We start from the raw sequence: 72,089 nt of genomic DNA on the forward strand, positions 1-72,089 counted from the left end.
GTCTTCGAAACGTCTTAAAAATGATAATATAAAAAACCGCGATAAAATTCGTGAAAATAGTTTTATTTCGAACGTAATGTAGTTAAAATTTTGTAAATATTAAAGTAATATCTTTGAAACAATGTTTTCAGTGTTTGTTTTGTTAATAGCTTCATAAGAAAATTGAATTATTTGAAATTCTAAACTAAACGTAAACAAATCTGAACTCACAATTTCGTTTTAATCTGTAAACTAAAATACAATCCCGGTTTTTGAAATTGAATGTAAACATAAGACGTTCCTGAAAATTGTACATTCTATTTCTTTGTGAGAACGAGTCGACATCAGATAAATTGTATGAGAATATTCGGTTCCTGCAGCAACTAAAATCTACAACCGAAACAGTCTCGAGATTTACAAGATTTTTTACAAAAGATTTCACACCAATTTACCAGAAATAAATAGATTAAAACCGTGATATACGCGAAGGAATGTTCAAACAGTTCCATTTTCTTCCATCTTGTAACATTAAATGATAAAGGTCAGTCATGCTCACTTACCGGGACATCGCAAGTTAGACCACCAAATTACGAAGGTCCGTCAGTAGTACACCACGACATAACATCTGAAGGCCTAATATAATTTGACATAGTTATAATGAAATCGTTCGTATTTTCTCACTGACACTATTTTTTTATCCCTGTCGTGACAGCATTTTCGATGTGATTTATCCGAGCTCAGTTTCCCATAACCCAATTTACTTTCCTTTATCGACGCTTTTTATTTGTGTTGCGAGTGTAATAACGTAGAAAATGTATAAAATAGATATAGGGATACATTACGTATTTGTTTATTATAAGCAAAATGTTTGTAAGAATTTGGTAGCTTTCTAGGCATTTTTGGTTGAAAGTAGTATTTTACTTAAACAGTTTACAGAGAGTGGTAATGTGTAGAAAACGTCACAAATAGTGTAAATCCTACTATAGTGGCTCATGTTCATGCTGACGAGTCAAATTCCTCATTCAGCTGATAGACTACATCTCCAACAAGACATGTTGTATTTCTGACAGCCACCTAGCGCCATTACGATGTCTCTGATCGAATATGTTTAGACTACAATGTGATTTAGCTATAGTGTAGTTACAATACCGTGCCCGGATGATACAAGAAGATGACGTAACTAAATTCCATAAAATAACGATAAATAAAAATTTAGTAAAATAATACGCAGAACTGGTATCATATCTGCAAAAAATGTCGTTTCTGTTAAAAAATAAAGCGGCATTGTTGTTTATTCTATCGGTAATTAATACAACGAAATCTTTGTAACAAAATATAGGTCAGATAAAGCAAGAGTTACTGTAAATTAATGAGGAAGGTTATCGGTAACGTACATACATAAAATTTAACCTTTGATATAAAATATGTATGTCTAAAAACAAAACCGACGAAAAAGGACGCAAAAATACGACAGACCTTTTTATTAATACTTGAATATATTATTGAGTACTCGAAGGGATAAAGTATTGGTGAGGGGTCCATCTTCTATAACCATGATACGTTTATATAAATATCAAGCATGTTGCTATAGCGTGTTGTTCTGATGACAAAAACTTTAAAACGAATGCCAGGACAGGATGCCATACAATTACGCTACCGAGGCAGTCAAGAAGGCAAGGGTTCGAGTCCCGGGTCCTGCAATCATTAGATTTTTTGCTCAGTATTAGCACGGACTCTGAAATTCGTGCCTGGTTTGGTGTTAGGCTCGTCCCCTATCACACCATGGGACGGAACACAGTTAGTGAAAAGTACCCAGGTTGCACCTCTGCCTGCCTCTTTGAGGTTAAAGGTGTGATTTGGGTGTACTACTTGGCTAACCTAAAAGTCAAACAATTCCTTGCTAGTTATACATCTGAAATTAACTTTATTCTAAACATTTGAATAAGAGGGGCAGATCGCTCATTTGATGGTAAGCCTGAACTGCTTATTGTTCTTTGCTCGTTAGGCCGCGAGTGACATCACAGAATATCTCATAATTAGAAAAAAATCAACGAAGTTATTACTCTCCGTTTATGAGTAGACGAACATGGTTGATAATGAATGTGACTGTTCTCAGATCGCTGTCATCGCAAACAATATTTCACTGTAACATCCTTGTGTTTAAGTTGGAATTAGTTTGCATTAAATAGAACATGTACTGTGTTTTATGTATGTATATTCAATGTGTCTTGGGTTCACAATGTATGTGATTCAATACCTACACATACGCTTTGTTAAAAGCGTATGTGTAGGTATTGAATACACATACGCTTTGTTAAAAGCCCGTATCATTGTGGCTTTAATATAAACAATGCATGGAATAAACTATTGGCAACCACAATAGAATTTAATGCAAATTGGTTGGAAAAGAGCCTTATTATCCTAAACGTTTTTGTAATAGATGTACTAAACGTAACGTAAGTATGTAAGAAGAACTTGGTAACGTTTCTCTATCGTATACTACTATACAGTATAAGTTTTAGCGACACCATTTTAAGACAAACCATGCATAAAACTACTAAAAATATACAATAGAAAATAAAAAAAAGTAAACCTAAAGAAAGCTAAAACGGCTCCCAATGTGTGAGTTCCATTGTGCTAGCTACTGATTTGATCTATTTTATCAGTAATTAAGAATGAATATAACCTTTAAGTATGATTTGTTTTCCCTTCATACTTCAAAACTGACTTAGAAAGGCCAAAATTTCTAAGGGCTAAAATTTGCGTCACAAACATAAGTCATATATTTTATACGTACTTGGGACGACCAAACACTGAATATCTCCCCTACCTACCTTCCTTAAATAGGTCCCTAAATTAACCTAGATACTTTATTTATACCTTATGTAGAATTCAGAACTCCTGTGATAAGAATTTTTAAACCCATAAACTAGTACAAAAGTACAAATAACATCTGTACACAGATCGATTGATATGGTGTAGCACGTGTAACACTATAAAAGATCAAGGTTATATCGGATAACGAACATAGCAGTTTTAATGATGTATTGTATACTTGGAATTTGTGCCCGATATGGCGATAGGCTCGCCCCCTATCACATCATGGGACGGAACATACTTGACGAAAAGTGGGTGCCCTAGTTGCGCCTCTGCATACCCCTTCGGGGATAAAATGCGTGATGTTATGTATGTATGTATGTATGTATACTTGACTTTAATATTGTAACGTTGAATATTAAAGATGTTTTTTAAAAATTGCGTTTCTTGGGGTCTTGCCATAATATTTAAGAAATATTTTTTATTCATGGTTAATTGATTTGAAATATTTTTTTAAACATTAACTATGATTAATACTGCGATTAATTTAATCCCAAACATGATTAGTCATTAGGAATTCTAACCCATGCCAATCAAGAAGTCAGATATTGATCTAACCGCCATTACAATATGTCAAAAATATTAGCAACATGGAACTCTATTATTCAAGCCTGTATTTACACAATTGCTTGCACGTCAATCACGTGACAGAATTTAATAGACAAACAAAACCCGCAACCCCAATCATCGTTCATAAACAACCATATTTGCCGAACAATAATTTAGTTAGTAACTTCTTCCCATGCTCCTATTACAACGGGACGATGCATTGGAATTGGCCGGAAAATCACGATAAGTATCTCTCGGTTGTCACGATCCAATTTCGACCCAAACGCTCCTGGAGGTTTGAGTGAGAAGACGTGACCTCCGAGCAACTTCAAGTGTGAAATGTCATGTCCGAACAGCGGGAGGCGTGAGTCTGCCTCGAACAAAATTTGTTAATGCACATAAAAATATCTACTTTGGATATCAAACGTCGATCAATGTCACACTGAAAACACAAGTGTAATCTGATTTGACCATGAGAATTGAGATTGGTTGTGCCTTTTGATCTGAATGCTTAATGTGTTTACGTCCTATCAATCTAACTATAATTTATTATTTTAAAAATAGTTTCCTCTTGAATCTGTTTATGTTAGTAATGTTTTATATTAGTGACTGTTATAAGAAATAAGAGGGTTCGGCCCATGACTGTCTGTAAAAGTAGATCTAAGTATTTACCAAAATATGTTAACATGTTTGTAATTTAGGTACCCAGATTTGCGTTTAATTACCTTTTAAGGTACTTTAAATTTTCAACCATTTTAGATGTTCTACAGCGAGAGCCTCGTAAAAATTTGACTAAGAGCAAGTTTTATTTCAATTTAAGAAATAAAAACTGCTAAACAAAGTATGTCCTTAAAAAATCAGTAAAACAAATTAACTATTGTCATTTATTTAACCTTTACAAAAAAGAAAACTATCCAGAAATCCCATCAAATAAGTAAGTAATAAGCCGTTAAGCATAAAAAGTAATACAAAAAGGGCTTCGATTTCAAATCTGGTCAATTTCTTATCTAGTTGGGTACATTGGATATGATAGAGGAAGCCAATGGTGCATTTAACCGTGAAATCCAGAGATAGGTCCGATATCCCCGGATATTGATAGCAGGTATCTCGAAACCACAAATAGTTTTGGAAATGTATTTGAAGATAATAGGGGATTTTAGTTTGGTATTGACGTTATCTGTATAAATGGCAAATGGATATCGAATATCGAATAAAATATTTCCTTCATTTATTTACCTTTGAGGACAATATTGTTACTTTTAATTATTCATGTCGCGTTCAGTTAAACCGACGCTGATTATTGTAACGAAGACTATTGCATTATGAATATCAATTACGATTGAAATAGATTGTGTAATAAAATATTTCGTTTCTTGAATAAGCAGTATTAAGATTCGAGCCAGGTGTGGTGTTAACGTGCTTAATCATCAGTTTATTGAATTTTATTGTAAGATAAAGTTTTATTAATCATGTTTTCATTATACAGTATTGGGTAACGAGCAGCGTAAATAATCCAGTGCCAGATGTAACAATGCTGACCTACTTGTTCTCATGGTGAAAAAATTAATGCCAGCCGTCCGGCGGTCACTTAAAACATGTCACACCATATGCCAAGCGAGTCTCGCACTTCAAATAACATTACGAAAAAATCAATAAGGTCTCATCGGACCGGCACGGGCAGAAAGTCAAAAATATCGTTAACTAGCATCGAATGTATTGTAAATCTTTTTTATAGCTACTATGGCGCATCCGTGACGGTTGAAATATGACTTCGAAAAGATTTCTACCTGAAAAGGGACCGTCATTATGTCTTCCGATGATTGTCGGCAAACCCGAAATTATTTTTGGTATTTTTTCTACTATTCTCATTTCTTATACTGGACATAAAGTAACGGTTATACCGACATTTGGTTTTTACTTAGATATTATTTTTTTATATTTGTCGGCGAAACAAAAGCTTCTAAAGTTGTTTTTGGTCAGAACTACAAGTAACAACTACTAATCGCTGATATTTGTAATCAATTTAAATTTTAATAGTTGACGTAATTATTGTTGATGTGAATTGTTATAGAATATGTAATACGACTCATGTTTGGAACAATAAAAGGAAAAACGTTTTATATTATAATTGTTTTATTTTTAATTTAGTGTAATATTCAACAGTCGACAATATAGTATACATACATACAAGTAGCCACATAATTAATGATACCAACTAGACGCAGATATAACTTAATTTGTGAGTGATATTATAAACTATGCAGCCGAATACCTATCTAAAATGTTCAACACTATTCAATTCCTAGCTAATGACTAGTGATACTATACAATATTCAATAACTCTATACAATGATTAGTCACAATATCTATCTACAAAATATTTGGTAACAATGACATTAATATACTATACCAAAATACTTATACATGCTTTATTCACTTTGATACTGGCAAACATACATGGATATCAGTCTTAACAGACAACAACAATTTTAACATAGTTGTTACAAGGCTCCCTACATAGATACGTTTTAAATAGATTTTAACACAGTCTCATCAAAAGTTCAATGTACACTACTAAGGAACAAAGTCACCAACATTTGGCCAAATTATCTTAACCGCCACTTTTGTAAAATTATCACCTGTCGAGTTTCAATAAGGCCAACATAAAAAGCAGTCTAGTCTACACATGTGCTTGGAATGTGCCGTTCCATTAAGAAATATCATCCTGAGATAAGGAGAGTTTTAAACAATCTTATCATCTGTGCGCGGCTGAATGAGTTTGTGGCAAGCAGTCGTGCACAGAGGAGCGCGGTTGTAAGTAGCCTTGCTCGTCGAGCATCGAGGGGGAGTGATGGCCGGGATGTTTGCGTAACGTGTTAGGAGGCCTAGGCCGGCCGCCGTATGGCTGCTCATAATTTTGTGTGTCTATAGAAATATAACTATGATGCAAATTCTCACCGTCTTGTATCTGACTCGTCAACGTGGTGTTCGTTAACATGGACGTGTCGTCTTCAATATTTACGCCTACATTAGCAGTTGTAGGTGTCTGCGGAGGAATTGCATCGTATTTATACCAATGTTCCGGCGCAGTTGGCGAGGCCGTATATCTAGAAGGATGCCTTCGCGCGTTTGGACACACGCCAGGGTTGTAATTCATTGTGTCTTTATTCCAATGCAAATTAGAAATATCTGGCATTACAAACCTAATTTTTTCCCAGAATTTCTTTTCGCCCCATAACAAAACGTTGCAAGACTTTAAATAACTCTGGAAGTCTAAATCTAAATTGAGTGCACTTACGTCTGTCGTTAATATAAAAATGACCCGGTGGCGTCTAATAGAAGGATGAATGGAAGTAATGACATGTTTTATAGCTGCTTTGAATGTGGCTTTGGACCATTCGTTTTGTAAGAAATTAAACGATACAAATACAATTATTCTCTTAGACGATTCGGCAGCGTTTGTTATCTGCTCAGACAAATAATTCTCAGGGGCGTGTTGTAGATCTCTGTAATGGAAACACATTGTGTAACCGGAATGTTCCATTTCAGGAGCAACCACCTTTGATACAAAGTCGTCATCTAATAAACTATATACAGCGTATCCGTCGTACAGCCTGTCTCTGTCGAGCTCACTCTCTTGAATCGATGCACTTTTAAACAATCTGACTCCATACTTGGAATGAGCCCACAGACGAACATTCTGTCTGAAAGAAAACGCTAAGGCACCAAACAACAGAATAAGGATTACACTTATCAAAACTACTGCTAACAGCGGCACAAAGTTCAGTTTGATCGTGCTCACTTCGTCGTACTGATACGGCTGGTTTTCAGTAGGTATTGTATTGTCCATAACACTTGACCCGCGGCACTTATCGATCGTATCGTACACAGTTTGGTTAGAAATAAGTCCATTTTCACCACCACAATACACTTCGACGGGATCTTCGTAGATCTTCTTAAGCCAGTTCTGCAGAGCCATTATGTTCTCGCAAGAGCATGTAAAGATGTTTCCTTGCACATTAACGCTCTCCAAGGGTGTGATATGGGTTAGCTTTTTGTCAAGGTCCAAGATTTTATTGCCTTGAAAATGTGCAACCCTTAAAGAAAATAGATTTTCAAAAGTTTTATTCCCTACACTTGTAATGAGGTTATCATTTAAGTATAACTCTCTTAAGTGCTTTGTTTGCGAGAATTCTGCACCAGAAAGCTCCGTGAGGTGGTTGTTTTCCAAATGAAGAATGTTAAGAGAATGAAGACCGTTCAATGTGTCATTTTCAATACTGTTGATATTGCTGTTGTTAAGGTAAAGTTTGTGTAACTTTTTCTTGCCAATGAACAAATGACTTCCGAGAATTCCGAAGTCGTTCCCATCTAGATATAACTCAGTAGCATCCATCGGTATTTTTTCAGGAACTTCTGTGTAACCTACATTAGAACAATCTATTACATTCGAGTTCCAATTGCTATCGTGAAAGCAAGAACAACCCTCGGGACATGTCATTTTGCAGTCACAAGCTTCAAAGTCACAACAAAAGCAGCTAGAAGAACAATGAGTTTCATACGAACAAAGGAACTGTGTCTCAGGAACATCCATTAAGTTGGCTTTTCCGCCATATTTGTTATTAACAACTTCGCACGTTACGGATTCTAAATCCATGAATCTTGGATATTGTCTCATATGATTCCAAAGATTTATCTTTTGTAGCCAAATCATGTGACAGTTGCAGACAAATGGATTATTTCCAATAAAGAATTTTGGTAGCGCTCTGTGCTTCGGTATATGGGGCAAAGTAAACGCTGATAGCTCGACGGTCCTCAATTTATTGTCTGTCACGACGACTTTTTCTAAATTCCTCTTTTGTAAAAACGTACCCGGCTGAATCGTGTGAATTTTATTATTGTTAAAAAAAATAACCTCAATAGAGTCAGGTATGGACCGCTCATCGATGTTTTCCAATGCATTGTAGCTTATGTCGAGCATTCGGATGTTTAGTTGTGTATTGTGCTCATTTTCTAGTTTCGTGATATTGTTATTGTGAATATCCAGCCATTCAAGGCTCTCGGGCATGTAACTGTATTCGAAGTATATAAGTTTGTTATCGGATATGTTAAGCCATCCTAAGGTACTTAATTTGTTAAAAACTCCTCGGATGTCAGTTAATTTGTTTCCGTCTAAACGTATGGCTTTTAATGTGGGGTTGGACACAAAGGCATCTTGTTCTATAGTTTCGATTTTATTTGAAGCCAAATTTAGTACTTGTAATGATGGTAAAGTACTGAAAGTGTCCTTAGGTATGCTGACTATATGATTATCTACAAGTCGCAAACCATACAACTCTTCTAATCCTTCAAAAGATGTATTAAATACGTTTGTAATATTATTCTTGCCAATATCAAGCGATTTTAAAAATCTTAACTTTTTTATGCCGTCGGGAATAACATTAAGATAATTTCCGTTTAAACCCAAATCTTGTAAATAAGTTATATTCTCGAAGCAGTGTTCGTGAATCGAAGAAATGTGATTGTTGTCAAGATAAAGCTGGCTGAGTACAAACAAGTTGGAAAAAATATGTTCATTGAGCGTCTTTATTTTGTTATCTGATATAGAAAGCTGATGTAGGTTCTTCAGTTCAGCAAAAGCGCCGTTACTTACAATCTCAATCATATTGTTGTCTAAATTCAATACTTGTAAGTTATTCAAGTCATGGAATGTTTTTGGGTCCAAACGGGCAAGAGAATTATGAGATAAATTCAATATGACAAGACGAATAAGTCCCGCAAATGTGTCTCTATTGACCCAATCGTTTGTAAGCCGATTCTTAGATAAGTCCAATTTCTCAAGTTGATCAAGACCTTCCAATAATCCTGGAGCCAATACCGAAAGCGAATTATTTGCTAATGAGATTTCTTTGATAACTCGTGATGATTGAAATAGTTCTGGAGGGACAGCGACTAACTTATTCCCCGACAAGTTCAGAATTTTTAATGAATTCAATCCGACAAAAGCCCGGTCGCCTATTTCATTTATTAAGTTGTTTTGAATATTTAAAACTTCCAACGATCGAAGACTTGATAAACCGTTATCGGGAAGTCGTAGTATATTGTTGTGAGATAAATCGAGGGCCTTCAATCCAGTGTTGCATGATTTACCCGGAGCGATCGGCCCCTTACCCCAATCGGAGAAACCGATTTCGGAAATGTCTTGAATTCTGTTATTCGTAAGGTTCAACGACTCCAAACTGAATAGAGGGCAGAACACTTCAGAAGGTAACATGTAAATATTGTTGTCACCTAAATCCAAAGTCCGAAGTTCCATCAGTCCACGAAAACTTTCGGCGTGAAATTCCATTGTCATGGCGGGCCAATCCGTGTTATACGAGCGAAGTGTCAAACTAGTCAAATCACGAAGCGGTGACAAAACAGTTGCAGGCACGTAGCGTATTTTGCAGTATTCAATGCGCAAGTCTTCCAATTTCCGCAGCTGTCCCAAAAAGCTACCCGTATTCATGTGCAGAGAGCTCTCGAAGAAAAGCAAATCGGTGCATGTCAACTTTAACTTGTTGACGTTGTACGCCTGCGCAGTGGTTATGTTTTTAAACAAAAAGTCTACTGAACCGATCGTTTTGATGTTACACGTGAGAAAGTTTGATTCACTCAGCTTAGCGTCCGAATAGTCCCAGTGACAGCCGGCGGGGGCGGGCGGCGCGGAACGTGCGCGCGCACCGGCCACCAAAACCAAACATATCCAAACTTTTAACGAAATCATTCCACAAAAGTTCTTCATCATGTTTCCACAATAATATAGTACATTTGTTACTTATGTATCACTACGAGTGGTTGTAAAAACTTTTAAACACTTTATAGTCCACACTAAAAAGTTTGTGTTGTTGTTCGCGTCACGTTATAGCGAATGTAAACAGTGAGTGCGAGATCGCGATAAAACTTTTGACGCAGCCATACTCCCCTGCGGTCGGGCGGTAACTGACCTACGAAGTTTGAACGAACGAAAGCCGCATGGGTATAGGGGGAGAGGGGGCAGGCGCGGGGCGCGGAGGGTCACGATGACGACGGGTGGGACCCGGCACTGCATCGGCTTACAACAGATGGCACGCGTGTTTTTTGAACGAACACTCAAAAATATTGGTTATGCAGCAGAAGACTTACGCCGCGTGATTCATTGGATGCAACTCCTCATGTTTCATCTCAAAGGAGGTCGCAGTGGGCACTGAAACAGTAGCCTTGTACGTGACTTAAAATAGATATGAGTTTAAAAGTAACTTTGATAAAGGACCTTTACAAAGTCTAAAGTGGTGTTTACATTTTGTGATGGGTAAAAAATTAAGGATATTAAATTTTAGATATCGAAATACTTTTAAATTATTTTTAGTAGAGTTTGACCGTTATCGAAATTGAATGTCACTCAAAAATAGTAATTTAAATCTAGCTGATTAAGTGCGTACATAAAATCTGTTAGTTTATACAGTTTTCCAGAACTTTATTTTGAAATTGGGGGCATGACAACGACAATAAAAGTAAAATTAAATAAAGTTAATAAAAAATAGGAAGTAATATTTTTTACAAAGCGGGACACTATACAATTTTGATGAGATGGGCGGACATTTTAGTTTCAATGCAAAATGATTGACAGATCCGAGTAAAGCAAAGGCAATGACAGCAAAAAGATTTGTGGTGTTTCAATTCCTTTATAATGTAAAATGATTGTAGAACAGCTGATGTTCAATAACAGGAAAAATAAATACAATGATTTAGCGATTGTTACATATTATTGAATTCTGATTTAACTTGAATATGAATTTATGTTTGTTATATTATTTCATATAATAATATATTTAATAACTGTAGCACTTTAAACACTAATAAAGGAATTATTAAACATGATATAAATATGCCTTAATACATTTTTCTATTGATAGTAATTTTAAAACCAACTATAAAAAATAAAGGCTATAAAAAATGTAGAGTCTTTAAATTCTGAATAATACCAATAGCATAGTTATCTAAGATTTAAACATTCTCATATTTGTCTATTTTTATGGGAGAATGATATAAATACATTACACACCCACAACGTGACTATAATTAAATTCATTTAAATAATTTTAACGAATAAATGATAGAATCCTAGGCCTTTTATATTATAAAATAATTAATTGAAGACTGGTGATCTACATTATAACTATATCTACTAATTAAAACCCATACATACAAAATGTTTTACATTTGTATCTATATTATGTAAGTTTTAATAAGAAACGTCATTCGGCTCCAACTTCCTTATCATTCAGAGAATCAAAGGACCACGATACTAGTTAGGAGCAAAAACACGTTCATTGACGGTGCGTCACCTAATCGTGGGCCATCGGATGCCATGACACGTGCGTGTCGAATCTGGTCTACCGTGGGAGATACATTAATATCATGCACTGATTACACAGATTTCTTGCTTTAAGTACACAGATTTTGTGTACTTAAAGCAAGAAATCTGGAGTTTATATTTCGTTGCGGTTAGTACTTGATTCGTTCATGAAGTCGATGTTCGTATGTTTTTATAAATAATAGTCATCAAATAATATTATCCACACTACCTCCTATAATACTATCGTACTTGCTTAAAATGTGTTTGTGCTGTTTGTAATTGTATTTATACTGATGATTGTTATGAGCAATTGTTGATGTTGATATAAAAAATGTATTCATATTTATATTTCTAATTTACTTATTTGTTATTCTAATTGTACAATCCTAAGTAGTTAAGTTGTTTTCTCAGCAAGTGATTAATTTTAATTAAATGATTCTTAAACTTTATGAATATTCGTGATGCGGAGTATTATGAAGCACTCAAATCTGTCATAGATAAGCTAGGATATTGCTGGAACATATAATGATTGCTCTTTGAAACCGAATCTCAGAAATCTAAAACTGTCTCGAGTTGTACTAATCTTTCACAAGAAAGAGATCCGAAGAAAGGTCAAATCAAACTATAGATATTCTCGGTCAATATTTAAAGCAAACATCTCACGTGCCTATGAGATCGTCCAATATTTACGAGAGGACGTCAAACACAATATTACCACTTATCTAGTAACAACTCCGAAATCTTGAGAGCGAGCTCCCAAGGAACTGTATGTTAAAGTGTTGACGGTCGTGATATCGCGAGACAAGTCAAACATGACTTTTATGTGGAAGAATGGGTTCCTTTATCTTTGTGTATTTATGAGATTTTCAATCAATTACAAATTGGTTTTAATGGATGCGCCGCGAGGTACGTTGTTTATATTTATTCTCACGTATTTCTCTACATAAGGGACAGGTAGTTTTGTTCCAACAAGCCTGCGCTTTGGCTTTAGGAGAAGCAGCGATATGAAAATAAATGAGTTTAGAAAATAATCAGATATTTTTTAAATATAACATATTTTCTTAGAGCGCTTATTGCAGTATTTTTAGAGTATATATACGGATATTATTCAATAGTCATAACATAATATATACCAGTAAGTATATTTATTAATATACATATTTCAACACGGAAATAAATTGTTAAAAAAAATACATAAAACGCATACAAACACCTACTTATCATTGGAATGCCGTTCCGGTAGTTATATTGGGTCACAAACAATATCGATATCAACAAAATGCACAACGGAAATGGGGTGATTATAATACATTTAGAGTAAACATAGCATTTTAGCCTATTCAATTGCATTTTCAAAATTTCTATAGAACAAATAAGAACATACAGAAACGAATTCTCACAAACGGAAGCATAAACTCCGATGCTGCTCAGCAGGAACCCAACAGACAATACGCTAAATTGGGAGTTGAAATTCAAACCAAAAATGGCTTCTGCCAAAACCAAAAATCCCATTGTTTCAAGGCATATTGAAAATTTTGAGACAATTACTCTCACCAGAGACTTTTTTTCACGTCTCGGCGTTGAAAGGAACGTAAACAATGCAAGCCCAGATAGAATCGACAATATGCGTATTCTAAGCAAATTGTTAAGAAAGTTAAAAGAGCAATAAAGTAAGGACGGAGTGTTTAAAGAAAAGAATTTTACCGCAATTACGTTATTGCCTCAATAAATCCTGAAGACAAAAGTTTTTAAAGTAAAAATGTTGGTTGCTTTACTGTCGTCAACACCGCAAATAAATGAAGTTTTATTATATCTGAGGAAGTAATGACCGTTATAAATCATTGACACCATATTTGAAAATGTTTTATGTGGGTGTTTCAAACAATGTATGTATTGCACGAAATCATTTGCCCTGTTCAAGTAAAAAAAGTAATAAATATTTTGGTTGAAGATTTTATGTGCGTAAATGATGTGTCTACCGCAATAATAAATCAAAAAGATTTCGTATTACCCTTATTGCTAGACAGTGCCAAAATTGCAAGTTACTAGCTATTTATTCGTGGCTACCATATTTATAGAAAATTCTGCTATAACTATAATATGTTGAAAAAACTATAAAAAAATTTAATCTGTGTAATTATTAAAAAATATATTTTTATTCTGTATATTTTTTTTATTTCTAAACCTGAAAATTACCATTTTTTTTATAAATTTAACATGCTTAAGAAAGTTACAATAGTATTTGTTAGAAGATAACATCGAGAAACCAATTAAGTTCATTTTATGCTATCAGAGTTGACACAGTGGTCTTATTCTGTTCCAAATATTCTTTGTAACAGAATAACACATTCACGTATTAGTGAATATTTTTTTACATTCACTTTCGTGGTTTCTCAAGTGGTATTTTACACATCACCTAATCTTCGCACGTGTCATACGTTAAAAGCATAATCTTAATTTGTTAAGTGAGATGTCGCGAACATATGTAAAACTCTAAACGCGATATAATCTGTGAAATATTATTCAGTCGATAAACGCGAACTCAGTAAACAGGTACTCAAGGCACGTTTCGAGTCAAATAACCAGCGAAAGAAGGTCCGAAACAGAAAATGCTTTGTGCTAAAAATGTCTACCCCTTATCTTCCTTAGATGGGTCGCGTCCATAGACTGAAGAAGATTAAGAAAATCATTCGGTTAAACCAACTTGCAGTCTGTAGAATCATAGAAAATTACCTTATGGTTATGGTTATGGTTATGGGCTCCTTTTTCCGCACTTAGCCCGTAAAAAAGTCGGGCCATTGTGCGTGAGAAGAAAATTACCTTTTGCGTTTTATGTTTAGGAGAGGTGGTCTATGATTGCGATATTAAAAAAAGTTTCGTTTTAATTAATGAGGATTTGATAATACATTATATTGCAAGTGATTATTTAACGTTGTATTGTTATTTATTTCCTATATTATTTTACTATATTATGCCATAAAAGAGAAGTTTGCGAATATTTTAATGTTCAGTTGTGACACAATTATTAAAGCGACCGTTGATTAATATCATGTAAATTAAATTAGCCAAGACTTAGCTTGGATTACATTGCATTAAGTATTAAATTCGTACTGAGTAGTCAGTTGTTTTTGTTAAAAAAAAATTGCTTAACTTCATACAATTTTAAATACCAAATTGCCAAGGGCAATAAACATTAAAAACATTCTAAATTCAAATTCAACAATTGTCAGATTCGAAAATAGAACCCTAGAACAATCTCCATATTCGTGCCGTGTCTTTTTGATTGTTGCCTACATGCGAGCTGCTTCCATAGGTCCAGCACGAAGTCATCATTCATACGAAGAGATATCATCGTCGCTCGTCGTGGCCACGGCTTTCTGCTTGTTAACAATAAAAACGTTATCCGGCGCTTACACAAAATGTATCTCGGTTCTCGGTTTTGCCCCTTATTTTAATCTTTTTGCGTTCCCAACGATTTTGTATCTTTAATATAGTGTGGGTAATTTAAGTTTAAGGAGACAAAGTTTTGAGGTCGTGATTTCCGAGGCTTTTTATCTTGAAACTAAACACACATCACACATTTGTCGCCAAAGGGGTATGCGGAGGCGCAACCAGGGCACCCAATTTTCGCCAAGTGTGTTCCGTTCCATGATGTGATAGGTCTTGAAACTAATTTTGATATAATTAAGGAACTATGTAACATTATCACATCCTGTAACTATAATTGGAAATAAAAACAGGCCATGACATAAGTCCGAACATTTACTTACTAACTTACCTTAATGACCACTAACAAACCAACAATCATCATATTTGAATTGCGCGAATTTTTTACGATGCAGTCGCTTTAGTAATTTTTTTTTTCAAAATTCCTCCGCTTGACAATAAATAAAGCAGCATCTATTCATTTAAAACTTTATCTATTTAATCTTTATTTTATTTAATATGTTGAAAACTAGCAAACCGTGGACAGATTCTATCACCAAGTTTGGGTCACGAGTTGTAATGTAATTATCCATTATAAAATGGGTTTTATGGTTTTATTTAAAAACTTAAAATATAATAAATATTTTTTTATTTAAATATTGTAATTAATTTACTTAATAGTATTACTAATAGTAGTACTAGCAATTTCCAGTAAAGCGGGAGATTTGCCAAAAATATCTCTCAACATTCTTGGAAGTGGGTCATTGTTATAATTGCTCCATATTATTGTATGACATACTTCGAGTATTCCATTAGTTTAAAATACCAGAGTAGATTCAGAAATAAATTTGGACAAGGTTAACAACGTTCTTGAGATTACTAGTGCCGGTAAATAAAAATTCTAATATTTTTCAAGGCATAAGCTTTACTTAAATTTTAGAATCCGGAACAAGTAAGCCGCCTTCTTAATGACACAAATTTGAACCTTAAATCCAATCAATTGGATCCACAAAAAATGGTACATACAAGCCAATTTAATTACAGACAAATACACGCAAATTACCACTGTAATAACGAGCGATAATGGCCATTATAGCACTCATTAAAAAGAAACTAATAATGCCTAACAACTAACCAATAAAAACACTAATACTTTAATTTGATTACCATAGTCTTAAGGCTGGCCGTTTTCGGTAATACGATTAAGCAATCCAATATAGACGAAATGGCACCAAGCACAAATTGGCAATCAGTAATGACCCTAAGGGCGCGTAATTAACAGTTGCATTAGTGGACTGCATTATGCATGACGTTGAATCTCTGTCGGTTCCGTTATCTATCGTATTTCGCTTACAAACATTTACATAATTACTGGTGTTTAACCTATGTTAATTGTTCGTTTTACCGAGTCAAGATTGGTCGATTTGAGTATTAATTCCTTTGAGAGACAATGTTCAAGACATGACCGAAGACCATGATGCTTTGTGGGGCAGCTAGCGATGTGACAAAATGAAAGGTCATAGAATCGGTTTTCAAATTAGTCATAAAAGTCTGCGAAATCCGCAAATTTCTAAGTCGCACAAGGAATTGAAACTAGAAGTTCTTTCAAAATTATGATATTTGCAACATAAACTTAAAATCTTATTTACTTTCTATAAATCTGCTTTTTGATTTACGACTTTGGTTTTATAATGATTTACTAGTCATATGAACGATTTTTGTTTTAACATAAGTATATTCAATAACTTAAGAATACTTAAATAAAGAATTAATTTATCCATTAAAATATAGAGAAAAAAATTAAATCTATGATAATAATATACTCAATTATAGTGCTTAGCAAAACAATAAACAGTCTCAAGTACCAATTCTGCACATGTTTTTGTCCTCAATCTGATCAAAACAGCCATTTGATATCATTCGGCTTTATTCTTTGATCAGCGAGTATCCAAAGCGACAAGAGACGTATGTAATTACAATACCATGGGAATAATAATAAAGCTTTACCGCATGTGTTTTTATACTCATATTCACTTTGATTTGCTGCTACTTTGTGTTTAACTTCATTAACAACTATAAATTTACTTATACATACATTCATACTAACCTGTCTCTATCCTACAGGGGTAGATAGAGACTATGGATTGCTACTTTGCCCGATTCTGGCACACTTCTTTCCTTTCTTTCGGCTTCATTAATCTCTTCGTACATTTCCATTGGTTTAAGATACTTTGGACCCATCCTTTATTCAGAATGTGTGGTCGATCCCTACCGGTTCTTCCATCGACACTCGCCTTGGCCTCTTTGTCAGTTTACTATCATCCATCCTCTGCAAATATCGAAACCATCATATTATACATGATTTTTAATGTTGTTGATGATAAACCAAGTCCTGGAATAAAGGCTAATTTTTATCCTAGAAAGATACGTGAGTTTTATATTCGGGAAAGGTCTTTCTCGCAGCGAGCAATACATAGAATTTGATGTTAGAGAAAAATTTTAGAAATGCGGTCAAACTGGATGACGTGTTTCTGTACGCAGTTTGTCTACGTGCGATATTACTCAGGAATACTATTACCTGCTATTACAATTATTATTATTGTGGGTACCCGCAAGCCTATGACACCGTCTTTGTTTAAGTTTGACTTTAGTGCAATTTCATGAATCATAACACATTTGGAATTTGTATAATTTCTATTACGCATAGATTTTTGCTAAACATGTTCTATTGAGACATAAGCCCCATTTTAGGCGTTGTTAGTGACATAAATCGGGACATTTATAAAAACGGCCAAAGAATCGGCTAAGAAATAAGATAAGACGGTTGTATTCCCACACTGAAATATAGGAAATGATTTTTTTTTTCTATACCCAGGGAAATATACTATTTTTAATGATCTATAAGTTGTCTTAAACCCAATTTCGCACTTTATTTTACTGTTGGAACAGGCACTTTTGGCCTATTACTAGCTTTTGCTCGCGGTTTCGCCCGCGTGACGGAAGTTTCCGGCATGAAAGTCCCGACATTTTTTTACCGGGATAGAAAATAGCCTGTAACCTTCCCAGGATCTTAAACTATCTCCATAACAAATTTCATAATAATCCGTTCAGTAGACTTTGACAAAGTCAATAACATACAGACAAACAGAAAAGGGGACTCTGTTTTATACTATGTATAGATGGTTCCTACAAAGTCAAAGAAACTATTATAAATACGTGTATAGCAAACATGTTACTTGCATTACAAAAAAATAAGAGATATATTATTAGTAGCAAATGCTAGTCATGATTTAAGTGGTATTCGTGCATGAATGTGGTCTTAATTTTGTATTTTCATATGATTGACGCACACGATAATCTAACAAATAGGCACATTGTAAGAAAAACGCAATGTAGCAAACAGTGACGAATTGATCAATGACAATCTTGTTTAATACCTGCCTCTATCAATTATCTTTATTACACATAATAAATTGTAACAGGTCGATGTCTGTACATTTTTTACCATTTTTTTCACTTTTATATCTATATGTTTGTTCACGCATCACGCAAAAACTACTGCATAGAATTGAATGCAATTTACACCGATATATTGTTAGAGGTCTAACGTAAAATATAGGTTCCATTTTATCCTTGGAAAATAGGAAGCGGGACTTTTATCCCGGGAAATCTTTATCGCGAAAAATGTTTATAAATTAGTTTCTAGAACCTTTAGTACTTACGTAACGAACAAATCTTAGTCTAGCCTCACCACTCTAAAAATATATATAAATATTGTCTTAATTCCTTAAGATAATTTACGATAACTGTTCTTCATAAAAACTTCGGAAAGTATTTCTTGATCAGGGACTGAATGTTAGAACCTCCATATCACTTATTAAATGGACTATAAAATAAAAATAGTCGCATCAAATAAAAAAAAAACTACAAAACAAAGTCCAGTAATAATCATACAAAAACATCATGCAACATACATTAAATATACATTTAAAATCATTAATTGTACTTTAACCCCCTTATTCATAGACGTTTTTTATCTAACGACCGAGTAAGGCTGTGATAACAAGTCTGTTTCTCAGTGCTGACGGTATTGCAGTCTTTGCAGTGCGTAGACGTAGGGCCGTTGTGATTGGCTAATATTGAAATACAACAATAATAACCAATCACAATGGCCCTATAAGTCTATTTCTCAGTGCCGTTGGGCACTGAGAAACAGGCTTGTTATCACAGCTTTACTCCGTCCTTAGATAAAAAACGTTTATGAATAAGGGGGTAAGTAAATACCATTAGCAAGATTTTAAAGCACACACTAATTACAACGGCAAAAGCTCTATCGTCACGAGTATCTCTCACGTATGTAAAAAGGATCAAATAGGAAACGTGGGCCATGGTTTTTGTACTTCACCTGCCCGGCCTAGTCAATCTCACAGGATGGGTACAATTATTTTAATCTTATTATAATCATGTTTCTATGGTCAACTGTTTAGGTTAATGTGGATGTGACATGGAATACATATTATTTTTTTTAAATTTTGACCAAAAATATTGCAGCATGCGAAGTAGGAGCAATTAAACTTTCATTATCAAAAAGATTTATAGTAATGTTTTAGTTTGGTTAGAATATATATTTTTACTGATTAAAGTATTTAATTTATAGTTCGTTGTGCATATAAATTATTTATCCCCTAATAAATAATCGACACAGAGGTCATCTCCTCAAATTGGCCACTATCAAATCCGAAACATTCCTTACAAACATTTTCTAAGAAAGACTGGCCTCGTGTCACCTGTTACCTATTCTATGGTGTCATCTCGAAATACGAATATATTTAAGAGCAGACTTGACAGATACATGGCAAATTAAAAGAGATTAGTAGGATACAAGCGCTTGTCAGTTTCTTATAACGGTTTGCTTGATAGTAAATAAATAGACTCCTACAGACAATGTGGAGCAGATTAGATTAAATATGTAGCTAATCAATTTCTTATTAGGCTAAACATCGATTCGTAATAGGAACATTAATGAAAATTCATTGTGGAATAATATTTCTGTGAATACACTAATCAATACAATTAATCAACTGAAAAACCCGATCTCAATTTAAAATCAATTATTCCTTTTTAACAGTAAAACAAAATCTAACGGTACTAAAACACTCATCACAAAAAGTAGAGATTATCAGTGCTCCATCGAACAACCAATCAAATCAGTTACACATAATTACCAATTATTAAATTACGGACCAAAAGTTTGCCTTTTATGAATCTTAAAGACAGTTCATATAATTTACACTAAAAAAATAATGTTCTCCAAAATGATTGCGGTGTCAAAAACATTTTGATTTAAACGTTTAGTTAGCATTCGATGCGAAAGATATCTAATTACTAAACGATTTATGATGACGTACAAATTGACGGTATATTCAAATATTGATTTTATTACTGTTGTAATTATATAATCACTTCGAAGATAATTGGCTATTATTGAATCGTATAGGAAATAGTTAATTTGTGTAATTAGTGGTGCGTCATTAGTTTGAATAGAACAGGTGATTGGCTCAATGGATTTACCACTGAATACATGTCATTACGCACTACTTATTTATTTTCCTTATTACGTGTAAATCTTGAAAATGTAGTGACTATACTTGCTGAGGCGCTTTCTAGGATAATCGATGAAGTTAGGCCTCAAAATTTTGGCGATACTTGAGAGAAGCAAAACGTCTTTTTGGTCGACCATGCTGTCTCAGGACAAAAAATGCGCATCATATATTTGAATACAAATAGTAATGAATAAAAGTTAACTGTTTAAAACTTTTTATGATTGATTACGTGCTTTATAAAATTAGCCATACCTAGCCTCTTGCAAATTAATCAACACAGTTGCAAAGTGGGAGTGGATGTTACTATATGAGGAGTAATAAAAATTTACAATTCTTGCAATCTATAACTACAGTGCAATGATCTTGAATAATCTTTACTGAGGGATTCTTGATCAAATATAATTTAAGTAGATGACGTGCACAAATATCTAAAACCAATTGGAATAACAAGAAAAAAACCATTGTCAAACCATTTTGAATGACGAAACGAGCTTGCCGCTCCCCTGGTGATAAGCGATACGACCGCCCATAAACAGTAGAAACACCATCCAACACCTTGAATTACAAAGTATTTTAAAAATAAAAAATAAAAATTATAAAAAATAAAAAATAATATTGTTTGATATTCCACTGCGCTCGCCATCCTAAGATGAGATGTTAAGTCTCATTATGTCCAGTAGTTACACCAATATGCAAATAATAAACTCTTAATATTCGACATTATTTACATCACATAAATATAACCATTCAAGAATGTCCACACAAATCAAACACATGAAATCTGTCCGCAGATAAAACAGTAATAATAATCGGACACGTCGCTTGTTAGACAAACATGAAGAGATCCGTCTGATACTACGGAACAATGTGAGTGAGTGGGTGCTCGGACGAAACTTATGCATGTTTAACTAAATCACAAAGGATGTGACTAATGCCCTCGTCCTTCTGCCACTGAGACAAATTAGTGATCAGATTTGAAGATTTTAATTTAAGCGTGATGTATACTCCATAATGCTGAGGCATTTTCTGTTTTAATGTTGGATTTGAACGGACTGGACGTGTGAGGTCCGTATTATGAATTAAGGAGATTGCCCGTGAAGAGGTATAATAGGTATAATATAATAGGTAAGTTGGTAAAATATTGTCTCGATTCGAATGCCGTAGTTAAGCTGTAACAATAAATTATTATTAATTTTGGAACGTAAAAAATACCGTAAGACTAATTCTTATGAGATGGTTACATCGATCAGATAAGAAACTCTACTTTCTTAGAAGGTTTATAGTAATACAATGTCACGTAATAATGTCTCCTCGAATTATCATCGGCAAATAAACATGATACATAAGGAAAACATACAAATCTGGAACGGTTATATCGTTACATGTCATCCAATGGGGTCAACATAAATCCTGTATCACCAGAATAATATCATTTCAATAGGTTTCATTACATATAATATTATATTTTACTTATCTACGGACAATGTCAGACGAAAAGAGAAGCAAAATATTTAAATTTTCTCTAAGTAATCGTTTACTTGCATTCAAATTACATATAACCAAAAAGTTTAATATACTTACCCAAATCAAAAACAATTCTCCCATCCATTCACCGATAATCCCTATACCAGAAAGGTATCCAAGGAAAATACCAAAGCAAATTTTGTTAAGAAGGTAACCAGTATTGGGAAAGGATCATCTCATTACCCGCTTTTACTTAGTGGGCACTGGTAATGACATTACTAAACTTGGTCCTTCGAACCCTACTTTGGATAATGCTGAGGATCCCATTGCAGTAGACAAAATACACGCCAAAGTAGATTACGATACACTAATTTGTTATATTGAGGTAGACAAATAGAAAAATACAACCGACGGAAGTGAGAATAAAAATAAATTTAGAAAAGTAAATTGATCAAATAAATCAGTTCCAAAATCTTAAGTGATTTCCATATTATATGATGTTACAGTGAAAACTGATAAAATATCTATTATAATTATCTCTCAATCTCAATGCAATGATGGATCTATTATAAAATGATATGCGAAATCTGATTATAAAGGGCATAGCTATTAAATTAATAATTGAATTTGTAAATTAAAATATCATCAAATATTTATCATGAAACTCTCTTGTGTTGTATACCTGTAAGACAATATAAGACAGTAAGTTCTAATAAGCAATGTTCACTTAGTAATAAGAGTCTAGAGTGTGAAAGTCCACCCGTATTGGTTTGACTGAGTTCTCAACCCTTGTCTCCAAGCAGCATTGTGCAAATACTGTTGTTTTGGTGTAGGCTGTTATGGACTGAGATACCTTTAGAAAAAGTTAAGTAATGCCAAATTGAGGACAAATCGGCCTTCTGTAAATTAACATATAAAGCTGGAATATTTGTTATTTTAACGTGCTAATCTCAGGAACTACTAAGCTGATTTTTTTTCATTAATAAGAAGTTACATTACTCCAGAGTAATATAGGTTACTTTTATGCCGAGAAAATATTTCTTTCTGATTGTTTTTTGCCGACGGAGCCGCAGGAAAAACCTAGTTATTTATAAAATACAGAATGATCAATTCCTATATCTTCAATATAACGGATCCAAACATTGTATTATATATTACCATCGTTATTTCAGATTTAATAATATGAACACAGACTGTTATTGATATTGTTGTCGAGCAAGTCAAGCTACGCTTATCAGTAAGATTCCGATCAAATACCAAGAGGCAAAACAAATTGAAGAATTATGAAGAGGCGTTACCAAAATTATAAGAACATCATATTATGAAACGTTGACAAGCTAGGTATTAATCACATACAAATCATTGTACTGGCAGACATTATGCTAATGTATAAATGGCATACACCGAGGTTTTTATATTATACCTCATTTATATATGTTTAGTCATCGTCGTTTAATATTCAACATACCTCGAGGAGATATCGTGTACAATCAATCAAAGTTCTGTTACTGTATTTTTCATTGGAGTTGTTGTTTGTTTGGCTATTTGAACCTTAAAATTATTATGGTAAAGGTTATTTTTGCAAACACTTTTGTATTGAGTCTATCTGTAATAGCAACATGAAATGTCATAAGTTCATAGTTGGCTATAAACAAGAACAATTCTTATAACAGAACTATTAAGGCATTAATTTTAGAGTTACCAACCATGTTAGGACATTTTAGAGATTGTCCACTTTGAGCTACAGATACAGCATACCTCTAGAATTTAATTAATTAACCGCATTGTACATATATTCAAATTGTGTTTATAAGTGCATTTGTCAAATAATTTATCAACTATATCGGGTATGACGGTCGTGTGATCAATCATAACAACATGAATATTATTGTAGAATACAATAGAAACGTCTGTATTTGAGCATAAAATATTCACGGTTGAGCGTCGTTCCAGAAAAGTTATACAACTAATTATTTTAAATGCATTGTTAACTGGAACGCTTGCAGTGTTTAAAAAGTCCTCTAATTTGCGGGAGTTAGTGTAATTTTGTGTTATTGTCAGTTTTATTATGACGCTAATATTTTTTATTTCCAGTTCTCTTCAGTCAAGCTTTCAATTTACAGTTTTAATTCGAAATTATCTTCTGCATTGTTGGTCTCTTTTACTTGTAACTGAGATGGAAGTTTATCTTTAAGTCTTTAACAGTACAATTTGAATTTGTTCGCTTTATGTTTCATGATAGTAATCCTAAAAGAAAAAGAATACCGAATCTCAAAAGATCTATAGGCTTAAATAAAGTACGTGAGCTGTATTATTTTCAAATCCAATATCTCGTAACATTAGTCTTTGTTAAGTTCATCGGTCGTTTGACTTCATCCCAAGTATATTATGATAGATAGTGAAGCTGTCGCTATAGCGTATACTTTTAATAAATTTAATAGACATGAGAAAATAATAATTGTTAAAGTAATAATACTATAATTGGGTAAAATGATAAGTGAATATAGAAAGTCTTGTAATCACTTGCAGAATTCGCAAATATACAAAGTGTGTCTGGCGTGGCATGGCAATTTAAGTAAATTCTTTGGCCGTTTATAATATTTAGTTAGTAATTAAATGAAAAAATATTGTACGAAAGCGTAGGCATTTGTAAAACCTTTATTTTTGAATATACCGATTTATAATTGCCCCTCCTCATACACGGATATTTTATCATCAAAACTTAATAATTCTCTGTCAGTTGACGTCCATTACTTGTTATAAAGTTAATTTTATTTGATTAGTAAGTTTCCAATTTTAGTAATAAATTATAGATTGCCTTCGCTCGTTTGATTTATGATTTATTAATCTTCACATTCTATACCTGTAAAACCATTGAGGTTAGGATTTGTGGAGACATTTCATATTAATATTCACCTTTTGACATCTCCTTATACGTCAATGACAGATGAAGTGCCTTTGATCGTAGGCCTTGATACATTAAAATGAGCAGCTTCAGTAGAAGTATGAAGTCCAAAAATAATGCATCAGGGGCATGGGTAAGATGATAATGATGACCTATATCATCTTTTTGGTCTAACTGACAAAATCCAAAGGAAATACCTATCTTACAGGAAGCTAATGTAATTGTAGTCATTGGAACGAGATGGGACTTGGGATTAGGAACATGGGCTAGATTACTAGATTTCTGCCTCGACAGTATGACCCAAGTAGTTTTAAATCGCAGTCTAACGGCTCATTGGGAATTGATTCATATTATACTAGATTTACGTGTCTGGTGCATTAACTATGACATTAAAATCTGGATAATGGATTACCATGGAAGAAGACCAATGACATTTATTTATGACGCCCTACTAAAGTACTTATTTATTTATCGAACCGATGGGGTAAGATTAAAATGCAAGAATATGCTGCAGATCCGCAAACATCTTCCCCAGCCTTCCCCCTGACGAATAGCTTCTGGTCCTCTGTAATTGATCGACGGCTCCAAATTAAACACGGGCGTCAATAAATTAATGACTTGAAGATAGCCGGGTCGAAACACCAGATAATGTATCTAGTCACCGGGCTATTAATTACGTGCGGTTACTTAACTTGATCAATTCTAATTTGTGAAATAGTTTGCACATCCGAAGTAGGAAGACGATTTAGCTTTAGTTTGGGAAGGTTTTGTACGTTCAGGAAATTAAGGTCAGGTAGTGTTGCGGTCATCTCTGACTTTTCTAAAATGATGTGTGTATTCTTTGTGATTTATCGCTTGTTTTAACGGTGAAGGAAATCATAGGGCGGAAACCTGCATACTTAAGAAGTTCTCTGTAGAAGTTTTGAGGGTATGTGCAGTCTACTACTCTGCACTAGGCGAGCGTGGTGGACTAAGGCCTAATCCCTCTTAGTAGTGGAGGAGGCCCGTGCCTAGCAGTAGGACAGTATATAATACAGGGCTGAAATTATTATAATTATTATTATAGTGTTGCAGTATAAGATATACCGCAGATATTTTGATATACTTGTATTCCTTAAAGAACATTATTTTCTAGAAAAAACAAATAAAGTACGAAACTACTGGCGAAAGTAAGGCCTTATCGGGCGAAAACAGTGTATTTACAAAGTTTCAGCGGCTAGACTGAGCGTCATATTACGGAAAATTTATGGGAAGATAGAACCATTAGGATTTATTCTTTAAATCTATTTTCATGAGTCGAAGCTAAAGTATGAACTACGATCGATTTTACAAACATTTCGCAATAAATGTCTAAGACATTTGTTTATACTCTATAATGTTTATGAGATTACGAATTATTTTGGTATCAACACTAAATTTATAACAGCTGTTATTTGGAGATTTCTCAACACTCCGAATCAATCTTCGTAAATGTAAAATTGCCTACAATTCTGAATCAATTTACCACCTTCCAACCAACTTGAGTACTGCAATATGCAGCTCAATCAATACCTATTACATAAGTTTAAAACATGCACAATAAGCCGTCGTCGTGTACCGTGGGCCTACGGTCACATGTCCCTGTTACAGATATGAGTATTTACGAGCCCGGCTGGCTGCATATAGGCAGATGCCACACATGTTCTGCCTTAATTCGAATAGATGATGCCCAGGGTTGGCAGTTTTCAATCAAGGTATAACTGGTTGGTTTTGTTTGATTGTTAATGTAGTATATTAATTTATTAATAGAATTAAAATAATTTTGTGGATTTTATCGCGGTTTTAATATTATAATTTTCTCTCGGCGTTTCGAAGACTGCAGCCTTCGTGGTTACCGGGCGGACTGAGGTGTAGTTCTCCGAAATGTTAAAGTTACAATATCTATCTACATTTGGCAATTATATACTTTTTTTAATTTTATCTTTTGGTGTTCCGATTTACGCAGAATGAGCTCACAGTATCTTGAAGTCTGGCGGCCGGTCTTTTGCCTTTGAAATATCGGGAGGAAATTGTAACATGAAATTAGTTATTGCTTGTTTATTTCAATGACTTTCGTTTAACAAAATTTAGTTTAATTTAAATATTTACAACAAAAATCCTTGACCTTTGATTAACGTTAACAGAATCAGATCCTAAAAATCAGTTCAATAGTAACCAAAAATAAAGACTCAAAGTTATTGAAACTTACCAGATAATCAGCTCAAGGTCCTAAACAAAGCCTCTGGCCTAACAGCAAATAAACAAACCCCGAACAATTACGTAATATTAAGTCACGTTTATGAACTGGCTAAATAACTTCAAGTAAAAGCATTACTTTCAATGCCACTGCTCATTATCGATATCTACCGATAAGCATTCACCTTCGAATGACTGAACGATTGCGATTCATAACAATCGCTAGCAATGACTCGGTTCTAAAGGATTTGATGCAGATAAGATAATGCTACGGTTAACACGCTGGTGCAAATTTGCTTTTATATGGTTTAATAATTTGCGATTTTGCGTGAACAAGTTGTCATTTTGTTGTTATAGATTAAAAAAAAAATGAAATGAAATTAGTATCAAATTGCTGCCTTAGCCTAATGGCGGAAAAAACATGTTATGAACTAAAAAGTCCTGAGTTCACTAGCTAAATCGAGAATTAGTAAATTTCTTGTTGCGTAATATTTAACATCATACCAAATATTTGATATCTTCTAACATTTTTTTATCATTTTGTGTTCATTTTAGTTAAAAAATATTTTAATGGTATCAAGGAAATTTTGCAGAAATAGTGCTTTGTGAACAAAATAACACAAGAATTGATCTGTCTAAATCGATTTCAGAACAAAATATAATTATCAAGATGTTCTAGGTGCAGTACAACCTTAAAATGGTGCAGTCTTGTAATTTTCAGTACTAAAATACAATGCTTAAAAAAACGAATCCTTTAATCTCGAGGTGTATAACCGGGTGCCAGCCCTGCCGTTAAAATTCATATTAATGCATGCTAACAAGTACAGAGCGGACCATTGGCGATATTGATATAAATTGATTACGGCTTGTCGCGACATTCATTGATATGCTCGGACGCAAATACGTTATCTCGAGCTTTCATTACTAGTAACGATACCCGATACCGGCCAAGAATATAAACTTAAAGTACCCTTCAATTGATTTATGATTCGCTCACAGTCTTAGCTTTGTCTGGGAAACGTCGCTGATTTATGGATTTCAAAATATTCTGCAAACATTAGAAATGTTTTGGAACAATGCGCGGCGTTTTGTACGTGGGTAGGTAATTGGTGACGTGTATATCGTGACGTCATCGAGATTTATAAGTCTGGCTGGTTATTTTTTTTTTAATATTTAAATTTCGAAAGAATAAAAATTCTAAATTTAAAATTTCTGCACATAATTTTGTTTATAGAAATAAGTCGTGATAATGATGAAAAAAATGGTGGCGCCATAAACAAAAACAAAACACACATGAAATAGTCGTCGCGTGCAGAACGCATAAATCAAGTTGGCTGACTTCTATCATAATGAGATATATGTACAGCGAAGAAATTGCATTCCTTAACATTTTTAAAAGTAATTGAAAACTTAATACATGGTAAGTTATTAAAGTGGATAAAATCTTTCGTCTTATTTAAAATTGCAATAAATTTATGGAAATTTTACCTTCAAACTTGATTTTTAATAACTAATTTTGAAATGTACAGTGATGTTACAGGGTTTATCATCATATCACCCAAAAATACCAATCCAAGGATTTTTTCTTAAGTATAATATCATATCATCAGCCCTGTAACATATACTAGCCCACTGCTGAGCACGGGCCTACTCTACTACTAAGAGGGATTAGGCCTTAGTCCACCACGCTGGCCTAGTGCTGATTGGCAAACTTCACATACCCTCAAAATTCTAATAAAGAACTTCTCAATCTTCAGCAGGTTTCTTCACAATGTTTTCCGTCACCGTTAAAGCAAGCGATAGTTTACAAAGAATACAAACATAACTTTCGAAAAGTCAAAGGTGCGTGCCCTTGTGTTTTGAACCTGCGGACATTCGTCTCGACAATTTGTTCCACTCCCTAATTGGCAGTATCGTTACTTTTCATTTCATTTTATTTCATTTCAACTGGGTACTATCTTGACTAAACGTCCATTCCTAGCTTTTTTTTAAGTACAAAAACCTAACATAATAACAATGCGTTGTTCAGTTTCGCATCGCGTGTTGCAAATAAAATAAGTTGGAGAATACTTTCAAAAGGCGTCTACGGGTCAAGGTCAACAGTTGTTAGCCTCTGCGATGTCCATCAATTCAATGTAAATAATCTAGTGCCATCCATCGGCCCATACATGGCATTGTGATAAATTGACGTATTTCCACCCCCATTTTTCCAGCTTTCATTTTTAAAATGTATTATCTTTTTGTGCGAGAATAAAGTTTGCAATATTTTTACTCAAAATAATTTATCTTGTTTATAATAATGTATAAATTCATGGACTTCCAATAGTACAACATTATAATTAATATAATGTATTATATGTTACTGTTATGAGGTAAATAATGATTATAAAGTTAGTTAAAATAAATTCAACTAACTTTAAAATAAAATTATTAATATTCATAGTACTGGCAGTCACAACGCATCATTCCATTATTAAAAAATAAATTTCTGAATTGTAAATTTGAACTACCTAATCACTTTCAGAATAAAAGAAATGAAAGCCTACAAGTTTCTCGCATGGTATCCTCGTATAATGAAAGTTAATTACTCGCCTCAACGTAGTCAGACGAATAGAACTGATAAATCAGTCGATGACCTCGATTTGTATCAATCAAACCGAAACGCTCAAACACCAATTTGACTTGTGTCAAACGATGATTGGTTGCAACATTGCGTACGCCTAATTGGCTGAATGAGTTTTGCTCGTGGCCCACTGTGGTTTGCGCTAGAGAAAAATTACGACATGGATGTGACAAGTCTAGGAAGTAGTACTTCGCACTTTTATACTTTACTTTCACAAAACGATTAAACAAGATGGTGGGCATAGGATTGATTGAAAAGCTTTGTATCGACTATGTTAAATACAGAAAATATATTAGCATTTAAGAAACAAAAAAAAAATATTGATGAATGACTTCTTCGTTCGAAAATTAATAATTTAAGTTTAATTTGAAAATGGAACGCATCATCAGAATTGAATCCATCTGCACATTAATTCATAAAGCGCAGGCACAATTAAACCGATAGTAGTATATATGCGCTAAACAATGTTACCACATCCACATCCAGTTAGTAACTCAAAGATTTGTTGAATAGGCTGTGTGATTGCAACCAACACTTTGGCCTTTGTTTGGAGCGCGTCGCGGACCATCCATCACTCGGTGCGCGTGCCAATTTGTTACCCGCCGTCATTATACACTTGTGTGCTTAATGTTTCGAACACTGCATAAAATAACATTAGCCCGAGTCGCTGGCTGGTCATTTTCAGTACCAAATTTTGGCACAAGAGATACTGATCAATTGTTTTAGGTTCCGTTTGGTTGAGATTTGTTGGTACCAAATACGTGATCAAAGACTTTTATATCGAACATCGAACCTTTGCAGTCCACTACTAGACATAGGCCTTTTCCAAGGTACGCCACAGAGCCCGGTCTGTTGCTTTATACATCCAGTCGCTGCCGAGCTTCTTGTGTAAGTTGTCCCGCCATCGGGCCAGAGGGCGTCTAATGCTACGTTTGCCAAGACGCGGTCTTCTCAGCAGAACACGCTTACTCTAGCACTTATCTGTTCTGCGACATATGTGAACAGCCCATTGCTATTTCAATCTACTAACTTTTAGAACAATGTAATGTAATCTTGGATCACTCCGTTCCGAATTTTGTCCTTCAGAGTAATTCCGAGCATAGCTTTTTCCATAGCATGTTGAGTAAAGACAAATCAAAAATTGTAGTCACTAAATGTGTTATATCCGGCACACCGAGGTCATTGACAAGAAACCCATCCTTAACATCAAAGCTGATAGATAGAGGAGTCATTTGTTTTCCAATTATAAGGCACTGAAATATTTTCGAACAATGCTTGTCTAGTCTTCCCTTATTATTATCTATATATATAAAAATCAATTGCTGTTCGTTAGTCTCGCTAAAACTCGAGAACGGCTGAACCGATTTGGCTAATTTTGGTTTTGAATTATTTGTGGAAGTCCAGGGATGGATTAAACGGTGACGAACATAAATAATAAATAACGGAAAATACTAAAAACGACAATATAAGTTTTCAATACAAAATGTTCCTACCTGTCAAACATTTCATGTCTTTTCTCTTTTAGAAATAAAGAACTGTAACATATATATAGATGTATTCAGAAATAAGTCTGTTTCATAGTTGTACTATGAGGTCCGATTTCTTTGGTTTATTTTGTTCAAATACAAAACATTTCAGAAATAAACAAAGTGTAAAAGTGTCTGTAGGTTCTCAAAAATAGAAAATAAATAAATATATTTCAAGACTATTATTAAAATCTATCATCAATTTGTCAGTGCGTGAGAACTTTATTTATTGTTATTGTCGCAAAATGCCACGGAGAAGATGACTTTGATCGTCGAAGTTAATCAAATGTGCGACAAGGTACCGCACGCGTAAACCGTACTCTCGACTAGCGAGAGACAGATAATGATAACGTACGTATTGGTATGGCAAAATTGTGTTTCACAATAATTAATAATAATAAATGTATGTAGGTGATACGAAGTTCACCGGGCCATCTAGTAATTCAATAAATATCTTCAATATCAGGATAGTCATACTACAAAGGAACATACTAAAGTTAATGACGAGTAAAGTAGACGATACATCGCTTGGCTCGGCTGGCGCATTGCGCATTCCGTAAAAATGCGGTTAGGCTTCGTAAATGCCATTCATAACGCCCCGGATTCTATGCCACATGCCATTGAAATAATGGAAAGAATATTTAACTACGGAATTAATAATACGGTTTTAGAAATAAAAACAAGTATAAAGAAATACTGTAATAACGTAACATCAATAAAATTTAATATCCTCTAAGATCGCAAAAATACTCGTACAAGTACAACCAATCTTTCAATCTCAAATAAAATACTTGTGTAATTGTATATAATAAACGATGTACCGTTTTTATTATTATTTTCTTCTGAAACAGTTCATGAAGCAATAAAGCGCTAATAAAGCAGGCCTATCTTACGATATCAAAGAGTGCACTAAGACCCAGCTTCCTGGACCATCCTATAACTTCTTTCACTGATCACACAATTTTATTTTCATGAAAGCTATAATCATAAAGTTTTTATTGCTATTCATTCGAAGCGAACACTTACGTTACCGAGAAAAAATATTAGTTAAGTGTGTGACGGAAGCACCTGTAAACGTTGGTTCTGTATTTTGTCGTTCAGGGATGTTTCTACTATAATTTTAAAACAAACGGACTTTTTGACGAGAGGCCGTTTTATCGTTTGCATTTGGTACACTTTTTTATTGCTTTGAATGACGAGACGAGCTTGTCGTTCGCCTGATGATAAGTAATACGACCGCCTATAAACAGACTGCTTGGCGAAAGAAATAGACACTGCAGTTGTACCTATCTAGGCGGACTGTAACATATCACTACCACCACCTACCACTTTCATTGCATTTTGGCGTGTTATGGCATTCATTGTAGTGATATTATGGGTCTACTGCGTGACATTTATGATGCTAATTTGTTTAAATCAGGAAATAATATCCATATGCCAACATGATTTGAATCATATTCTTCAGTAGATTTCAGTATATTATCGCTTGCAGTTTCGCTCGCATGAAGCCCGGCGAGGCGGGAATTATTGTTTCCGAGTTTTAACATAGCACTTTCTCAGTCAGTGTCTAAGACAGTGCTGTACTGTTACAACCGTATAAAATAATTTAAAGCCAATTCACAATATCACATGCGAATCTCTTTAACTCTCTTGTTTAGTTTACGGGAAATCTACCCTGTTTTCAATTTCTTACCTTTATGTCGGCATATTCTTGTTTGACTTGTCTAGACAGATGATGCATACCTTTGTTGTTGGATGCACTTAGTGGAATCTATTCTCTGTATTGCCAAACTCTTAGATATAGTGCTTTGACGTATGAAAACGACGAGTGCGAATCTATGTCGACTACATTTGCATGATTTTAAATTGTGATAGATTTAAGACTTTATTCATTAGCGCATTTTATTTTATTGCATTTATCAAGAATGCTGCTTATCGTTGAAATATGTGATGTAACCGTTCATGTATTAAATAAATAGAGGAGTTATTTTAACAATAGTTAATGTCAGATGGAAAGTCGAGGTCAAATATTAAAATACAGAGATAGAACATCATGATTTGTCATGTTTACGCGAATGTTAGATATTAAAAAAACTTTTTACGGGGAGGGACTCGTTGACCACAAAGGATGCAAAGTCTTCGAAACGTCGGGAGCAAACTAAAACATTAAAACCGCGATAAAATCCTAAAGATAAAACATCACTAAACTACCACAAAAATCATGTAATACTTAACCCAAGTGTGTAATAGTCGAAATCTGAACAAACATGTCATAATAAAGACCTATTACATAACAAAGGTTTTATCAACCCTTCACGGAACTCCGAACAAAAGTTACTTTGGTTATGTCTCGAGAGGTTACAGCATGAGATATCCGTGTCAGTTCTGATCGTGCGTTCAAGCTTGATTTATGGATACGAGATATAAATTGTAAGGTCATGTTAAACATTCGTCAAGTGACTGCTAGTAAAAGTTGCTATTCGTCATCGACTAACGATTGATAGAAACTAATTCTGTACACGAGTCAATATTTGAATAGATGTTTGAAATATAACCGTTTATTGTTGAAGTAGCGTCGAGAGATCCAGTTTTTCAATGCTGCATAAATGATCAGTGCAATAATAGGTTTATTTTTTTTAATCAACGTTATCACGGAGTTATTAAAACTGATGCCAGACTATAGACACACTTTTATACAAGGTCATTTTGATATTGCATTAATAATTGAAACCACATATTCGTCTTTACCTCTACTAAAATTGTGCAAAAAATCATCCATGAATAACCAATATTTTCACCAAAAATTCAGATCTTACTTTCTATCTTTATATTAGTAATTTTGTAGTTTAATGTGAATTTGGCGTGTGATGTTCCCTATGTGATGAATTCTCTTAAAGTAGAAGTAGTGGCAATAGGGCGAGTAAAGATAAAATTACTTTTTATTTGTATTTATTTTGTTCGAAACTTTTACTTTTTTACTTTATATTTACGGTTTGAGTAACTTATAGTAAAGCGTTATTTTCAAGAAGTTAGTATGTGATTTCATTTGAGAACGCAATGTTAAAAAGTCGCTGTATAATAGTAACTTTTGACAAGTAGTTTAACTAGTTATTTCGATCATTAAAATAGGTTACTGGATTTGTATGCCAATAAAACCAGCAAATAAACCGCTTCTATTTACCATAAATAGACATCTTTTCTCTTCATATAATGATACGATGAATGTCAAGTAGCTACAACAAAGATGAAAAATGTAATAAAATCACATGAGATTATTAAAATTGATTCAGCAGAGCTTGTCTGGCGCTCTCGCATTCAGATAGCCCTCCTGTTGCATCCAGTAAAGATGATTTGTTTAAAATACTGCGAGCACTGTGCGCGTGATGAATATCGCCGGAGTATATTGGAATAATGATCCAGCCTTGCACTGCATTCAATGGCATTTTGCATACAATATGGTAGATGGATTTATATTTAAAATATGGCGAACGTCAGTGCCGGTTGCCCACAATAAATTATTCATTGCACACAGTCAATTTTCAAGATAAACAGTATCTGTATAAGTATATCAAATTCACAGATGCACTCATAAATATTCAGATTAAACATTATTGTTCTCGGCTTGTCGGTAATTAGATCGCCCACGAAAGGAAGCTGCACCTTAATAAGTTAGTAACGACAAACTCCCAATAAATTACATATGCACGAGTGGTAGCTGCCATTGCATCGGTTCTCTTCCACAATAATACATGGACCTCATTAGTGTCCGATACGACTATTATCATTTTATAGAAATTTCGACATTCCTTAGTCCCTGTTTTGATCTACTTTTAGATCCCATTAAGACCGATGAAATGTAATGTAAACATTGTCTAATTTAGGTTTATAGAAATGCTGTTATTCAATCGGCTACAGACATTTATCTTAAATGGGGCTTCCTCAATTTTTAGCGTTCTGTTTTATAATATTAAATCTTTTGTATTGTCAACCTCTTTCCGTCAGAAGACGACAATTAATCCAACAACCAGTACATCAAATTTTGTTTATGGTAACATATGTTCTGTAAATTACCTTATACCTGACTCATTTACCGTAATGTGACTATCATTAAATCCCAAGTAGTAATTAGAGCACGTTCTAACTTATCAGACATAGTAAAAACAGTACGGCTGTATGTTTTATTATGGTAGCTAAATGTCCAAATTAGCGGTCGTTAGTATAATGGTTGTCCCAGATAAAGCTATTACAATAAATTTCTTAATTGCCCACTCTATTGTCAGATAGCCGAGATTCTTAAACGATGATGCAAAAGTGATCTCAGTGTTAAACAGGAATGTCGAAGGAGCATATTGAGATGTCACGCTGCTGTGAGATATTGCATATTACGAGGTTTTAAATGGGTTTTAAAAATAAAGATGCATTAGAATGTTAATATGAGATGCGCTCGGTTTGTACTAGATGCCGTCGATTGTTCACAGGGCGTGGAGCATAACTGCGTGCTAGTATCTCTTGACTTAGAGTTACTGTGATTTGTACACAGGTACAGGTAATATTTTTACTACAAAAATGAAAATTGGTAATCCTGATTTAGTCGAAACATGAAGTTATATTTTTAAGCAGCCTTTCAACTACAAGAATGAACCTAATAAATGAATAATGAAAGTAAATGTTTCGTTACCATTTTTTGGTTTACAAATTGCAGCTAAACAATGAAAGTATTTCGTATTAACTAGTAATCTTTTGCAACATTTATATTACTTATATAGAACGGTTCACTTCCTTATAAAAGTAATTTTCTGTAATAGCACAATAATGCAATTCTGTTCTCTAGTAATCTCAAACTAAATTCTAGTGATCGGTGTTTTCAATAGTAGTAATACGTTCAACACAAATGCATTAGGAATAAAAAAAATGTTCTGATAATTAAAATAAATAAATAGTAGTAATACGTTCAACACAAATGCATTAGGAATAAAAAAAATGTTCTAATAATTAAAATAAATAATTTATTTTATCTAAATTAGTATCAAGTAGTAAAAGTTTGTAAATTTGTCGCTTTGGTTGGCGGAAAGCAAATACTGATTCGATTTTAAAAAGTTTTGGATGCCTTTACCTCTCTGCTAGCTTTGAATAATTTTTATCCATTTCATTACTAACAAAGCCTTTACCAAGCAAAATCTGGGAGCGAATAAATTAAGTTATTTTAAAAATATTTAGCTTTGGAAAAGCTGATCCTTACATTATTTATAATCTACCATTGCCTCGAAATACAGAGACGAAGCTTATTTAACTTAACAAAAATACAAAGTAAATTATTTCTGTAAGATTTTAAATAATACTTTTGTAAAGAATAATGAACTCAACTTTCATCGGACAGATGCTAACTCAAAGTGAAATTAATGTTCAGTACAAAAAAGATTTGAAGGCAAGACTTGTAACAAAAGTGTAGCAACTCGGGATGGGTAAACAAGCGTGATGGAATAAAAAATCCGTATGTTTGTGTTGCAATCAATCAAACAACGCTAGCACCAGTTCGCATCAGCTAGCCGTTTCCAATGCTAACTTTTCGAAACGGGCCGGCTATTATTTAGTATTGATTTTCGACTTCTATTTTTATTCGGTCTCTCGAATGTTTATAGAGATTTGCGTCGGCTGTAAGGGTATGATTTCGTTTGATTGGATTTTCATTCAAAATAAATCTTTTTTTCACCATTGACGTTTGGACAGTGTTGCGCTGATAAGCTTTTTGGATTTATAAATAACCTTTTTTGGCACGTGTTTCGGTTCGCTGGTTTCTAAATACAATTTTCAGTAGTTCGTATTGCATTTGAATTCTCCTCGCTATACTTATATTTGTGCAAATATTACTCCAATTAACACAGTACACACTTAATATGGTAAAATGATTTGTCAAATAAATTGATATTATTGTATAAACAATATTTTAATCAAAATTACATATTCTGCTTATAATGCCTCGACCAGCTATTCCCTATATCGACATATTCGACATAAATCTTATTTTATTTATTTAGACATGTTTACATTACCAAATTACTTCATTGTTAAACTCATACACCAGTCCAAACATTGACATGAACACAATTTGCAATCGAATGTTTTTACGCTTAGTTTGCATAAAAAACCATGATTTATGAACGAGGTTACTACCGCCACTTACATTCTGACACACGGCTATTAAGTTTAATGAACATCGATGTTCTTCGTTGTGTCGCGTGTTAAACTCGTCTTGTCACTTGTGACCACGTTTGTTTCAATTGTAGTGTTTATTTTTGGATGTTTGACAACTTTCGTTTAACAATATTGTTTATCACCATGTTCTTTCTTTAGTAAAGTGTTGACAAGTTTTCAATCTGTGTTTTAAGACATACTTAACATGTTTTGATTACTGTATATATTTTTGCAACAGAATTGAATACCCTGTTTATAGGAAAATATTTACTTTCAATACAAAACTTTTGCTCAAAAAATTGTAAGTAATAATCATACAATTCCTACACCGGTGTGTATCCAACCACAGGGAAGCGCCGATCACAATAGGGTCTTGTTTAAGAATTAACTCTGAAGGCGCCCAATCAGGCGGGCCTTCGCTTAGCCGATCAAACACAACAAAAAGTCCACGCTCAATCACGACGAATCCAACGAGGTGTTAAGCTAACACTATCAATCATCCAGAATAGGGCCACTTCGTTATCTACGTACGCTGCTCATAGTAAAAATGTTGCAAGTAATTCAAAATGCACGGTCAAATAGGCCGCGACTTTAACCTCTAATAATTTTTTAAAAATATTATTGTCGTAATTTTCAGTTAGATTCAAAATATATGCATTTTACTTTTTCTTTACCAAATCATATACAAGACATTTAAATAAATCGTTTACTTTATGCAAGGCCGTCTAACTGCCCGTACACAGTAGCACCATTCAGAACTTTGTGTTACAAAGCATCAAGGGACATTGAACTGCTTACGTCATCCTGAAAACTACGTCTCCTATTACCCAGTTATTATAATGGTTGATCTCCTTTAAATAAAAAACATATCAGAACTTGAGCACTAGTTTATTGCAGCAGAAATAAGTAATGCCTTATGACTTTCGTTTACTCCGGCTTAACGATTTTTTATTTTATGAGATGACCTACATAAGTTCCGTAATTGTTATTGCTATTTCGATTTCTTTGAAGATATTCACTTTCCCTTTCTGTTACGATTATGTATTTGGTACTCTTTTCCAAGCAATGGTCCGTGTCTAATGAATAACTAACTTTTAATTACTCTTAAACTCTCACAAGTCGAGTTTTAATTGAGATAAAAAACATACCTATATTTTATAAAACATTTGATGGATTGTAGTTAACAAATTTGCGAGTGAAATTGACTTGTGTACCTTGAATGTGTTAAGGTAATTAACATATTCTTCACAGTTTAATTACATAAACAAGAAGTCAAAGCATACGCGATACAAGCGGTTAAATTCTTGTAAACACAAAACCAGAATTACAAATCAGACCTACTGAGATTCAAGTTTCTGTGGTTGGACTGGAGCCAAAAATTGTAATAAAGACGCTCTCGTTAAATATTTGATGGGACGTCGAGTTATTTAAGTGGTTGTAGTAGTAAATTTTTTTAAGTGCGCTACATAGTTGTGATGTGTGAAAATATTGTTAAAATAGATTTTTATGATTGCGGTCTACATAAATCTATTTTGCGTCACGAAACAGATTTATTTTTTAGTTATTTTCCTATACTTAGATATTTATATTCCAGGAATTTTGTATATGTGAGCTTTTTTTACCAGATGCAATGGTCTAGGAATCGAGAGCACTTTTAGTATAAAATAAGTCTCGTTTCTTTCAAATTAGGTTCTATTCTGGACTCTTCCCAAATTTCATCTACAATATCTAATTGTATGTTACACTATGATTTAATCTATGTCAACATGCCTTATTCTATTACATGTACCAAAGTTAAAATTAAAATATAATATTGAGATAATATTGTGCTGATATTGACTTTTTTTATACCCTACAAATATTGACAAATTGAGTTAATGAAGAAGATAGCTATCTTCTGCCGTTATACTGCAATATGGGAAAATAATGTAATATGTGTTCTCTGTTGTAAACTCTCAAAATAAATAAATAAATAGCAAATTAAACGTATCAAAATATAATGTTTGTAAATAAGTAACGAGGCTAGGGAAGTGTGACCGTAATATTGTTACCGAAAGTACTGTGTTCTGATATATCTTATGATATCGATGTCTTATAGTTATATTATAGTTTACGATTAAAATAATATTTAGAAATATTTTTGGAAGAAAAAATATTATTTTAGATACTAGAACTGTAGAACTGTTCTTTTTCAGACCACAAATAAAAAACACATAACAGAGTATACACATATCTGAGAGACTTTTCTTTATTTCAGTTCCGGGATAACTTATTTCGGAACATAGCTCCGGTGTATCATCTCCCGAACTATCCAATATCTCTACACAAATATGGAGTTCAATGATTGAACATTGAGGTCTCCTATTCTAGTTTCGTTTGATCCATGGTCTATGTTGAGGAATACCCATCATCCCAAATGGGACAAGAGGCGATCTAAGGATTTCGGAACTTCATCTACAGAGCTTAGTTGGAAAAAGGCTGAAAGCAATGTCGTAAATCTTGACATACGGACTCCGAATGGTTAGATCCGACGCACAGTACGAAAAGGCATATGGAAATTGTTTAGATTATACATAGCTTGGAGAATATAACTCGCTAAAATTGAGTAATAGGAAGTAATAAGTGAATATAATTGTATGCTGTTGAATTAGACTATACTAGCTTTTACTCGCGACATCGTCCGTGTGAAGTAGTTCTCCGGGATAATTTGTTTTTTGGAGTTACTTGATATGTATCGTTATATTATGACCAAATTACACAAAATCGTTATAAATTGTAGCCTATGTATTATTCTGATGTATAACCATATTAACGTAAAGTTTCATCCAAATACATTCAGTAGTTTTTTCGTGAAAGAGGAACAAACATACACACATACAGTCCATCCTCACAAAATTTCGCATTTATAATATTGGTAGGATTATTCCTAATCGTTTATAACATAATTTGAATCCATTAAACCCCATAAGGCGCATATTCTAACACACGTGACGTATAAAGCAACGATATAAACAATTAACCACATCCCACCATAAACATTAAATATTAATATTCTCTCCCTCGCGCAGGATGTTGTATAGCTAGGTGCTATCCCCATAAAAAATAAAACTCCACAGACCGCTCCCATCCTTAATGAGACGTGGAAAAACGCTGGCAATGTTTAATCTGATGTCATCTCGGATGCTGCAATCTCCGGCGCATTGTTTAGACAGCGTGCGTTTCAGCTGATTGCAGTGTGGGCTTTAATTAATAACGTTTATAGAGTTTATTTTTCATATTTGATTGTGATACGCTAACGTACGGATCACGTTAGGGATTTATTTCTATTCGTCGAGTTATTTTTTTTTATAATTTTATATAAATTATTAGTTCTTTTATGTTATCGTTGACTGTTATTAATTAAACAAAAATAAATTAAATAAAACTAGAGATTAAAATATAGAAAATTAATTAAACTATCTACCAGAGTAAAAAATAAATATAATTAGGAGAATGAAGTGTGTAATATCTACTGGGATTTCGCTGTAATTTACTTTATAGAATTATATTAGGTGTAAATTCGATCGTAATTTTTGTATCATTCATGAGTATATATTTTCATACCATTATTAAAATTTCTTAAACTATTATCTCCTGAATCTTCATTGTACAACATAGTTTCTATTCAATATTCTTGTTCATACGCAGGTGATAATGCTGTCTCTTCACTTAGAACAAATTGACCGTATTAGACTAACAATACTGTTAATTTGTCCTAAAATCATTACATAATTTGTAAATTGTACACTTTCGAAACACTAAAAGCCGGTGTTGAACTAATGATAAATCATTCAAAATACAAAATCACAATTTTCATGTAACCACGGATACTCTAAATGAACTCGAAGTGTACCAATAAAAACGTTCGTTTAGAAAAAGCAGCAATCAAAAGTGAGTAATAAACTTCCCATTTGCTGGTTTTTTCGTTCTTGCCTGTCGGTGCGGCGTCTGAGTCTGTGCTAATATTTGCTTCCGTGCATTATTACTGCTCGTCCCTTACACAATGGACCGAGAATTACCTTTGGGGCTTGTTCTGGTACCGTGATGGAATAGAACGGTCCTTTTGTTTCCATGCCAATAGTCAATTTCTAATACGCACCTTACTGATTAGTGTTCGGAATGTTCATCAATTATTTCCTCTATTTTATAGTGTATGTAGAGTTTAATTTTGATTGTAAATTTAAAGTGTTTTTCTGTATTCATTTTATAGAGTTAGATTGTTGCTACCTTCAGCTTAATATTTCTAGGAATATTTTGCACGTTATTTAGATATTTTATTGATTAAAATAATAATGTAAACATTTTAATCCAAGCGCAATAACTATTAGTATAGTAACTGCTGTAGTATCATCAACTCTATAAATCGTTTCAGATCGTTGAATGAAATATGGTATGCTATTATCCTCAACGATTTTTATTACACATTCATCACCTCCAACCTCAACTATATTTTAAATTATTTCAAACCCTAATCTAAAAGCAACACAAACACTCCAATTTTCGCCAGTAAAAATCATGAAGCAATATTTAAAAAAGTAAGCACTAAACATACGTAATCACGGCTCCATTTCACGTAAGCTGAGTCAACAGTCATCTCATAACTGCATGCCGGGGCGCATGCATTCTTGATGAGTCTCTTTTTGCCAGGCACATCTCATGGTTGACGGGTGCACGACTATTTTGCATAGCTGTCTAGTTCCATTCAAAACAGGCTGGTGAATTTTGATGTGTGATATTAGGCAATTAGGACGTTTGCTGTGTGCTTACTTTGAAATGTATACGAGTAGAGAAGACTGAACTTGTTATGTGAAATTAATGCTGGATTATTTTTTGTAAGCAACAATGAGTATTAAATGATAGTCAATTTAGAAGAAATCTAGATAACAGGCGTTGAGGTATTATGTTATTTTTTTTTTGTGTGCAACTTGTTGCTATTCCTTCGTCAGGTAATATTGGTAGCTTCAGCTTATTTTAAAATAAGGACTTTTTGGTTTTAAAAATATTAGATGACTTTGAAATTTTTAGCACTATAACTTGAATCAACTGCATACGAACTTGGATTTATTTAAAAAAACGAAGGTCCTACACACTTCGTCATGGTTGGATTTTTAGTTTGGGCTTCATTCATATAATGAAACGTAGATTTATAGAATGACTTCATTCATACATTGGAGAATAAATTATCCTGAGGTTTAGAGCTCAGCACCCATTGTAACCAGTAAGCATCAATTGGTTTAAGATACGTCTTGTTACCGTCTGTAGCATCATCATAGTCAATTACTGTATTGCTAGTATTACAAGTATTCTAAAAATAGTGATAGGTAAATGTGATTTTGAATTTACTCCATCACCTCATTTTCCTAAAGTTCGCTTACCACGACCTAATTAGCGTTTCCCTTCAATGTCATTATAACCGGAGCTGTATTTGCTATTGTTATTAACTTCAGTACGCCGTGTTCAACTTCGCCTTGTTAGGGCATTGGTAATGACGTCGTTACGTCCATTTGAACGTTTAGCATCAGTTTTGTTTTTTGCTTTTAATTGGATGTGTTCAATGTGAACACACTTCGTTAAGATTTTTTAGAGACTAGAATTGGCTGTTGTCATATCTGAAATTGCATAGTAACTAACATCAAGATAAGTAATGTAATTTAATTTAATGGTCGTATTTATAGTATCATTATTTAATATTGCAGGATATAAATACCTTTTTGGAATTAATCTTACTTGACCTATATTTACTTATTTCATGCATGAAAAAGTATTTACTCAGATCTTCTTTCATTACTCGGAAATCATCCTCAGCCGCCAGAATCACAAAGCAGTAATATAATTAACTTAATACGGGTATGTTTAACATAAAAATTGCAATTAATTCCACATTTCTCTCTCAATTAGCGTGCCGTAGATTTTCGCAGCGTACCGTAGTTTAATACGAGCATGTTCACACTTGTATGTGCATAATAATATCGCTTGGAATGTAGGTCGAATGCTGATTGCAGACACTCTCCTCATATCGAATTCTCTTTTTTTCCACCGAACGATCTCGGTTGCGCGAAAAATTTCATATCGCCACGTTTTGCAAGTAAAATCAGATAACTTTTGACACTTCAATTACGTAGTGATGGCCGCGTCTAATTTTTTTTTCGTCGCGGAAACATGTCGTGTCACGCGCACACAAGGCGAACTTTCCAGAACAAAATACAACTTGGGCGAACTTGGCCGGGAATGAAGGTAATAAGAGGGAAATTGAAAAGTTTTTCTCTTTTAATATTAAATTAAGCGGAGATCTATTATCGCAGGTGCACCATCGAGTGCAGTCCGCGGTACTTTCCTATTGTTTTATGTGTTTTAGTTTACGCTTGTTAGTTTCCCATTAAGTTTCAACGCTGTGGGGCAGGCCTTTTATTAATTCGTCCGTCTTGCTTGTCTGGACGAGATTAACATTTTAGTTGGTTACGTCTTCATAAAATTAAAATCCCTTTGTGGAGATGTGAATGTTATTTGCTAACGGATGTGTTTATACGTGTGTGTGTATGTTGAAGCGCTGAACTAGTTCAAAGAGAAACGTAAATTATAAGGATTCTCTTTTTAGTACATGGATAGAAGGGTTAAAGGAATAGCCTTGCCATTGATATAGTACATATAATAGATATAAATATTTATAAACAAGTTTGACAAAGGATCGCCAGCTGTTTTGATATAATTGAAGTCACACATGTTTTATACTAAAGTTACGAGTTTATGTTTCTTAAACTACACACGATATTATTTGTGGCTTGTGCACATTGAATTACTCTGTGGGCGGTAGAAAATTCAATAGTTAGTCTTCAAAATTACGCCAATGCAACATCAAAATGACGTGTTTATAAAATACTATGATGTTGGTTTGTTAGTACATGGTGACTAGTGTGAAGGGCCGTCAAAAACGCGACCAATAAAACTCATGAGCTGAGTTATTGACTATTAAGTGTAAACTCTTGGATACTGCGATAGACGACGCGATTTAATTTAAACTAATAGTCCAACATCATATTCAGGAATAGCAGTAGATAATTTAGAAATACAATTATATGATTATTCTAAAATGAATGTGTAATTTTTCTTGATATCATTTTTTTTTTAATTTTTCTCGAAAATATATATTTGCTTTAATATTTTTAGATAATTAAATTGTACAAAACTGCTATTAGTCGATTCGTTTATAATAATTTATTTTCCAAATAAATCACAACACCGACCACGCTACCGCGCTACAAAGCGACCTAACCCAAAAAGTTCACTTTCTTAAATTCGAAATCTAAAATAGCGCGGTGGGCATAAAAGAAATCCCCAAATGTCGGAATTTACGTGAAAAATAAAAATTCAAAAAGTATTTATCGTTCCACCGTCGTTTACCCACATGAGTAAATAAAATGCCATTCGCTCTCACTGGCTAACTTTTAATGAACTTTAATTTATGTACTTCTGGTACACAAATTTGTCGCTTTTACGGTCGTTAAGACTCTGTTTTGGGATACGTTTGGAATGGCAGGAACCCATCTCGATTCAATGTTTGGCTTTATATAATCCAGTGTATTAATTTATAGTCCAAGCCACAGTTGTGCGGTGATTTTTATTGAGAATACAGCTTTATTTAGCTCGAAGAGATTGTGTTTACCGAATGTCGGTAATTTTAGTGATTCGTGTCCACTAAATAGCTTCCTGCAGGTTTATGTAATGCATGTCCGATTAATTACTTCCTTACGGTGTATATTAAATCATTAACTTGAAGCGTTGTTTTATGGATGTCATTTTCATAATTTAGTAATTTTTGTGCCACACACTATGTTCAACATTAGGCATATCAGATTAAATGGGTTTTCAACACATAATAAAGAGAAATGGTATTGTCTGTTTCTTTTTTTAATTTTAGAAGGACATTATTAATTCTACTTACATTATAATATTCGTATAAAATATATATTTACAATATTACTATTTATTACAGTGTTTATTGACAAAAATAAAACTTTTCATAAAAACATATTTCAATATGTAACATATAAAATTGCAACTAATTGAAACGTATAAACAATAAAAAAAAGCCTTAAGATTCCAAATTTGAATAAAAAATGAAAATAAATAGAATATCTATTTTCCAAAATAAATTTATACACTTCTTCAGGATTGCCAGTACAAAAAAAAACATTAAACTTATCGAAAAATAGAATTTACTGTCGACGTCTTATTCAGATGATACCATAAAATTTAGTGTAAAATAAAAAGAGTTACTTGCATATTTATGTCCAACACTTAATCCGACCAAGTGAAATATTAATATTAACTGTTAGACGATTTATCACGTAATCTCTGATAGGTTAATTTATTAACCTGATTCACGTTGACTTTGAGTTCGTTGTTGGTGTATTGTGTTTGATTTTCTTTCAAAATCTGTATACAGCTTATACTAGCCGTTTACTGTTTTGAATACAAATAAATTTAAAATTGTATGTATTTATGAACATTAAAAAGCCTTCTGAGACGTATGTCATATGGATTGGTTTTCAATTCGATATAGTGGCAGTTAGTGTCACTAAAAAGTATTTTTAAAAATTTAAGTGTTGAATAAAGTGAAAAACATGCCAAAAGAAAAGAATCATTACAAAATTGAGTTAAATTTTATTTGGATCTTCCACCAGAAATATAACATTTTTTCATGATAGTATTAAGCTATCGAATCTGTTTTTATAATGATAATATAACTTAATTTACTATAAATATATATTTCTCAAATCAACTAATGTTTAATTCCGTCTACAACAAGTACTTAACCGTCGAAGTGTATTATTTGAGAAAATAAAGCATTTGTTCCGAAACTACTTATAAACAACCGTCCGTCAGTTAGCTTTTATTTTATTTTATCTTGTAAACTATATTACATTTTTGGATAGTTTTAATTCATTAATTAAGGATCAGGATTAAGTCATTTGAGAATATTTTCAATTTATAGTTAATAGTTTCTTGATTACTTACCATAAATTAGTATTTCTCAAAATAAATATACGCAATGAATTAGTTTTAATGAAATTTTCTATCGCATCTGTCTTTTTTTGGTTGTCCTAATACATTAATTCTATATATTATTTGATAAAACGAATGATACAGAAAATTTCATAACAATGTTATACAAAAGCTATTTAGTTGCGTACAGTTATTTTAATAATACTCACTTAAAACTATTTATAATTGCTTGTAAAAAATATATGACAAAGTGCCACTAACACAGCAAATCCGCCCATTTACGCTAAAGAAACACATGTCTACAGTGTGGCCTATCACTATGAGTCATAGCCCAACATTGCAAAATGCAACTACAAAATTAATGCAATGTTATATTTTTAGTCATATAAGTAATGACAACTGCCAACACCAGAACTCACTCTAAAGGTTCATTATTATGATTGCTATTTACAATAAAATCAGCTATGCTAATGATTACCCATTTAACTCGCATAACTTAACAAGAAAATTCTTCATCTTGTCGTGTATGGTGATACTACAAAAAACTGAAGTATCGAGTGTAATGCCAAGTGCACTGGGCAATTATTTTGTTTTGTGCTAGCCTTTTCTGTCGGCGCTACTTGAGCTATTTTTTAAAGTTCATAATAGGATAAAAATACTAATACCTAAGTTCCTGAAATATTTGGTTTTCTCTTGCATTTTGAGTGTTTATAGTTACCTATCTACATATCGCAAATTTTTACTCGACTTCTCATCGTCAATCGACAGTCTGAATGTAATTTATGACAATATTATTATAGCAAAATTTGAGAGTAATCAAAAGAAGGTCCAACAACTACAGAAACATACGAATCAAACAATAACACAATGTTTTAGTTCAGCCTAAGTAATAAGCAACTAATATGTACGTTCCTTAGTGGTATATAATACTTTGATAATAACGTCATGTTTCATAAACAAACAGCCCAACACAATTCCAGCGCGCAATATTAGAGAAGGAAACGGGTATCTCTATTTGGCTTGGTACGGGCTAGTAGTAATATTCATCATTCCGTTGGCTCCTGTTACTTTAAACGGTACATGTCCTCATTTTTATTTCTATGTTTTTTATTTATTCGCGCCTCGATTGTTGCCAGAGAGCATTCATAAAACTATGGAGCGGTGCATCTTGTTTTATACACTCTTTTATATTTCAACAGCCATTTCAGTAGAAACACGACATTTTATAGTTGTACACTGTCTTTACAACTACGTTGCAACCAGCAGGGAGAGAAAATGACATGCACTTTTAAAATTGGTTCCCAGTGGACGTAATGTTTATAAAATGAAATCGTGCCATATTCTAACACGAGCGCTTTACTAAATTAAACTTGCATTTTAAACAATGGTATGTTTTTGTTGATTCTTTCGTTTTATCTCGTCAGGGTACCTATTGTCACATTTTTAATCCTCGATGTCACATACGAACTATGTTTATGATTTTTCATAAGTTGTACAAAGTCGTCAATGTTTAGACCCTTGTTTCTCACGCTTTCCGAAATCAATTAAGAAAAATAATCAATATATTTTTTATTTTCAATTTTAACTCCATTTTGCGTGTAATTGTGTGTATTTCAAATGTCATTACTTCTTTGTTGCAGTTGCACGTTATCAGTTTTGCCTAAATATAAGATTTGTCATGCTCATGTCTCGTAATGAAAGGATCAGTTGGTGGCCTCGGAACGAATGTCAAGTTCGTGTTAATTATTCTACGGCTTTGTGTTCAATACGTGAGCAATGTTACAATAACAATGTTATCCAAGTTCATTTGGAGTCACGATCCAATGCAGTGTTATGGATTTCGCACGTCTTATATTTTATCAATAGTTATAACTTATTAAATATTATACAAATCTTACACTTACTTCGTAGTTTCAGTTTCTCGTAAAATTAAAGGGTTAGTAAATGTTTAAATGTGTTTTATTTTGATAATTTTAATTGGTGCGATTAAATGGCTAAGTGTGGTTCAAACAATATTTCGTACTCAGTTGTTAATTATTAAATGATCTAAACATTTGTTCAATAAAATAATTAACTCCATTTGTTGATATATTCAAAAGTGTTAGCAATTTTCTAAATTGCACAGAAGTAAAATTACAACAGTGTTTGCAACTGTTCAAAATAACGTGAGAAATTGTATACAATTTGTCGCAGAGAACGCGAAAGATACAAGCTTGAAACAATGTTTAGTTGGCAATTGTCTAATTAGAAAACTGCAACATTCACGTGAGACCGGCATAATTAATATTGTGAACAATATGTCGCACCATCTCGTGAAATTAGCTAATAATGTTTCATTTTAAGAACGTTAATTGTTAAAAATAATCATTCAGAAGTGCGTTTGTTTTGTTTGTACTTTTTGTTTAGATGCTGAGTTCACAAAGGGCTTTATGAATAAACGCTATTTGTGGTCTGGTGTTGAATCCAGGATTTCGCTGATCAAAGCTAAAGTTGTTACTCGACAATTGCCGTAGCGACGAGATTTACATGCGTGGCATAAAGAGCGGGAGAAAAAAAAATGCTTCTGTGACCGGGCCGCTTAAAGGGGGAACGATCGAAGTCTCCGAAATTAAGCGAATTATTGTAATACCAACGCGGAGGCTATTAAAAAGAGGCGACAATCTAGTTGGTAGTGGAACAGACTACCGCTACGAATTTCTGCAGGTTCAAAACCCAAGGCACACACCTCTGACTTTTCTAAAGTTACATGTGTATTCCTTGTGAATTATCGCTTGCTTTAACGGTGAAGTAAAATATCGTGAGGAAACCTGCATACCTGAGAAGTTCTCTACAAGAATTTTGAAGGTATGTGTGTGCTAATCCGCACTAGGCCAGCGTGGTGGGGTATGGCCTGATCCCTTGCAGTGCTAGAGGAGTCCCATGCCCAGCAGTGGGACAGTATATAATACAGGGCGGAAATTATTATTACATACTACGCTAAGGGAATAGTTTTTAAACAAATTTTGCGCTATTAGTTCACAATAGACATGGACTCCAAAATACTTTGCATTCGTTACTTTGTTAATTCCCTATATTGTAATTAGTACAATCGAGTGCAATTCATTATCGGTTCAGATATGCTTCCTGAATTTGGCTAGAAACCATATCGGCATCATTCCGAATAGCACAATAAAAGACTCCGTGATATGTACCACGTTCGGAATGACTGGCGATGTCAATAAAAATTGAAAAAGTAAGCAGAATGAGAAATACTAAAACGGTGAACACGTTTTATAGCGCAGTAAACGACTATCTTCTTTACAAAAGCAATGTTCAGTGCAGTGCTGAAGTTTTGTGACTCAACTTTATTCAATCTTAAATCCCTTGATGTTGCATGCATTGGATGAATGTGGGGTGTATTGTGTTGTTTTAAAATCTCACGTGTTTTATTGTTGTTCAGGGGATTTAATATTTTGGTAATTTTGTATGACCACAGCTCCCAAAGAGATCAGCAATCTATCTGTTGCCACGTGTATAACAGCATCGTTCGAGAAGGGCTTGACTGATTCCTTTTTGTGTGTTCTTAATTAACAGAATAATTTTGAATAATCAATGGAAAAAGTTGGAAATTTGGGTAATATTTTTGCATGTTTTTTTTTTGAGGCAGTGGCAAAATCTCATAACTGATTTTAATGAAAATGTTTATCAGAGTTTAGTTAGTTCTAGCTTGAATCTTAGAATAATTTTGGACTTGACAGGTGGCGCTGTTATCGAGACCCAAAAGATCAAAGATATTTCACCCAAAAACGGGGTTGTCCCACTAGTCACTAATAAAATACGAAAAATTACTAACGCATCCACATATAATATGATCACGACTTTTCAGTCAAGGACTAATTAATGTGAAAAAGTATCACATGAATACGCTTGTCTGTTGTTTGTTATTTAAATAAAATAATGCAACCTAATTTTCCCTAGAATATATCATCAGTTTTTATCTCGCAAATGTCACGCTAAAACAATTTGTAACTTAAGATGTATGAGCACAGTTAACGATCGATTCATTCTATTGTTTAAACAAGAATACTTTCCAATATAGAAGACCACTAACAACATTGCTATAACAAACAACCACAATGCATTACTTCTAACACCTGATCATGAGATCACACCCGTTGAAGCAATATTAGTAATACGAACAGCAGCGGGTGGTCATAATTCCATCAAACCAACACATCTATTGATATGAAATAGTTACTTCTTGTTAAAGGAAATATTATTATGTGCTGTTGATTGATTGGTGTTGAGATCGAATTTAGAATTGAAGGATTGCTGTATGCATAGTATGATGAAATCTTTGAATTTATTTCTAATTTTGAATCATGGCTCTCGATCTATTGGATCAATTTCATGTAGGTGTGGATTGAATTTGTTTTTCTTTTTTACTGAAGGGATAGTCTTGTTTGATGGTAAAGAGCTTGTTTGGACATAAATGAAGTAATACTATGTGTCGCTAGGATGATATTATGATTCAAGGAACTCAAATCTGTTTTTGTTCTTATCACTTTTGCTGCCCAAAAATATAAGGCAATGAGACAATTTCAAACTGACCAGTTCAAAATTTTCAGCCTCTCCTAATTACGATTGGCAATTACTCATGATCATAATAATATAAGGCTAAATAAGGTTTAAATATTGTTAATGCTATAATGAATCTTCCCCATCCATGACAAAAAAAGCAATGGTATTATTAATTATAACAACAAACTGAAGTATTTTTGGTAATAAAAACTTTAACACGTAATCAATGACTAATGAGACGTACTTCGTAGAAGTATTACGTTAAACACCATTTGTATAAACATGTAAAAAGTTACAAACAAAACAAACATCGTTAATAAACGTAATAAAAATGTCTTCGTTTCATATTTACGGAGCTATGATCACGGTGTGTTTCATGTTTATACGAGGGTGGATGGCAGAGTACTGGTTTTTAAACAAGGACTATATTTAAATGTGAAATTGTTTGTCACGTTTTAAGTAACTCTTCAGCTTGAATTAGAGTAATATTGGGGTAATATTGTATAGAATATTAAAATTTTATACGAAGATAAATCATTGCTAAACAATTTAATTGAACTTGTTATTCATGATGAAGCTGTTGATCTGCAGAATACAATAAAGAACAATCTCCTGCATTAGAACTATTATCAAAGTTAAAATAAAAGAGCATCAAGCTGCCAATTTATGTAACCGTGAATTTCAAATTCGAACTGGCCACATAAAAAAAATTATATCAAGCTTTACATACGCTTAAAATTAAAAAAAATAATCCTAAGTTCACGATCCTTTTATGTCGTCACAAATCTGTGCCGCTTATACGGTGTCTACAGGGTTATGTCGGGGGAGTGTTCCTGTTATTTGTTACGTACTAAAAATATGTGTGTTCTGACGCACGATTGATTTTATTTATATGCGAACACATTTATGTCGCTTTGTGTGTGAGATTCTTTAGTTTACGGCACCCCATTCTTTAGTTATTGTTAGTGTTTCAGTCGTATGTAATAACAATGTTCGTACACATTTGGTACGGTTTGTTTGGTCGATTCATAAATTACTTGTCAGTTATTTGCAATTACTTAAATTAAAATATTTGTTTTCTTTTCAGTGAATTCATATGCTGGAAACGTCATGAGATTAAAAATAAGGACTCATTTTTTTTAGTCTTATAACGAATCTAACATATTACTTATTTGACTATTAATTGTTTTAATTGTTGTTCTGATTTTTAAGCATCTATTAAATGATGTTCTATCAAACATGATGATAACATTTATCAAACTTGACAATTCGTAAATAGTATCTGAAAATATATAAATCATTTCGCAAATAAACTTGAAAGCAAAGCATGAACGAAATATAAAGCATTCTCTAATTTCTGTTATTTCAGCAAAATCTGGACAAACACAAAATATCTATGTGCGTTGAATGGCGTAGACCGCAAGCCTTCTAACACTTGTTGCCGACATGTTTATTACACCGCGCAGACTGAAAGTCACTCGTAAAATGCTCCCAAGGTTATGTTTGATTGTTCCATGTGTACCACAATTCCAATTATTACTGAAGATTACCAGCCTGCGTTTCATTTTCAACGCTATTTATAAGAAATAAGGTTCATATTCCATTAAATGTGATTATCTATGAAATACTTGGCATAACCACTGTCTGTAAGATTGCAATGGGTATACAAACGCGGTTTTGAGGTCAACTCTTATTTGCTTTTAACGTGATTTAAATAGGTCAGAGTACAAAAGGATTAGATATGAATGGTCACTTTGAAGAAGACGCTCGTAAAGATTTCGCTCGTGATTGGATTATTTTTGTTTTCTAGATTTATGACCAAACTTATTACGTCACTATTGTTCAAGAAGTCTAGTCATTAAGAAACGTGAATGGGATCGTAAAAATAGCATTTCGTTTGTTTAATACTTGAAGGCCACCGATTAAAGTGCCTCGCTTATTTGAAAGCCAATTATCATCGCATATCACCACAATGTCATATTATCGTAAGTAAGCGTAGTGCTTGACGTCGCAATTTAGACGACTGCAGTTCCCCTCGTCAAGGCATCTTTTCATGCAGTAGTAATCAATTAATAAATCCCAGTTTCATCAATTTTAATCGTTACTAAATTATTTATCAAAGATGAAATTGTACTGAATCGTATCGGAATAATTATAGCTAAAGATAAAACCGAAGATACTTCAATATAAAAAGACGATCGCACAAGTGTGAACATCGTATAGATAATTTGTTCCATAAAAATAATTAAGCAAAAACAACCAACTAAAAGTTTCCAGATGTGCAATTTAGTTGACATCTGCCGACGACACCCAAATTTAATGATCCCCAAGGCGCAATACTAAACAGCGAACATATTCTAAATGCGAAGGAGCAAATCGTTCGATACGTTAAAACGGAAATAGAAGACACACGATCCCGCGGGAAGCCGATGAAAAAACGTAAAGGCGAAACACATGACCTCATTTGTCGCAAGAGGGAATTATTTATTACGTTTGATACTTCACGCGTCGGCTCACTCTTTGTCTTTTGTGAGATTCGCTGTGATTTTAATATCACTTCTGTTTCTAAAGGAATCTTATATTTGATAAAATGCGATCGTGATTTTCTCGATGAATTAGATATGCCGATGTGCTTTATGAATGAATGTAGCTGAAAATAAAAAGACGCGCTCTTCAGTCTTTTCAGAGCGAAGATTTTCGACAATATATTTCATAAAGAGCAAGAGATATGTGAACTAATAGATTGTTATATAACTTTGTTATTAAATAAGGGGAAATAATACCATGTTTATAACGATTTAAAAAATGTACTTACCAATTTTTACAAAATAAGTTTTTTTTTATTTATTTACTGTTATTGTCAAAAACAATTGACTAACCAAAAGATGTAGCATATACTAGATTAAGTTAAATATAGGTCAGTTGTATCGTTGAGCTAAAATTATGAAACAATTTTTATTATATCTATTTCGTAGTACCGAAATTTGTTAATGAAACAAAATGTTAACTTGATATATTTATGCTGCCGCCATATGCGTTAGCGCTGAAGTGTCGACTAATGACTTTGTGCCGACGACATACACATTCGACGGTGCACTGTCAAAATCATCACGAGGCAAAAAGCCGTGAAGATTTGTATGTATCGTGTATGGGATTACGATCATCTGCAAAAGAAATATAAGGGGAGCGTTTTTTGATGTTACGAATCTACTAAGACATACCTTTCACAACAGAGTGAGATATTGGTAGGATTAAAATGTTGTAGCTTTATAAATATTGTTAATTTATTTGTATAGTTGTATAGTCGCTTTCTAAATATTGTACTGGTTAATTTATTTGTATAATTTTGAGAATATTTCTTTTAACACTTCAAAATTAATTTATATTTTATAACCTTATTTATTTTTAACAACGCAACGCCACTCAGAAATTAATTCATTGCGACATCGTGATACATTAGAATCTGATTCGTTACAATACACATATGTAAATTGATTCAATGTAATGCTTTCGGCATTTAATAGTAAATTTCATCATACCTACCATTTAAACTAGAATACCTGCAATAATATTTGCACACTGCTGCTCAGCGACAGAAACAAACAAAGCTGTACCCTGGCGTATTAGAGACGTATATTTTGTATTAAATACAAATAACTTGATACAATACTGTGTTGAAAATATTTTCTACAACAAAAAAATCTCCTAAACAAACGTTAGAATTTGTACCGAACATGTAACAACAATAACACGGCGCAGAACAAAAGAAATCAGGTAACCCGATACAACTCTATTAAATGTTTACAAACGCTTTATGTCTGGCGAAATCAAACACGATTTGAGTGGCGTTCCACAAAAATAGAAGCCAAGGGGAAGGCAGTAGCGAAATTCATTGTAAACAATAGTACAAAGTCGAGGCAAGATTATTGGAGAATTTGTTTTAAGCCACTTGGGGCACTTGTAAATATTTGGAAAGCTTTCGTACGGGCCGTGACGGTGAGCGTTTCACCTGCCTCCGTGATTGTAAGGTTTAATGTTATTTGTTTTTAGATAGAAAAATGAGCTCGAATAATTCACCTTTAGCGTGTATTTTGTTCTGTGTTTCATATTTAATACGTGTGGGTTTTGAAAGGAAGGATTTAATATTTGTGTGTACATTTTTTTATTACCTGTTACTTGCGATGGAATTCAAGCTTAGTATACAGTTGGATATGATAGGTTTTAAATATCTTAAATTTCTTTAATTATTCTTTAGTTATAACAGCTTGAGTCTATATTTCGTCTTATAGCAGGCAAGATACCTACATTACCGTCAGATGACAAATTGTTAATTGAGTTGTGAAATAAATATACTTACAAATATATATCTTATAATGAACTAACCCAAAATGAGTTTCTAATGATATAATATCACCAAGAAAAATAGTCCCCGAATCTACGATCTGTAACATAATATCTTCAAACAAAGAAATAAGGGAATCGTATGTAACGTCACATTTTCGAGACCGCGCTAACCCTTTTTGCTAAAAATGCGTAGGGAACTCGATTTACTTTCGCTAATGGCATGGAAGTGGCGACAGCAGTTGGTGGGCAAACAATGCATAACTTCCACTTAGACGTGCCGGATTTGTTGCGAATATATTATCAATAAGATACAGTTTTGGTCCGACGTCACATTTTTCGGAACTTTGGTTTCGAAATTTGATTTATGTTGTTCTTTTTTCAAAAGTAAAATTTTACTAGAGTTGCTCATGGTATATAAATTCTATTATATTGCATCGGGATTTAAAAAGGTAGTCTATAGGATGCGGTATATTTGTGTAAAATTTAAATTTAAATCCAAACGTAAGAAACTAGCATTTTTATTAGTAAGGTACCCGAACATTAGAGCATTTACTAGGTACAACATAAAACCAATAAAAAATGCTCATTCTGCATCTATTTACAATTTCCCATTGCGTACATGTGTTATGAATCAGGACTGGCAGTCGGCAATACCGCTTTTATGAACTAGCGTCGTAAATGTGAGCTGATTGATACCACATTGGAACGTTCAAATGTTTTTAATTAAAGGAAATGTAATACGGGAAGCGGCATGCGCGACAAAAGGGCAACTGTTATGTATCAATGACTTTACATTCAGAGCGTTCTTGCTTTAATTATGTAGAACTTTGATAGATAACTTAATAACTCCAAATTCTGTTCATATCACCTTGGAAGTTGGCAATCCACTACAGTACGTTTTTGCGGACATTTTTTTAATACCACAAAACTATGGAAGCTATAGCTGCCAGCAGCATTTCCGGATAGATACGACCTATTGACCTTCCAGAAAAGAGCATATTCTCCCCACTTAAAAAGGTGGCAACGCATCTCTTTGCCCCCTCGTATTGCAGCTGTTCTTGAGCAGACGTGATCACTTACCATCAAGAGAACCGCATGCTCATTTGTCCCATACATAAACAAAGATATATTCTTATTAAGGGTCATTTTCTTAGATACTATTTTATAGTTACTTTTCAGGTTAGTCCTAATACTGATATACTCTCCGCCCATCCTAATACTTCCTCTTCCTTCCCCTTCTTTCCTCACCTATTTCTCCTCTTCCCCTTTTCCTCCAGGGCCCTGCAGTCCAGAACCAGTGTACCGTTCGGAGGTTTCCCTCGGAGTTGACTGCGGTGTCTGTACTTTAAAAATAATACTGATATACTATCTAAATATATTTTTATCTCGTGTCAATCAGACTTTATTGTGAAGACAACTGATGTTACTATTCATAAATGACCTATAATTTTTAACTTAATTTTCCATACATTCAGAATAAACCAACAGTACGGAAACCACAATATGTTAAACGCAATTACCGTTCTGAGGAAATGTAATTTATAAAATACACCCAAACATTATCATTAAGTGACAACAGCCGCCGTGAATACAGCAAACAAGCATTAATCAACAATTAACCATGCGAGGACAATTTAAAATCCACCACATAAATCCCTCAATACCGTAACAAGCGATTACAAAACAATTTAAAAATTTAAATTCGATTAAACTTTCTACATCGTCTGAGATAAACACCGGTTTTCACGTCGCCGACATGTCAGACGGCTGAATTATACTGTCCGTAATAACTCTTTGCCTCTCCACGGTCGCTGTTATTAACGTCAAAACATTGATATAACACGACGTCGTTTTCCGCGGACAAGTCTTCCAAACCGCACGTAGCAATCATCATTATGAATCAATCGTCGAAAGGCAGATGTGTAACAAACCTTCATCAGTTGTGACTGTTACATATCTGGAACGTCGTAAATGTGTTTTTATGTTTACACAAAAAGCTGTTTAATATTACCAATAATAAAATCGAAGTCTGCTTGTTCATGGCCATTGCACCGGATGACCCGTGAAGGGTTGACTCCGGCTATCTGTATCACGTCATCACGAAGATCCCCTATATTTAGAGCGCCACTTAATAGCGTACAATTCTGCCAGTCCCGGTGAGATTGTGTAGGTGCATTCATAGGAAAACGCTCAGCGGAACGGAAAATTTGTCACAGCCATTATTCACACTGGCGCTTCGGACGATTAAATTTGGTTCATATGAGAGTTTTACTTGTGTGGTGTCCTTAAACTGGTACCCATTGACACAATGAGAGAACTACAATACATAAATCTCAAACTTGGAACTAAAATAGTAGACAAAATAGGCACATAAAATATATAATGCTTTGAATCTGTTCATATGTTTTCATTAAATTATATTTAGCAGTTATAGTATTAAACAGCTAATGTAGATAGTAGTTATTTTATTACCATTTATTTAGGAGCGTTGCTTAGACTCTGATTTTTTTCCTATTTGTTCGATTTAAATATTTATGTGACAAATATCATTTAAATAGAAGATGTGAAACAGGCTCTAATTGAAATTTCCACTCAGAATACAACATTCATAAAGTAATACTATTTTTAAATAATTACTGTAAAGACGTTGATAAAGTTTTTTATCCATATAAATAAAATATTCTAAATATAGTTTTCAAAGAATTTCCCCCAGGCAAATAATTTGATAAAATAACTCTGCCAAAGTTTATTAAAATATCAAACATCGAATGAATAAAGAGCAGCTTAATAAAATAATTTATCATTCGTGATAAACTTGTTTGAAAACGCTAAGTAAGCGAATGAAATAATCTCTTTCCCGGAACGAAATTACCGACTCTCAATTCGATTTGTTCGTTTACCTGATTGTAACTTAATACTTTGGCGCCGCGCTGCCACATTTGGTGTTTCCGATGCGAAATCTGTATTGGATCTATTCTGTTTATATTGTACTTGTTTCCTACTTCTAGTGTCAGTTTGAGCCTGAACTTCTAGAGCCTTTTCTTACATATTTTCCAAATGCTGGGGACAGGCCTCTTCTACTATGGAGAGGTATTAAGCCTTAGCCCATCACGCTGGCTTGGTGCAGATTGGAAGACTTCACATGCCCTCAAAATTCCTATAAAGAACTTCTCAGATATGCAGCCTTCCTCGCGCTATTTTCCTTCACCTATAAAGCAAGTGATAATTTAGAAGCAATACACACATAACTATAAAAAACGTCTGAGGTGCGTGTCCTTGGGTTTGAACCTGCGGACATTCGTCTCGGCTGGTCATTCCTGTACCAACTAGGTTATCCCCACGTGTTTGACTCTGCCAATGATAATATACCTACTTGATATCCTTTAATAAATTTCATTATTTTATTCCAATCTGCAGTCACTGAAGTTGTGTTCGATCTTTGAATCAGACTTATAAAATTTTTATGGGTCCAAAAAAAAGTCACTCGGAATATAGTGCACGTACTAGTTCAGTTCACTTATGTCTACCTCTTCAAGAAAATGGAAAGGATATTATGACAATCATGCAACGAAAGACAAAGTTTTAGTAACAATGAATTTTCTAATACTCTACAATGCATAAAACAGATCGCTGTGCACAATAAATCAGTGTTTTTGAATCATAATTTCACAACCAAATCGCTAAACTTCAATAACATAAAGTTTGTATACAATCGTGGCAAATAAAAAGATTACGAAAGTAGGTCTGTCGGGTACTACTTTCCTTTATGTACCTTTTTTATCCCAACAGACAATAGCAGACTTAAGTTCGGCAACGTCTTCATTGCAGTAAGACTCCCGGTATTTATTCCCAAAACGACGCAAAGTAGATAAGCCGCTCCGTGTAGAAAAATTCCCTTTTAGATTTATCGGTAATCTTGTTTCTGCTTTCATTGTTTCTCGCGTGCAATGAATTAGAGTTTCTTGTTCATATTATTTGTTTAGGTCGGGCTCCATTATGTTTACTTTGGAGCGGACTGCATCCATCAGAAGGGAGCGAAAGTAGGGTTTGTTAAATCAATGCAGTGGGCGTTTACAAGGGGATATCTAGATTTATCGTTCTTTGTTTTGCTTCCATTTTTTACCGTTTCGTCTGCGTTCAGATCTACGAGTTTCCTTTGTTGAGTTCTGTGAAAAAAAATCATCCAGTGAATCTTGTTATGAACGGCTTTGATGTAATAAAAAGAAAAGTTATTTTTTGTGAGAGAAAAAGCAATGTTAACATTCCATACGATGTTCTCGGCCATTTGATCACTAACGAGACGATTCCCGGAAGCTATAATACTTTGTTACTTTATAAAATTAGGTTGTTATATTTCACATAAATTGTTGAAAGCACCTTAATTACGACCGCAACTCTTCAACGGATTTATGAAATATTTCTAATCAAATAAAACTTTTATCTTATTTCTTTCGTGGTTTGATGTAGAGGAACGTTGAAGACATAAATAATTTACAAATCATATTTTTGGAATATCAGCTATGTTTTGTTAACATGCCTCGAAAATATGTAAATATTTTTATGTCATCAATTTCTCGTTTCTTGGAAACCTTCGGGCATTTATAATGAGGTTGACACGTTTTGAAGTTTGCACGAGAATGATATATTGTGGGACAGATGTAAATTTATTATCCAAAATAATTACAAAGGATATAAATTACCTCAATAAAAATAACATAATGAAAAAGATGTGATTATAATTTCTTCGCTAATAAGCATCTGGGGTTCTGTAAGAATCAATATTTTTTCATAATAGTGGCACACTTTAATAAATTATAGTAAATGATAAATTAAGTGTAGAACATGAAAAGGAATCAGGAATTTTCGTCAACCAAGCGTTAAGCCACATAGTTGCTTGGATAAAGCTACTTCTACTACAACCATATTTGGCTATACACATAGGTTTATACCAAAGATATTTAACAAGAGGTTAGGTTTATACGTAGTCACTATGTTTGTGGGTTTTGTATGTCCTCCATTCATCAATTTAGTATCGAAATTTTAGGTAAATTGTGCGATGACTACTTACGAGTATATATAATTATAATATCAGCCCTGTATTATACACAGCCCTACTGCTGGGCACGGGCCTCCTCTACTATTGAGAGGGATTAAGTCTAAGTCCACCACGCTGGCCTAGAGCGGATTGATACACTTCACATACCCTCAATATTCCTATAGAGAACTCAGGTATGCAGATTTCCTCATGATGTTTTCCTTCACCGTTAAAGCAAGCGATAATTCACAAAGAATACACATATTTAAAAATAAGTCACAAGTGTGTGTCCTTGGCATTCGAACCTGTGGAAATTCGTCTCGGCAGACCGTTCCACACCCATCGCCGTAGTAGATTGTTATATAATATACAATATATATACAATAATTATAATTACCCTGAAGCTGCATAGAAGCTTGTAACAACTAAATTGTATCTTAGACGAAAGGACTTTGAAGATCTCTCGCGTGAAGTCTCTATATAACTAAATCTCTATCCATCAACAAACTTTGATGTTAACGTTTCCAACGCGCCGGTCGACAGCATGACAACGAAGATCCAGCCGCAACGGCTGTTTGAATTTAATTTATTTAAAACTGTTTTACAGTTTGTCGTTCAAGCATTTCCTATGCTTTGTCCCAGCGCAGAGCGTTGTGTATTAATTTTAAGAAGATTTCTGCCCACTCGTGCGAATTAGAGGCGTTGGGTGCTTTGAATGTGTTTGGAATAATGTAATGGATAGAGAGGAGGGAATGATTTCAGAATTTATGCGGGTAGACTACACGCTTAAAATATTTTTAGTATAATTGTGTGATGCGGCAGTAATTAGTCATACGTCTTTAAAATTAACAAAGATCCTACTCATAACTGCAGATATCTTCAAAAGGTAAACATACACTCCTGTACTGAATATCTTTGTATTAAAATATGTATTGTATGTATTATTTATTGGAAGCTCTAATCAATAAAAAAATATATATCTTATACCTAGTCTTCAATTCCAACAACACCAGAATATAATTCTTCTCATTCAAAAAATTAAACGTACTTTTATCAACATTTATAATTATTTTCTCGTAATTATTACCGAGTTCATACAAATTCAATATTCCAACGATGTCAAAACACATAACCAAACGACAACCATTATAAACTCAAAAGAGACTGTATCAAGTCACTCTTTCAACGAATGCCTACAAAATACCTTCTCAATAAGAAATTGCGAGTCCACAATTTACTTCAAACAATATCAGCTCCAGCCAATTAGCCAATACAATAGAATTTCAGAGAAATTATTTTCAGTAATAAATACAGTTCTGGCCGATATAAATTTTGCCATGGCATCCGTAGATTTTGCCTGTACTTTGTCATTTGTGATAATTAGGACTGTGGAAGTGTCTGTACGTTTCGCTTTGTGTCCGAACAATTTTGTCATGTTTAATTTCGCGCCGCTTACCGCGTCTTCGCCAATTAACTTGGCTCTTTGTGATATCATTCATGCGAATTTGTTTAAAAGTTACATTGTGTATATATAAAAATGTTTTGATTTTCATTTAGACGTAATTCAAAGTGAATAATTATATACACTCCAATTAATTGAATCAAAAATGCCTTGTTCTCTTTATATTTGAAATAAAATTGCTCTAATGGGTGTTCAGTGATAGCTGGTTTACTATTTACTTCATCGCTATTTATTTTGAGAATATTGTTTGTCAAAGCTTTATGAAATGGGTTGTCGCTCTATTTACTTTGAACTATAGGAATGTTATGAAGCAAAAATAAACACAAATGATTTAATAAAATGAAAATATATACAGACCATGTTCGTATTTTAAAGGAGCCTTACTTTACGACGCTAATAATAATCCGCCAACGCAACATGACTTTGGTCTAATCTCCCACGCTACAAAGGACCAGTATTGAAATACCGAAGCGTAAAGTTACTTGAAGGCACCGACTTTTAATTGGAATATGAATCTCATTTTAATACTTCAAAATGAAGATGACATTACTATACAGTACGGTACAATAATTGTAATAGTTTGTGATACATGTTTGATTATATTTTAAGTTGAAATTATTCATGACTACAGTGCCGTGGTTGTTTACGGTATAATTGAGGTCTCGGGTTCGATACCCGGGTCGGGCAAAGAAATATTGGGTTTTTCTATTCAGGAGTCTGGAGTTTGTGCCCGCTATGGCGATAGGCTCATCCCCTGTCACATCATGGGACCAATACGCACGGCGAAGAGTCGGTACACCAGTTGCTTTGCCTACCCTTTCGGAGAGAAGTCATGGGTATGAGCGTGTGTGAAATTATTTAATAATACAATACGAGACAGGATAGGTAATAATAATACAATTACTATAAGTGTAGAATTATGAACATTAAATCAATGGAAATGATCTGGATGGAAACGTATCGTCTATTATAGATCAGCTTCAAACGTATCTAACTGTATCATAAACAATCAATTGGCGGCGATCCTCTCAAAGACCCGGGGTTCGTGACGAAACAATAATTAGATTTAATAATTACCTTATCAAAGAAGCAATTTGTTTGGGTTGATTCAATATTGCCATAATTTTGTTAGTCAGCTGCCTGATTGATCAAAGGGCACTGAATTATGGTGCCTGTTACGTCGTTCACGGTTATTTCTGTTTTTAATAAAATATATTTTTTGAAAATATGAAGCAGATCGGAGTTTTTAAAGAAGCTACGATTGAACTAAAGGGATATTTGAATATTTATTCATGGCTATATCGGATTGCGAAAATTAATAACTTAGTAATTAACATTCAAAACTTGCGATATTTTCCAAACAGCAAACTCTATTAAAACCTTAATTAAAGGTAAGTATAAATAATAATTGGAGAGGTACTCGAAACTAATTATACCGCTGATGTGGCGATTTTGGTTTAAAAGTCTATTTTAATGTCCAATGCTTGAGTCACCTCTAACTGGGGAGGATTTATCTTTAATCCTCGCCTTTTTAATGAAGAACTGAGCAAATCAGTCCGATGGTAACCTTTCCTACTTTTTTTATAGGTAACAGTAACATTATCACAATTTAATTACAAAGCACTACCGTGGTACTGTACTCTGCTTTTCACCCCGAGACATTAGATGTTAATTCTAAATATAATACTTAATAATAACATTAGCTGTACTTTAAGCTAGAATACAACAGTGGTCGTACAATTCTATTTGAGAGCAATGAACATTGCGATGGTGCCTATCCAGCCGAATTCTCACATACTGAGAGCTACTCTAATAAAAAAATCTTTTAAAAAAGTGCAAAAACGACATGCCTGATTTCTGGGAGAATAATGTAAAAGAAGATTTCTGGCATGAAATTTGTTCATATGAAGGTGCGATCCTAAGGACAAAATGTGGAGTTTCATTTATCCCTAATAAATAACAACGCCATGATAGAAATACGGTTGATCGGGATGACGCACGTTAGGAAACTCTTTGCATTCGTCGCTCCCAGCTACTCCTGACGGAATAAATGTGAGGATAGAAATTTCAAACACATCCCAATAAAGATTATCAAACATCCCTAATTTATGTTCTGCCGTCTTAAATTTAACAATTTGATAGGCAAAACGCTAATTGTATTAGTAAATAGTCTATGAATAAAATTGTTTACTAGTATCGTTCCTTATATCATATAAGCCAGGCAATATTGAATTTATGCTACTCTCTAGTAACAACAACCAACAAACCATAAACTGCACCTAGATTGTGATGTCATAAAGATTTTTTATATTAGCAATTCAGCAGTAAACTCTCCATTTGCTAGCAATCAAGAACGTTTCCATAAACGGAATGAAGTCACCGCCTTAGTCATAAATGCTGCAATTTTTAATATGTACGCGATATAGGCCACGTTGATATTAAGTTGGACTCAAAACGTTATTTTTTTAATCGAAAGTTATTTTTTTTTATACGTGCACGGCAAAGTGATCCTACTGCACCTGATGGTAAGCGGAGTGGGGTCCAGAAGAATTTCGACTGACTAGAGATGATTACCCCTCGCCAGTCGATACAATTGTGCCGGCCTGTTGGAACCGGAAATACACAGGCTGATCCAGAATGCGACCCACTTCCGTGGACTACTATGGTGAGTCTTAACACCTTGTCTACGGTAGGAGTTATTTTGGCGGATATAAAATATATCCTACCACTAGCAAGAAAACTTATATTAAAAACAACGTGATGAAGGAAATTAAGATACTTATAGGATTTTTTACTTTTTTTCAGTGTTCTAAATACTAGGAGATTCCTGGAAAGAGTATTTATTGCTAACTCGATTATTACTAATCAAATGTTGATGATAAGTATAAAATAATTCAAAAGCTATGTCCAAAATAATTTGAAAACATAATTATTATAACCTACACACATTTGAAATGTATTAAATTCCACATTTCAACTAATTTGAAACAGCGTAAGCAAAATTTAGCTCTATTTGTAACGAACCTTAAGATTTTAGATTAAAAACTTGTGCGGAGCTGGCTGCCACGCTATGTTTGCATTTCGCGAAGTCTCTAAACTTTTCATGCGATGCTACATTACGTCAAGTTGCTACGACATACTCATGCATTTAAATAACTTTTAATGATAAAGCATAGGTGTTGAAAATTCAGATATGACGTCACTGTGATTTGCAAATATATTACTTTAGTTAAATAACTTCGGCATCAACAGCAAACAGTACTAAAAAGTATGCATTCATTATATGAATTGCTCATCGGAAGTGCACGCAGTTTCCTAGTTCGATATGGGATTAAACTCTTCCTGGTTTTTCCTAGAAATGCCCGCAAAAGCTATTTAACTTTGCAAGCAAATAATAGTGTGCTATCGCGCTCCAATTTGCATTCGCGAATGTGAAATGCAATGGAAACTTTGTAAGCAAATGTATACATAATTGGTTGGTTTAAGGAAGTGGGAACAAACAGCTTTGATATAAACTTTTCTGATGTTATCAACAGTTGTAGCAACAACCATAATAATGATTATGGACCAAATATTATTATCGTGTTTTAAATTTATACTATAAGTTTTTTATTGATCAGATGATTATAATAATTTAGTGTTACATTTATCAACTATAACATAATTCATTGATATATTTAACCAACTCTGAATGTGATCTGAATTGATTTGAAGATTTGATCGATAACTGCAACACAAATTTAAACATAGAAAATCATAGATTGTTGATAAATTATACATATTAACTGATAACGAACGATATTGTTTCTAATTTGTTCTTCTTTTTCATAGACAAAATCATAGTGCATACAACCATAAAAGCATTGTTGATATAACTACAATAATTGTTAACATTATAATGTTGTATACACTAACAGGCGACTCACACGGAATTATAACATTTTAACCAATATTTGTACCAGTGCATAGTGATAAGCCAATGTGTATCTTTTTTTAATAAAAAAAAAACATCAAATCAATTTTAAAATTATAAAGAGCATTCCAAACGAATCTATTAGTTAATTTCCACATGCCCCACTTAGTCGGGAAATGTTTTTGCAATTGAATGTCGCTGTTTCAATTCACTTTAAGACATCGCGCTTTGAATACTAAATGATGAATGACCCGAATGCGAATTGCAAAAAAGGACAAGGTGTTTCACGTGGATTTGCTTGAGTTTCACTATTATTTAAACCTGTTTTTATATTACATGATAATGAAATTGTTATGCGTGAAACATTATTTTTGTAGTTTTTCAATACATTTCTTTAGATGACACGAATAATGTGAAATGGGTTTATATTGTTAATTTTATGATAAATGAAGATGATGGATTCATCATTTTAAATGTCATCTAATTTAGGGGTCATACGACTAGTAAAGACTGAGATTAGCGTATTCAAAAAACAAACTCTTTAGCTTTATAAATTAGTATAGATAAATTGCAAGTGGACTATCGATCACCAAACCTACTTTCTCCAAATCTAGATTACAGTCATGTTTAAGATGTTTTTTCTAAACAAACAGACAAACCAAACAATCTAATACAACCACATAAATTAGCATTTCACTTGCTTCACTAGCCGTTCTCTTTTATTCAGAATAAACGAGCCGTTATCAAATCGCGTGTAAACAGCTTTCAGTGTACTTGATACTTGAATTCAATTTGCGATAGGTGATCGTGGTTGCAATAAGCCTGTAGATGGGGTTATATCAACTGAATACTAATGTGTTTAAAAGAATTCTTGAGACGTTAGAACTGTATGGAATGTGATAAATTTTCTTGAATATGGTTTTGAGTTAAATTTATTAACAAGCAATGGTTTTGTGGGAATAGAATGGCTGTAAGTATGAAGGTATATGATCAATTTTCTTTGAATATGGTTTTAAAGTTACATTTATTAACAAGTCGCTTTGTGGGAATCGAATGGGTTGCGAGTATGAAGGTATTAGGTTCGAATTGATTCACTTTAACGATAGTGAATTGTCGATTTAAGCATGCATCTTAAAGTTTTCCTGGTTGATAGATCTAATTATCTTCATACTATCTGTAACACAATTCATTAAAGAATGAAACGTTTTGACAGACCAATAATTTAGCATCATAGCCAATAAATCCCATTTCGATATTAAAACCATGTCCAACGAAACGGAAAACAATTGTATAGAAAGTTGAATAATTGATATAAACCACTCGTGGAAACATTAATCACTCTAACAAATCATTGATAAGTACTATTTTGACGTATAAATTTTGTGAAGGGCTAGATATTGACAGGCGGTCCTACCATTGTTTCTCGAACACGAATCGAATAGCGAGATTTCTTTTTCAATTGTCCTGCTATTTGCAGTTTGTTTTCCATAACTTGAGCATAAACGATTTAAAGAAAAAAATAGATAATTTACTTATGATACAATTGTAAATTAAAATATTAGTTCAAGAATCCTACTTCAAATATTAATTATTTCTTAAAATTATTTACTATTTCTATATGGACTTGTCATAGGGGGGGTTTTGCCATAACCGCCACGCTTGTCAGGCGGGTTGGCGATTGCAGTGGCGGAAGTCTCATGAATGAGGGCGGCCCAGAAACGATCCCTATGGCGCTCAATGGGGGAGGCCTATGTCCAGCAGTCGACGATTCCCGGCTGAAATGGTGATGATGATGATGACTTAGTATTTTCAATACCGTAATACAAAAAATATCTATGTAATAAATAGTCGTAGCAACCAGGGATAATACCATAGTGACGCAGCTTAATTTGGTTCAAATTCTGGACAATATATTTCGCATCTGACATGCAGGGGCGGTCACACTAACGGGTTGTGTTTTCCTTCAATTCACTGACTGTGCGAAAATCGTCAAGGGCCATTTGTTTTCAAATTTACGGCGCATAAGTACTTAGTGAAGGGGTGAGTGAAAAAAATATTGGGATGTTTAGCAAGATTCTCGTAACCTTCTGGGGTTTATTGTAAGACATTTTTTTGTAAAACGATCTTAAGTTCTTCAGATATTAGATGATTTTTTACAAATGTAGCTATTTTTCACCAATAAATATATTCCGACCAAAATTCGAACGTATCGAAAAACTAAGTCATATTAAATATTAAAACCAACGGATAAAAATTGTACCTGTTTCCTGCAGCTGTATCCCAACCCATTGGTGCATACGAATTAAAAAGTTCCCGTCGATTTCATATCAGACTAATCATCGGCGTACATTACACAGGCGACTGATTAAGCAATTTCTCGCTTCAATAATCACCCGCAGACAGACGCATTTCATTATAATATATTACAGAACAATATGTAATTTAGCACACTTCCTGGCAATTGGGAGGGACAGGTATTTATCTTTGCTGTCAAGTGGACACGCAAAACAAACACGCATGTTTTAGCTGAACGATTTATTTTAAAGCAGTATTTTTGTTCTGATTACAATGCACGTAAATTCAATTGGCGTTGTGTTTTTTAGTAAAACTGGCAAATACCAGCGGTGGCAGTGTGGTTGGTTATCATTGATGTTTATGAAGACTAACGAATATTGAGGTTATCACTATACTATCGACTTTAGAGTTGAACTGTTTAAGGAATAACTCGAAGACTAGCAATGAGACGACAACTTCACTATCATACGTATATTCGTTGATGGCGCGATCGTACGGGCCGTTGAACTTATTACAAAATTACTCTCAGTTAGTAATTACTAAAATACATACATTAGACGAGCATGGGAATTTTCCTTTTATAAATAAAATTTAGTCAATATGGCATTACTTTTTGGGCTAAACATTAATTTCAAATAAATATTTTGAGACTGAAATGGAGTGTGACTGTCTTCTGATAAATAAACTAAAATGTAAAGTGCGTAATCATTAAAAGATCGAATGGTTATAAAATGGCTCTTCCCAAATATGAAAGCAATTTGATATTATAAAGATATTGATCAAACTCAATATTGTGTCTCGATGGCCCGGGGCGATGGGAGACTGAACCGTGAATGCCAAAAGAAAATTAATTAAAAAACTTAATTTTGCAATATTGGATTTTTAGATTATACTCTGTTTCGCTTTGATACACTTGATTTAAGGTAAAATATTTAAAAAGTATCAAGGAATGTAATAAGGCACTTTTAATTACCCCAAATTAGCTACGGGTTTGGATAATTAAAAAGACAGTAAAATTATATCAAATTAAATTAATCAAAAGTAATATTATATTCTAAAGCGCCTTTTTGCTTCTATTTATAAAAACGAATTCTAAAAGGGTATTTCCTTATATTCGATTGTATACACTATTTTATTTGTAATCGAATGAAAATATAAAAAATAAATTCTTGTGTGAAATCAGATTTCAAGTATGAGTATATACTTTATTTTTCAATCAAAATTGGTTGAAAAATAAAGTATATACTCATACTTGAAAAATTGCTGTGAATAAAAGTTGGGGCATGGAGCGGTTATCGCGCTGTCTCTGTCTCACGCACGCAGCGTTATGGCCGGTGACAGTTGGTGACGTCACAGTTTGCTATTACTGTTATATTTTGGCAAATACTTTTTTCACTAAAATTCGATGCTTTATGACCTATTATAGCGTGGATTTTGAAAAATCTTTTTCTGTTAGATTTTGGATGACATTCGACATTTCATTTTCGACAATTAATAATATATTTAACAAAAAACTAGTCAACTATCCTATTATTATTTATATATATTCATACGTATGTAATTGGATCGTTGAAACTCAGGAAAAATGTTATAAGATTTACAATCGAAATTTTTCAACCCCGGAACTTGTAAAATTTCAACAAACATTTTTAAATTACGTCTAGAAAATATACGAATTCCCGAGCAATATATAAGATTGTACCGAAATAATTGTAGCTGTAGTTGAACGTGGGCTATGGAACGTTATTCCATTAAAGTTTCGTATAGAAATGTATCTAGGAGTCAGCTAATTTGCATGTGCATTGTCAAACCGTATCGGGTCTTCTGCATCGGACTGGCCATTGGCTATTCCACTGCGTTTGGAATAGGGATGTTCCTATGATTGAGATTTGATGGTTTATATAAAATATAATTTTCCATGTAGACGCATTTAAAGTAATGATATAGTAGTCAGTACTGAGTATTTTAAGTCTTTTTATGTTTGAAGTTTAAAAGAAACACTTTTTTTACTTTTCACATTAAAATAAATTAAATTAAATATCTTTTTATATTCCTCACTGTTGTTCAAAATGTCAGTGTAAAATATAAAAATAATCCCCTTTACTAAATCATGTTCAATATTTGTAAATCGTGGTTAGAGTCCCTTCGTTCTTTTTCAAGATTATATTAACTTATACCATGTATGAATTTTGCCGGCAAAAGTTACAGTATTTGGCTCATCACTAGTGTTACAAACTTGGTCACTTGTAGAATTCAGCAAATTCCAATTTTTCGGCAAAGAATAGACCGCAGTTCACTCATTCGTTGTATTTGCCGTAATTTTAAAGTCGCAAGTCGCGATGGAAATGAATCGTATGGTAAGAAAACGGTTCTGTATCGGAAATGGAATTCCTTCGTTTCCTGAGTAAAACTTGGTAGTTTATGCTTCAACTAACCGCCTTTTGTATTTTGTCGGTTTTGGAATACGTTTGAGATGTCTGTGTTATGAAAAAGATATGTGATGATTTGAATTCTTCTTATTCTATTGATAATATAGCTCTCATAATACTTAATTATAAAAGTGAAAGTTCTTAAAGTGGTGTGGATTTTTTGATAATTAGTAAAAGTAAACAAGCAACCATTTAATTGACTCGGTTGCAATTTTACATTTATATTAAAAGCTGAAGTTATATTGGCCATTTTTAAAAGTGGAAGGTGCATGAGACTTTGAAACGGAAAGGGACACCGCGCGTGTGGACTCGCGATCAGAAGAATCTAATACTAAATAATTTAACATCTTAATTTCAAAATCATCAGCAGCGCTAAATATACTTAATATATTGAGATAAAAAGTATACACGTTTATTTTCCAAAAATATTTACTAACCACAATCTATATATTATATAAAAATGAATCCCTATTTCCCTTAGTCACGCCTGCACGCGTGAACGGCTGGACCGATTTCACTATTTTTTGTTTGTTGTGTTTGTTATTGTCAGAAAAAGGTTCTTATGAAAGAAAAAAAAAAACAAAAAAATGCGCGGAAAATTAGAAAATTTAGGAAAACCTAACGAAACTATTTCTTTTTGGTGGGTGGGTAGTCAGCCAAAGTAGGTCACAAATTTGTGCTCCCAGAATAATTGAAAATTAAAATTCAGTTTTCTAATTAAAACAATATTTAATGGTAATAATTAAGTGATATTAGTAACTACTTGCCGGTCTAGTGTTATCTCCTGTCAAACATTCCTAATTCTACAATACAACACTTAGAATGGATACTATCAAGGACACTCTCACTGATATGATGGAAATGTTCCACAAAAGAATGGCAGAGTTTGATACAGAGCTGCGTAAGTCTTCAGCATCCACTACCACTACATCCAGCCTGGCTTCCGACTTTGCACTGTTTCGGACGTTTATCATGCAGGCACTTGCCACTCTACAGCAACAGGTTGAGGTGCTGGCTCGCAACATTGATAATGTTGAAATGCGTACCCGAAGAAAAATCTTGCTGCTGCATGGTGTTCAAGAAGACGACAAGGAGGATGCGTCGCTTGTGGTTTCCGCCATCTTTAAGGATCGCCTCAATATTGCTGATTTCACGCCTAAGGACATCAAGCGGTGTCATAGAATGGGGCGACCAACCAGCGCAAAGAAGCCACGGCCAATCCTCTTGAAGCTCCATGAAGTTTCTGTTCGTGACAAACTGTGGCGTGCCAAAAC

At 33.5% G+C, this 72,089-nt stretch overlaps 1 protein-coding gene across 1 annotated transcript; it reads right to left on the bottom strand.

Moving 5' to 3' along the window:
- Positions 1–5,513: 5,513 nt before the first annotated feature.
- On the bottom strand, positions 5,514–10,377 carry LOC115441764 (toll-like receptor 6). The gene has a single exon (XM_030166664.2). It carries the CDS (start codon positions 10,190–10,192, stop codon positions 6,161–6,163), a length of 4,032 nt encoding a protein of 1,343 aa, XP_030022524.1. The 5' UTR covers positions 10,193–10,377; the 3' UTR covers positions 5,514–6,160.
- Positions 10,378–72,089: the final 61,712 nt, after the last annotated feature.

Source organism: Manduca sexta, chromosome 19, assembly GCF_014839805.1.
Source record: "Manduca sexta isolate Smith_Timp_Sample1 chromosome 19, JHU_Msex_v1.0, whole genome shotgun sequence".
In the NCBI taxonomy this organism is placed as follows: Eukaryota; Metazoa; Arthropoda; class Insecta; order Lepidoptera; family Sphingidae; genus Manduca; species Manduca sexta.

Bases quoted from the DNA above. Each gene is read 5' to 3' on its own strand.
- LOC115441764 (XM_030166664.2), bottom strand. From the start codon at position 10,192: ATGATGAAGAACTTTTGTGGAATGATTTCGTTAAAAGTTTGGATATGT.